Source organism: Amborella trichopoda, chromosome 13, assembly GCF_054954075.1.
Source record: "Amborella trichopoda isolate Santa Cruz 75 chromosome 13, AtrichopodaSantaCruz75HAP2 v2.0, whole genome shotgun sequence".
In the NCBI taxonomy this organism is placed as follows: Eukaryota; Viridiplantae; Streptophyta; class Magnoliopsida; order Amborellales; family Amborellaceae; genus Amborella; species Amborella trichopoda.
The window spans coordinates 10583555-10655643 of NC_142348.1; the positions used below are offsets into that span (position 1 = coordinate 10583555).

The following is a 72089-nucleotide window of genomic DNA, read 5'->3' on the forward strand; positions in this document are numbered from 1 at the left end:
TGGAGCGGATAGAGAACAAACAATGTAATTTTTATCCATTCCAATTTTCTAACAATGTGATTGCTTCCTCTACCCAATACTCACAATCCATGGACCTATGAGTCTTGATCTCAGGCCTTGGGGTCTAACAAATCCCCTAATGTGGTAGTTTATCATCAGGACTAAAACTTACAATTTGGACCTGCAGAGTTGACCATTCTTTTTCTAATAAAGTCGATAAAATTTCCACATCAACAATTGTGCCACCTTGTATCAACAAGAAGTGCCTGATTTTTTGGTTGAAGCTTTACACTGTGAAGTCTGGCCTAGTTTGAGATAAATTGTCTAGCTCAAAATAGATCAACAGAGAGATTGGCTTAGATCGATAAATTTCAAAGGAAATAATTCACAAAATTAATTTTCAAATTTGATTTAGATAATCCCAATTTAGATAAAAATGAAGTTTCGTGGCCGATGTTTCGACATTTTTGTAGTTCGTAAATAAATAAAGGGTGTGATTTGCATAAGGTTGCAACCTTAATAAGTAGGGGCCATCTTGCTCTTTCCCCTTATGTTACTTTGCATTTGGACTTTCCATATTTGGTAATAAATATATCAGATGATGGGACTCCTTCACAGTGGAAGAGCATGGGCAAGAAAACATGTCATGTATCACATCTAGCTTTAATTGCTTGTTCCTTTGCAACAAAAGTTATTAGGAAATACATCATGAGTTTTAAATGATCAATTTTCCACTTCGTGGAATAGGTCCCTGTCAAAATTCATGGACTGATCAAAGAACTTTGAGAAAAAGTTGTGGATATTATGGATTTAGCTTGAAAATCAGAACTAAAAAACGAGTATATATGTATATGCTTTTAGGTGAATTTTTATGAGGAGGAATAGAAAAAACATAGAAGTTAAACAAATACTATAATGTCAGTGAGACTTTCATGCTTAATCAATCAAAGTTATTCCACAAACTAAAATTGACTATGGTTAATAATAGATACCAAATTCTGTGGCAAGGCATTGGAGGATCAAGTATCAGATGAGATCCTGGCCGTAGCACCCCCACACCTAGACACCACGTTCCATTCTTACCGATACCACCACACTAAAACTTTTAAAAAACCAACTCTTAAACTATTTGAAAGAACGGGTAGGAGCCTGTGTTTGTACCACTAGGTTATGAAATCTTGAGGATAAACAAATACTAGAATGGCATTGTGATCGTCATTTTTAATCAATAAAGCTATTCCACAAACTAAAATTAAGGCTAAAATAGTAAATAATAAATACCAAATTCTATAACAATGCATTGGCGGATCAAGAATTTAGATGTGGTCATGGCGATAGCACCCTCACACCCTGATCACTACGTTCCATTCCTACTGACACCACCATGCGAACACCTTCATAAAACTAACTCCCAAACTATTTGAAAAAACGGGTAGGTGTCTGCTCTTGAGGATATCCATTTGCCAAAAGATTTTATACTCTCACATGAGTATATTGTGCAATTTCTCCATGCAATACACGCTATAGGAGTAATTTTAGACTAATCTCATTAAATTTCCAAATTGTCTCTGTACTAGAAAAAATAATGTCCAAGACTGACCTTCCAATTCTTGAAGGGCAAGATCTAAGTGAAACGAAACTCAAAATTCAATTTTTTTACCTATCAAAGCAATCATCTAGTGATTCTTTATGGGTTCCCAAAATTTCATACAAAATAATCCTCCCAAATAGGTCATTTGAGTGAGGAAATATATGCACATAATGCTCCTGTGGGAGTATAGTATACTCTCTCTCTACCTGCATAGGGTTCCTTCTCTAGGAATAGAGTATGTTAGTCATAATTATTACCCTTGTGTGTGATACATAAATTTGCTCTCTCTCTCTCTCTCATGATAATTAGAATCATCCTGCCTCTCTCTCTCTCTCTCTCTTTATATATATATATGATGAATTGAGTGTCTCATAGGATACTAGGAACAACACATTCCAGGACTGTCCCTATCTCAGGAATCAAACAATCAATTTCCACACATTTTGGTCGCTAGGGTTTTAGTCTTTTTGTAGTCCTCTTTTGGAAAAGGTGAGACAGGATGAGACGTCGTTTTCCTCTTAATCTACAACTATGAATAGAGTGAGGCGTTTTCATCGCATTATTGGCCTTAGAGACATGTTCATTGCCTCTCTCAACTATATCCACATATCCCCCCTATTTTTTATCCTAATTCGAATAGGGGTCCCAATAGACACGGGCCCAGCCCGGTCAGCTGCCCCTAAAAAGGTAGGGCATGGGCCACAAGCTGTGGACTGAGGACCGGGTTAGGACCAGTGCTGGCCTAGCCCAACCCTTTTTTATCATTTTTTTTTTTTTTCTCTTTTCTTTTTCTTCTAGCCCAGCTCGGCCCTAATAGGGTTAGTGCTGACCCGGCCCGGCCCGGCCCAATGCATTAGCACCCCTTATTTTCAAGTATCACAAATTTGGGTGAAATTTTAGATTGTCAAATATTACATAGCTATATGAATAGTTGTCAAGATATCTTTATGGAAAGGTAAGCTATGGTCTTGCGGTAAACAACACTGCACTCTTTGGAAAATGACCCATGGAGGAGAATTTTCTCTATCTTTGGATCCACTATAGAATAACCAAGCGAGTATTTTCAAAAGGGACAGGAAATTTTTGTGACTTACATCTAACTATCTAAAAATTGGACAATTTGAATTTAATCCTAGTGTGGAATTTTTTTTCGTAATATTTTTCTTTTTAGATTTTTGGTGAAAGTTTAAATGTTTTCGTTTAAAAGAAATTTTCTCGAATTTTGTGACGTATCCAAACTATCAAATTTCATATTAGATGGTCGTAAGTAATCGTGATCTCTTTGTATCAAAGGTATGATCGCATTTTATACAATCTCATCTAAAAATATGGTGTGAGTTTATCTGCTTTTCTTTTTCTCTTATTTTTTGTTTTTTATGTTTAGGCTGACAGCTAGGTTACGTTCCCCAAATTTAAGGTCCCAAAGGAAGAGACCTTACGAGGATCTTGCCCAAGGGATGGAAATATAAGAGTTGCTCCCGCGGGAGCATTTAATCTTGCACTTTTCACTTACCTAATGGGCCCTTTGGGAGGAAACCTTGCCTTTCCCGCCTGGTATTTAAAAGGAGAAAAAGAGAGCAAACCGACAAAAAGCTTACAGTGCTGTGGACCACAATGACGGTCTATGTCGAACTTAGTGAGAGCGATAGAGCAACCATTCCATGGTCCTTAAGCTGACAACCCTCTAAAAACAAAGAGCAGAGATGGGTTGGGCCGGCCTTTTCATGGACTTGGTCCGACTCTTGGGTCACATTTTGTAGCCCAAGCTTTAGTTTTTCAGCCTGAGCGCTAGGCCTGGTCAGCCTGGGCGCTTGGCCCATGCTAGTCCTACTATGCATAAGACAAAAGTCATATAATTTGGGATAAAACATGAATTTTTATTCAAATAATTGGATTACTATGGGGCTCTCCACCAAATTCTCTTATTTTATCTTGCTGACAACTAGACTCTGTCTCATTCCCATCCACCTGCATACAGAGGTTAGATAATGAGACAAATATTATTTGTATGAAAGTCTCCTTATCCAGTAAAACTCCTATTTGAACATCTAACCTTATCCAACATCAAATGCTTAACCTAATAGAACTAAGTGGTATGGCAAATCTAACTAACCTATTTCCAATAAGTTCTTGACAACCATGAGTTTACAAAAAAATAGCTCCATCAACCTTTCCCAAAGTCCAAACCAGTGTTCGAAAAGTTGAACCCGCCTCGGAAAACGGCCAATGGCTAGTTCTGAGTAACCGGTAAACCGGCCGGTTTAACTGACTTAATCGGGTGAGTCTTGGCTGGTCCAAAAAGTGTTTAGAAAAATAAAAAAATCAAAAAAAATATAAAAAATTAAATTGAAAGTATGATTAAACAAAGTACATACCAATGCAGTTGAAAATTAGTGAAAAAAATGGATTTTAAAAAATCAATGTGTCCAAGGATATTGTTGAATTTTTTTAAAAAAGATGAAAAATATAAAAATAAGTATTGAAGGCCAAAACACTTCACAATCTTTGCCAAAATGATAAATAAATAAATAAAATAAAAAACACATTACAAACAAATCCCTTATTTTTTGAGATTTTATATAATTTTTTTAATTTTTGTTTAAAATACCTAGCCAAACAACCAAAATCAGATCGACCAATACCCGGTTCTGGTTTGACCGGCCGTTCCAAAGTTGGACCAGCCGAGTTTGCGAGCACTGGTACAAACTTCATATTAGAATCTTTAGCACCTCCTTTATTATCAAGTCGTTCTAGCATCTTCTACTCTCAAAATTAAAGTTTGCTTCAATTTTGTTGTCTTCCCTTGATTTAATGGTTTTGATGATCGCTTAGTATGTATATCAAGTCAATCTTCTCACTCAACACCTTCTCACATCTTAATGTGCTTTGCATGTGCATGAAAAGACCACGCTTGAGGCCAACATGATTGAATTCATGTGGTTGCTCCGAATTAAGACACTGCAGTTCATGACTTCTCAAAACTCCTTGATGAATTAGGTCAAACCACACCCTTTTGAATGTGGCTATCATGGCTGTGGCTATGGCTGCTCTGTTTTGTGGATGACAATATTATTGTTGGTTGCTTCTACTTATCCATGACATACTTTTGGATCCCAAAATGGAAATTGTACCAAACTTCAGGAGACCGGTATTCAAGTAACCTACCAATATGGCACCACAATAACCTGCTAGCTTAATAGGACTTTGCTCATAGAACATACCATCATTGATTTTTGTTTTTTGGGGTAATTCAGTGAGGATGACAAGCCCTTATCCGTTTTTTGAAATTGTTAGTGGTTTTTAAGTGTGTTAAGTGAGAATGAAACCCTAAACTTTAGCTGGGGCACAAATGTTGCATTGCATTGTTTGCAACATCCTTGACTCTTGCATAAACTGATTCATGATCCCAATTGCATATGCTAAATTTGGTCAAGTGTCGATTAGGTAATTAAGCTATGTCTGATTCATGACCCAATTGTATATGCTAAATTTGGTCAAGTGTCGATTAGGTAATTAAGCTATGTACATCTCTATGCTCTGGCTTCTTCTATAATGTAACCCCATTCATTGATAGCTTGTGGTTCATATCAAATGGTGTCCCAATTCATTTTTGAGCCCATCAATCTGAACTTTGAAGGTCCAAAACACACTACTTTACATGATCAATGTGCCTCATCTCTAATAACTACTATCCTCAGAAAACACAAAAATTATCCCACAATATTATATGTGCACACTCTCATGCACATACACTCTTTAGCAACAACACTTATGTCTAACAACAAATCACATTACACATATACCCCACTCATTACAACTCTGGCGCACACACTCCACTTGGAGCCATGCTATGGACCACACATCGGCCACTCCTAGCATTCTATTCAATAACACCATGATAAATTTGCATTGATTCTTTAATATACATACCAAGATCCATTTGTTGAAGAATTCTTTTTGCCTTGAATAATATTTGAGCCAACAAAAAAAAATGTTGAAGAAAGGAGATTTAATGTTGAATTCATCTTAGCACACTTCAAACTCGATGACGAGTTTTCTCCAACTAAGGGAGAGTGAAGGACGGAAAAATTATACTTATTTTTAATTTCTATATAAATTTTTTTTTTTAAAAAAAAATAAATAAAAAAAAAAAAAAAAAAATATATATATATTGATTTTGGTTTTAGGATTTATTTTTAAGATTTTAAATTTTTTGAGATGTTAGGGTTTATTATTTTTTTCTATTATTTACTATTCATATTACTATTCATGGGTATTGTTCATGGATACTATTCATGCATTACTGTTCACAGGGGTAAGATTGAGCAATTACATCAAAATAAAAGAACCCTTAGCAACCCTAAAACCCATCAGATTTGGACCAAATCACCGATGTTGAGGTCAGCAAGAGGTCAGGCACATCCCAACCATGGGCTAAATATGATCCAATGACAGGTCTGTGTCACTGGGCCTAGAGACATGCCTCGTGTCGCTGATTGATCAGGTTTTCGACACGCCTTGTGTCGCTAACTGATATGGTTTTCAAAAAATCCAGAATATTCAGAAAAAAAAAATGATTTATATTGATCAAAGATTTTGGAACTACTAGATTATATTTTGACCGGTTTTGACTAAGAAATCCTAATCCTAAACTAATTAGAAGTTCTAAACATAATCAAACTGTAGGCTATATAGACCTTTCTCTAGTCTCTCATAATTCACACCTATAAGCCTTTATGCCTTAGATAACTAAAATCCTAGAGAACGTTTTTAGAAATTAGAGAAAACCTTTAGGCTAGAGGAATACTCAAAGAAATACTAGAGCCTAGAAAACCCTATATTCCACAAACCCTAGAGAAAACCATTAGGTCAGAGGAAAACCCAAATAAACCTTAGAGCCTAGAAAACCTTAGAGAGAGAAATTTCAATTCTCTACAAATTTCAAAACCCTAATTCATAAGCTTTGGGATGAAGATGCCCCAAATTAATCAAAACCCTAGGAAGAACATGCCCTCGATACTTCTCAATTCAAACAATGCTCTAGTTGAGGATGAAGTCATTTCAACCGCTAGTCTCATTGGCAGACCAACTTTGGGTGCGAGGCAAGAGGGACCAAATTCTATATAAGTTTTTCTTTTCTTTAATTTTCAGTTTATGCTTATACACTGTAATTCCATAGATCCTACTTTTCTCAATTAATATTTTTAATTGTTCAGTTGAAGCACAAATCAAAGAGAGTTTCTTCTCGAGATCTTCTTGGATTTGGCTTTAAACAGTAATTAAAAACTAAAAAATATGAATATATCATGTCCCCGACATTTTACTTGAAAAGCAAAACATTAACGAAATCCGAAAGGACAAATTTTCTTTGGTCACACTTATTTTCTCTACCGAACACTTATTTTCTACGAGTCCAAGTAGAAATGAGCCCTATTAAAAATTTGTTTTTGAGACGGATTTTTAGACCCAATTTTGAAGGACACATAATCTCTAACATGGATATCATGAATATGAAAAATAAATAAATTGTAAAAATTAAAAATAAAAGTTTTATGAAAAATACATTTGGACGGTTAGTTTCAACTGTTTTTAGATAGACCACCCATTTGCATCTATCTTTAAGATGGATGCTTTATACCTCAGGGGGCACAAGTGTTGAAATACGTCCCCTCAATGCATGGAACTGAACTAAAAATTTAGAGAGGACCAAAAAATGAAAAATTTATTTTTTGCCCTAAGCGTACAACGAAATCTTGTTTATTAGAAATCTACTCTGTTTAGTTCTTATAAGTATTAAAGTTCAACAATAAATGAAGGATTCCTTGAACGCATGAAATCTCGTTTGTTAGAAGTCCATTTTGTTTTGTTTTTTATGTTAGCATGCAAGGAGAGAGACCTAATAAAAGTTTTAAAAAACGGGTCGGTGACCTGGATTGTCCATTCATAAAACCATGCCAAATCGGCAGATTAGCAGTTTGGATCGGCCAAATCCGGCCTTAAAAAGTTTTCAAAAAATATTAAAATTTCTTTAAAATCTAGTTTCTTGCATTGTATATTTTCATTATTTCATTGGAAATATGTAAATACTGATAATATGTTTAGGGTTTGTTAACCACTGCATCCATTTCATATTCAAAATCAAGTTTAAAATGTAACTTATTGCAATAAAATAGATCGCTTTGATATTTTTTATTTTTATATTTTTATAATCTCCATTACTACTTGCACGTAAATATAGGGAGCTTGCCTACTCATTTGTTTCAATTTGTATTTTAGCGTATTTAAGTCGTACAAATCTAGGGATTAATGTTTTTTTGTTTTTTGCCATCTTTCTTTCGTGGAACTCCTCCAATTGCTACATTACTCAATTAATTTTTTAAAAAAATTTCTTACTTCATTTTAACTTGATATTTTCTTATTCAAGAGTGGCAGGTTACAATTTTTGTTTGCTTCATTTTTTCTAAATCTTTTCTTTTCTTTTCTTTTCTTTTCTTATCACCACTCTTAAGTGGATATACTTTAAAATGGCATTCTTTTTAAAAGAACCAAAAAACAGGTAATGAAAACACCAAGACTCCCAAAATTGCATAATAGCCTCTTGTACCTTTGTATTCTAATTTTGAATCGTTATATTATGCTTTTGAAAAGTCAAATTGGTGAGTCTCCCTGGTGACAAATTTATTGGACCCTAAACCTTATTAATATTGTCCCAGTGCAAGAGTTTTAATAAGCCCAACGTGAGAGAGAAAGAATGTAGGCTTTTAGAGAGAGCTAGCTTGGATCTTTAGAGAGAGAGGGGCGTTGTAACCCATCTTTGAGAGGGGAATTGGAGCTAGAGACGTAGGCTTTTAGAGAGAGATAAAGAGAGAACTAGCTCGGATCTTTAGAGAGAGAGGGGCGTTGTAACCCATCTTTCAGAGGGGAATTGGAGCTAGAGAAACAGATATGTTCTTTTCTTTGTCGATACCACCTTTATTTTCTTTGGTTGGGGAAGCTCCTATTTATTTTCATCATTTCTTATGGTAAGTGTATTAGTGTTGAGCTGGTAATCATAGTTAACAATATATTCATGTATTTGATAGTGAGCAGATACGTAAAGTTCTATTATTCAAGGTTCTTTTTAAGCCTTTCTCACACCATTAAGCCTTTCTCACACCTTATTTCTTGAGTTGGTTTGGTGGTATTATTTGTCCCACATCGGAACGATAGGAATGGATTGTCGCGTTTCACTTAAGAGTAAGATGGGTAGGCCCGTGCCACCAAATGAGTAATTATTAAATAAAAGAAAGGAAAGTCAAAATAATCAAAGCCTCACCTCGTAGAAATTCGAGTGTAACTATCATCTCAACTTGAACACCTCATAGCAATTCAAGTGTTGAAAAACTATCATCTCAACTTGAAAATTATGGTTGTGCAAAAAATTAGGGTTTCCAATTCTAAAAATCGTGTATTATTACAACAAATCATCTAAACCATCCATTGTTGTTTATAGATCCACAGGATCTATACCATTTTTTAGTTCCAAATTTTATTGTTGGTGTTAGAAAATGATTTTAGAGCTATCATGAAGATTAATTTTAGAGCTATCACGAAGATTTCTAATGCCAATAGTGCTTTCCAGGTTAAGGCTTTATTTTGTTTTCACAAAGCCTGGGCTCAATAGAAGCCTCATCAATTAAAAAATTAATGATAAAAACAACAATGCAAAAAATTAAAAATATAAATGTTGGATAGGTTGGCCAATCCTGCCGAAGAATCGGTCGGCTCAAAAAGGAACCAATTCGGATCCCAATGTATGACAAGAGCCCGACCAACCCCAACAATTCTCGATCCAGATTGACTAGTTCCAATACGAATGGGCATTTTTCAAACATTGAATCAAACACGGATGGGCACCATTGATTGGTAGTGACTGAAAAACCCTAGAGGTTGTTAAAATTATCTTTTAAAAAATTTCTTTTCTTTTTCTAATTTTCAACTTTCCCCTAAGTTTTCCTTTCTTTTTTTTTTTTCCTACGGCTTTTTCTGGTTGCCAGTTAAAAGCAAAATTTCCCGATATAACAGTCGACTGCCATGGCAGCATAACCAGAACCAAAACGTGAGGGAGAAACTACCAAGTTCTCTACCGTGTTTTTAATTGTTTTTTTTCTTCTTTTTTTTTTTAATAGAGAAGCTATTTTATTTTATTTATAGAAAAGTTATTCTTAAGGAGGTGCAAGAGCCTGCTAACTCACCAACATTTATCTTGATGTTGTAAAGAAAACCATGGGGCTAAAATAAATTTACACCGTGCAAAAACTTTTCTTAATAAAAATCAAATTTTAAATATTAATTTTTTTTTTCATATTCATGATCATCATAACTTAGATCATGAATCTCTAAAATTTTAGATTAAAAATCCATTTTTAATATTGGTTTGAGTGGGGGCCCGCATATACAAAGTATGAATCCGCTGACTCATAAAAGCCCCATCCTTTCTGAGAATAACTTAGAACCTGATAAGAATAAAACTCTAGAATGGCACCCGCCACCTTGACCACCACTCTCTCTCTCCTCAAAACTTAGAAACTTTCAACAAAATTCAATATGCATTTGGAAATCTAAATTACACCATATTTCTTTCTTTTCTCCGGTAAAAATCAATCATATTCAACTAGCTATACATATTACCCTTAAACTGAACAAATCATCATACAAGACTAGTTCAAAAGGAAAAAAAAGAAAACACTCCTGATATGAATCAATTCGGTAACATAAATAAGATGTGGGGATTTACCGAAGATCAATTACCTCAAATTTAAGGGTAGGGTTCATATACACGTGAGTGCAGTGGTCATAAATCGGGCTCCCATCGGATGGCTCGTCATGGGGATGAAAGCCACGTTGCTGGCATTCCCTTATCACTGTTATCCCACCTGGATCCGTTAGACGGAAAATACCATGCTTCCTGAAAAATAAAATAAATAAAGTAAGAATTGACAAAATGAAAGGAATTTTTTTTAATTTTAAGAATTATCAAATTTTATAGAGAAAAATGAAGGAAAGTAGTTTTCTTTTGATTTTTCAAATTAAATTTAAGCAACGTTCTCCTAAAAGGTTGTTTACAGGTATGCAATGTAGCTTACAGACAGTAGGTTGTTTAAAGGTATGCAATGTAGCCTACAGACAGTAAACTACTCAATGAACAGATTATATTGAGGGGAGAAATTTCACATCAGCCATCCATTGTCGACAATAGACAGTTGATGCGATGGATAGGTTACTTTTTGTAAGCTAAATGCATCATAATATATTCTCCATATTTTATTATGGCCTTGGACATTTGCATAGATTTATATATTTCAAGCAAACTTGTACTCTAGGTTAAAACACATAATTATTTACCTCTTCAAACTGCAACAAAAAGTTAAGGACGAGCCTTACAATATATTAAAGACATATCCTCTCAAAAGAACTTAGAAGTTTGACTGAGTCTAACTGAGTCTAACTGAAAGAACCATCTCAATATCGTTTCAAAATAAGTCACTAGATGCTCTTTCGCAGCCTTTTGTACAAAAACACTACAGGATCATATTCTTTGGAAAAGTATACAATGAGACCATTTTCTTTTGATACAAGGTGGTCATATCGTCACAATTGATCTTGACCATTGGATGTGGAATTGTATGGCTGCATTTGTTCTATTGACCAAGCTCAACGTTCAAAAGAAATTTTTTCAAACTTTATGACACCCAAGCTATCAGATTTCACATCGGATGGTTATAAGTAATCGTGACCTCCTTGTTCCGAAGCTAAATGGCCTTATTGTGTACAATCCTTATTCTTTTTCTTCCTTAGTTTTCCTTTTATATGAAGCAGAATGACATGATAGAGGAGTAAGAAGTAAGACCAACCTTGAAGTATCCGTGGGCGCCATGACAATCGCAATCGCCTCCGGCAACATGATCTGATGACAACAGTGCATCAGTAGCAGTATCTATCTCAGGCTTAAGAGCTTTGAGTCAAATTGTATTTTTCTTTTCTCAGATTCAGAAGAATGCCAAAGAGATGAAGTTTTGATGCATCTAGAATTAAGCCACCAGTTTCAAGAAGCAAACATTGAAAAGACGAGGCCTTCCAATATCATTCACCTCAAGTGCATGCCCCTGTCCTGACTTGCAGGCAGCTCCGGATAGTAGTTTTAAACCCAACAACGAACAAACACCACGCAACACACACACAAACACACACAATGGAATTTTCTTTTTAATATAAAAAAAAAGGTGGAAGTTTTGTAAATGAAAGGCCATAAAATGCGCAGCCATAGTAATGAGTGCTTTGATGTGTAGCCTGTGATGTACATCAAAACAGTTGGAGCTTTGCAACAGCAAAAAGCACAAGTCAATAGAACAGTCAAACACTGCTACCTAGCAGAGCAAGTGATTGCTTTGATGTTCCACATGGTCTACACAGACATCAAAGCGTGCAGCTTCAGAGGACTGCTGCACTGGTTTCCTCTTCACTTTAAAAGCTCAAAAAACTTTCCAATGGAGTTTGTTTTTGCCACTTGAAATGGTATGTAGTCTTTCTTCTCTCTCTCTCTCTCTCTCTCTCTCTCTCTCTTTTTGGGGGAACGTCGAAGAAATGTGGAAGAGAGCTTTTGCTTGTTGACCTCAAACGAGTGCTTCGCTTTCTTCTCTCTCTCTCTCTCGTTTTGGGGGAACATCGAAGAAATGTGGAAGAGCGCTATTGCTTGTTGACCTCAAACGAGTGCTTCGCTTTCTTCTCTCTCTCTCTCTCTCTCTCTCTCTTTTTTGGGGGAACATCGCAGAAATGTGGAAGAGCGCTTTTGCTTGTTGACCTCAAACGAGTGCTTCGCAACAGCGAAAATTGTACTTTTATGTTGAGCAGCACTCATTTGAGAGTGTTGTGCTTGTTGGTTGCTACCTTAACATGTAACACATGATAAACACTTGACAGCATAACAATCACTCATCACCTGGTATGAATAATGGGTGTGAAGATCGATAGATGACATGAAACAGGACTGAGAAGGATGTGTCTGAAACACAAGTAAACACATACAGAACACAGATGTCATTAGTTTCATCCAAATATTACAGAAATCAGGAAGACAAATATATGAACAGAGAAAAGGACATGATGGAAAAACACTGAAGAGTCCATGGAACCATGGCAAACGCATTGGCAAATTTCCATCTGATTTTTCATTGGACATGACTAGAATAGTCCAGATCGATCAAATTAACAATAACAAAATATGAAAAAAGATAACACACCAAATAACCACCAAATCATGAAGTCAATACCATGTGGCCAAACAACCATAAGCCAGTCTATATTACTAAACACGAACAAATAATTATTAGAGTTTATAAGTAGTTCAATGTTGTTTTAATTGATTATCTGAATTTTTGAGGAGTGTGGAGGCCATGATGCAGACCAATCAATGTTCTCCTCGTGAAAGAAGTCCACAGGATGCACATGTTTGTTCTCTTACCAAAACAAAAGCTTGTTGAGTTCTAATTGGAAGATAGCAAAAGGATAAGACTCAAACATGACCAACCAATACAAAATCAAACAAATGATCATTTTGAAACCTCATGAAAGAAAAAGAATACGGAGATAAATCAATATGGAAGGATGCCATAAATGATTTGTGATATTTCAATCCAATGTGCAGAGATATGAATATAAATAAGGGTTCAAAACTTATGGTTATCACATTAGTTCCCAATCAGGAGATAAGAGAGAAATCCAAGTCAAGGATCATAATTTATCAAAAAAAAAAGCACAGAGATAAGAGGAGGCTGGTTTATTCTCAGGGCCACGTAGCACTGATGGTGGATAAGAACTTCAGACCTAGATTTTAGTATGCCATAGAACACCCCAACTCCAGTTGTGGTGCAGGGGCTTACAGTGATGAGTAAGCTTTACCTAACAAGCCATGCATAAGGGCATACAAGGAATCACAGTAAATGTTAACCATGTCCAAATAACCAGTTAGCTAACATCCTTCTTCTTTTTTCCTTTGTTGGTAGTCAAATACAATCAAGTTTGGAATGTTACTGATGCTAAATGGAATATATAGTTCTATTGTCCATTTGCTAGATAAGCTTGTTGTCTAAACCAGTTTCCATCATAAATTTATGTGTTTCGTGATGTTAGATTGCTTACATGATTTCATAGACGACAACATACCTGAGAATATACAAGCCATGCATAGTTTGATGCAATCACAAAAAAAATGGGTTTTTTTGGCAGGAAATTGTATAGGCCACATGCAAGAAGAATTTTGATAGAATCATCCCATGGTTCATACCTTTCGAATGCAATCAATTATGCATATATAATAGGATACTTTCTGAATCACAAAATTTAAAAAAATTCAAACTTTTTATTTTAGTGTTTCAACAATTTCAACTTATTATTTTAAACTTGATCAGCTGGACACAATATGGACATTGAACTCCTAAATGCAGTGATTTACAACGTGCATGCAAAGTTCCACGAGAGGTTCCTCATGGCAGCTTGCATAGTTGGAGAAGCATTGAGTATAATATATGGTTCTATAATAAGCATAAAGGAAATTTATCAAAATACCACTAAGAGATGAACTATTTAACATTTTACCCATTTGCAACTATTCCAGGTCATGATCATGTGAATTTTGACAGGTATTTTAAAATTAAATCAAACAATATGCTTAGAATGTTAAATAGTTCATCTCTAATGGGTCCTTAGATAAATTTTCAAAAGCATAATAAATGCTTTCTCTACATTAACTTACGAATGATTATTCTATTCTGCTGTTATCTGTATCTACTGTGAAAATAACAGGTGCATAGAGTACAAAGGAACAGGCTTGAAGCACAGTAACACAAATTTCTTCACATACTTTTCTTTAAATATAAAAAAAATAAAAACACAAAACACACTACTTCACAGATGATTACATTCTGAAGCTACAAGAGAAATTTTGAGTGTTAAGTTTGGACGGACAATACAGGTGTAATCTTCTGCACACAATTACAAAACCAAAGGATAACAGCTTCTTTTTAAGGTGATACTACTCGGGCTTTGTGGAATTTTCGCACAAGCAATTTCATAAATGGAAACAAACAAACATGTCACCCCACAGTAGCATGCTAAAAAAAAAGGTAGAATTCATATTTAGTGGTCCGTCCAAACTGGGCCTAGGAAAGAAACAAATTAAATCATGTCTGTTGGCAAACTAACACATTAAATAATGAATTCAAATAGTGGCATCAGATGAAGATTGTCAGGAATGACAAAATGACGAAAGAATCATGATTTCTCAATTAATGCCAACCATGAGCACATGATATTGTAACTGAGACAAAGGAGCTAAAGAAAGAAAAACAATAATTGCAAGCTAAATTTCTCAATCGGTAGACTAAGACTGCCAGGTGCACCACAAAATTTATCATTTTCATTTGTGGACATTTTGTACAAATACCAATGACAAGATAGAATTTTATATAGCATTTGCTTCTTCTTTTTCTTTGGGATGAAAGGGCAGGATAGGTAAATAACACCATAACCATCTCCTGAAGAAGTTCAGGTATTGGATTTTTCCATTTTAGGGATTTTCATCCTTTTGGAAGCTCTAATGTTCCAAATTCGGACAAAAAAAAGTGTATTGTGCCTCAATTAATTGGAATCTTGGTAGGCATATGTATGTGTACACACACACACACACACACCAAAAGGTGGCATTTATAATGAATAATAATATAGGTGGAGCACCAGCTGTCAAATCTTAATCGGATGGTTGAAAATACATGTCGCTGGTTGAATTTTAATCTTTTATCTGCAAATCTGATCAAGATAAAATTTTGGGCGTGTGTTCTAAAAAATATGGTGCACAAGAAAAAATTATAAAAGAAATATTTTTCAAAATGTGAAACGACCAAAATACCTATGAAAACTGGCACGGGTAATTTGGTCATTTTAATTCTTGAAAATATTTTTTTAGCTTTTATATGGTGCACCACGATGTTGATTATATACACCCAAAATTTTATGTCGATTTGATTTGTAGAAAAAAGATTAAACTTTAAATAGTGACATGCATTTTCAACAACTTCATCAAGACCCGACGACTGAGATACCTTCAATAGATTTGTAATGGACTATATATATATATATATATATATATATATATATATATATATATATATATATATATATATATATATATATATATATATATTTGTGTGTGCATGCGCGCGTGCGTTCGTGCGTGTTCATTCGTGTGTGTGTGTGTATCATCATCGTCATCATTTTAGCCTTTTTCCAATTAATTGGGAATGGCTACATGAATCTTGGTTCTCCATTTTGCTCTATTAAAGACCATATCCTTAGTGAGGCCATAAGTCCCCATGTCTTTTCAAACTACTTCCAACTACGTCCTTTTGGGCCTACCCATTGCCATTTTCAGTCCTTACACTTGGAACTAACTCGCACCTCCTAACAAGTGTTGTATTTGGTCGACGCCACACATAGCCAACCCACTTAAGTCTTACTCCCTCTCATTTTATCGCCTATTGGTGCCACGCTTTAATTTTTTCGAATAGATTCATTTAAAATTTTATCCCTTCTTGTCTTGCCACTCATCCATCTTAACATCTTTATCTCTGCTACACATTCTATGGGTATATAATTTTTTGTCCGCCCAACGTTCCACCCTATAGAGCAAAGTTGGTCTCACCGTTGTTCTATAGAACTTACCCTTCCGCCTCAGTGGTATGCGACAATCACATAAAATTTCAGTTGCACGTCTCCACTTCGCCCACCTAGCTCTAATTCTGTGTGCGACATCTTCCTCGATCTCTCCATTTTCCTGAATTATTGACTCAAGATATCGGAAGTGCGCTCTTTTTGTACTTCCTAGCCGTCAATCTTGACTAGTTCCTCATCTCTACTCCTATTATTACTAAACTTGCACTCCATATACTTTGTCATAGTCTAACTAATTTTAAAAGCTTTAGATTCTAGAGCATCCCTCCAAAGTTATAACTTTGTGTTGATGTTGTTTCGAGTCTCATCAATCAAAACTATGTCATCTGCGAACAACATGCACCACGGTACCTCATCCTGTAGGTGCCTAGTTAAGTCATCATAACTAAAACAAAGAGATACATGCTCAATGCTGACTCTTGCTGTAAATCTATTGTTATTGAAAACTCACTCGTCTCTCCACTAGTTGTCCGTATACTAGTTAGCGCTCCATCATATATATCTCTCACCAAGTCAATGTAGTGTTTAGAGACGCCTTTCTTTTCCAATGACAGCCAAATCAAATCTTGAGGTACTCTATCATAAGATTTCTCTAGATCAACATAGACCATGTGGAGGTCTTTTCCTTTTGCCCTAAACTTCTCAATAAGTTGCCTAAGTAGGAAAATAATCTCAGTTGTTGACCTTCCCGACATAAAACCAAATTGGTTTTCAGATACACTCTTTCCATGCGTTAGTCATTACTCAATGACTCTCTCTCAGAGCTTTATTTTATGGCTCATAAGCTTGATCCCCCGAAAATTTGCACAATTCTGTATGTCGGCTTTGTTTTGTAAATAAGTTCCACAATACTTTTCCTCCATTCGTCTAGCATTGTTTTTTGTTCTCAACACCTTGTTGAATAGCCTTGTCAGTCAGTCAATGCCAATTTCCCCAAGCACTTCCAAACTTCTTTCAGGATACCATCTGGTCCTAAAGCTCTTTCTATCTTCATCTTTTTCAAAGATTCTTTCACTTCCAACATCCTAATCCTACGAATATATCTACAACCTTCGTCGTCACTTGTACCAACAGTTCTTTCTACCATTATGTTCCCATTTAATACTTTTTTAAAATACTCTCCACCTTTTGTTGACCTCGTCATCCTACACCACGATTCTTTGATCCTCACTCTTAATACATTTAATATGGTTTAGATCCCTACATTTTTTCTCTCTTATTTTTGCTAATTTGAAGATAACTTTTTCACCTTCTCTTGTTTTCAGTTTATTATATAAATTATCATATGCCTTAAGTTTAACTTTACTTAATATTTGTTTTTAGCATTTTTTTTAACATTTTTATATTCTTCTAAGTTTTGATAGTCTTTATTACTGCCAAGTTTTATAACAAGATCATTTTTCGCTAATAGACTTTCGAACCTCATCATTCCACCACCAAGTTTCCTTATCGAAGTTTCATATATATATATATATATATATATATATATATGGAAAAAACTAAAAATAGTTGAACAGCTATAATAAATAGTAATATAAGTGGAATCCCAACCGTCAGATCTTCATCATGTAGTTCATAATGCATATCACTATATTAATTTTAATATTTTTTTTAAAAATCAGATCAAAATGAAATTTTAAACGTGTGTACTAAAAAATAGGGCGCACAATTAAAAAATATAAAAAAAAAATTCCGAAAATATAAAATGACAGAAATACCCCTGAAAAATGATGGGGGTAATTTGGTCATTTTAAATTATTGAAAATAATTGTTTTATATTTTTATATAGTGTGCAATAGTATTAAGTATATACACCCAAAATTTCATCTTAATCAAATTTGTAGAAAAAATTTAAAATTCATAGAGTGATATGCATTTTGAACCACTTGATGAAGATCTGATGGCTGGGATTCCACCTATATTACTATTCATTATAGCTGCCCAGCTATTGTAATCTCTCTCTCTCTCTCTTTCTCTCTCTCGCTCTCTATATATATATATATATATATATATATATATATATATATATATATATATATATATATATATATATGGAAGATACTACAAAACGCCTATAAGCAAAAATGAACAGTGATTTTACCTACTCTCATCACCGTCCAAAGTTCATCTCATGGTCACGATTGTCCTGTAGTGTTTCAGATTTATTTTTTTTCTACAAATCGGAATGATCTAAAATTTGGAGCGTGTGTTCATAAAACATAGGCAAAAATAGAAAAAAATATTTTACATAAAATAAATTGACCAAAATACCCCTGAAAAGTTTCAGGGGTATTTTAGTCAAAAAAAATTCACGAATTATTTTTTTTATATTTTTACTAGGTGCACCTCACTAAGATGTATATATGTTCCAAATTTCAAATCATTCCGACTTGTGAAAAAAAAAATGAAAAATGAAACACTGCCGGACAATCGTGACCGTGCAATGAACGTTGGACGGTGATGAGGGTAGGAAAAATCACTGTTCATTTTCGCCTATAGGCATTGGGAAGACTTTTCCTATATATATATATATATATATAATTCCATTACAAATCTATCAAAGGTAGCTGATATATTAAAAGAGATTCTCAAGAATTTTTTAAAGGGAAAAGTTTTAATAAGGTTGCAACCTTAAAATGTAGAATCACATATGCACCTCAAAAATCTATAGGAAATGTTGTTTTAATGTTTGAAAAACCCTCTAATCGATCATCTTGACATCGAGATGTATGAATATAAAAAAAAAAAAAAATTTGACTCCTGGAAATAGTGCATCTTGCAAGACATTATCTAGACCGTCCATTTTCAAGATTTTCATATATTTTTAGATCTACTTGATTTTTACCATATTTGGATTTTAAAATTTTCTAATTAGGTATGAAAATAGATTTTAAGATAATACTAAGAATGTTTTACAACAAAATTACATGTTATGATAAAATTTTGAGGTGCACCTTAATTGGATTGTTTAAGGTTGCAACCTTATAGAAACCGCACCCTTTTTTAAATCTCCTTACAATATATGTCTATAGAAAGCTAATGAGTTAACAAATACGCGTGCCTTGTTGGCCAGGCAGTTGAGGCACCATTCCATACAGAATAGCTCGAGGAGGATGACTAATGCATGCATTTTGGTCCAATGCACCGCATAAAAAGGTGCCTAGAAGCCATCAAAGTGAAAGCCTTGGCCCGCCTTGAGAAATAAGAAGAAGAAAGTCAAAGGTTGAGGGCTACTTAGTCCACAGTCCGTAAGGATATGTGTTGGGACAGCTGTTCAGGTTGGAGCCATCCGATCAAGATGAACACTACGGAGTGAGGGGTCCAAAGCTGGTTTTGGAGTTAAACTGAAATTTGGTAAATTTGTAGGGGGTAGGAAAGGGGAATTATTTAAATTTTGAAATGGTTGAGACAGCAGTTAGAGGGTTATATATATCTTGTCATGGGTTTGAGGTGGAAGCAATCCTCTAATGAGGGCATTTATCACATGACTGTCATATTTTTGTGGGGTTTTGTCCGTCAATCTTTAATTGCTGGTAGTACTCCCCCTTCCACCTGTTCTTCTTCCCCAAAACCCTGCCACTCCTCTTTCCCCCACAAACGCCCATATTGTTCTCCTCTTAGCTTTCCTCTAGGCAGGCTAGGAAATTAGGTGCCCGCCTAGGTGGTCAAATCCTAATTCTTGTTCACTGACGATGGCTTCACTTTGCAGAGCCCATAAACGAAAAAACAGCTGCCTTGCCACCTAGGAGGCTTTTTTTCAAAAACAACTAATCGTGGACTAGGCGGCCCGCTGAAGGCGGGTCCTTCAAGGTGTCCGCCTAGGCGCCCATCTGGATGGCATAAAAGGCACCAGCTTAGGCACCACCTCACCCAATGGCAGAAAAAAAAACTCGGGTAATGGATAAAATCATCATTTTACCCCCTAAAAAAGGGGGGAAAAGGGTTTTGGGGCTATTCTTGCTCCCAAAAACATTGTTAGTGAAGTATAGAGTGAGAAAAAACTTGAAAAAAACAAGACTTTGAAGATTTGTAGGGAGATCAAAATTTTTTTCGACCTCCTCGAATGGTCATGAAATTAAAGGATATTCATCCCCAATCTTTTTGAGGCTTTTAGTAGTTGTGAAAGAGGAGATTTGGGAACCAAAACATTTGGGTTTGGCCCGATATCGATTACACTTCAAGAAGGTTGGTATATTTCAATAGTTTTTATTAAGTTATGTATTTGTTGTTTTCACAATGTCTTATGATATTATTCTTTGCTATTTGTATTTTTTTTGTGATACTTTATTATATATATTTGATATGTTATTGACTATTTGCATTATTATTTTCCCATATTGATATGTAGTTTGAGTCTTTGGGAAAGCAATACAATAAAAAAGTCCATTGGCCCCAAATCAAACAAATATTGTTTTTTTACCTTTTTTTTAGTTTTTTTTAATGTTGCTTTTGAGTTTTAAGTATTTAATTTACAGTCTAAAGTCGTAAAGGTTTAATTTTGATCTGCATTTCTGACTTCGGCGTTCTGAACAATATATTATATACAAATTTTACTTATTAAATTAAAAAGTCATTTCTATATACAATAAAATGGGGGGTGGTGAAGGGGGGCCAAAATCCACAAGGATCTGCACTTCCCCAAAAGGCAGGCCACCTTTATCTTGGGCGGCCGCCTAGGTGCCTAGGCGGCTGCCAAGAGACCAAACCGCCTAGGCGGCTGCCTCCGAATTTTTGAACATTGAGCAGGGGAGACAAAGAAGACAAATTCCATGGCCTGGAAATGGGTATATTGGATGGACTCTTTAAAGATTGTCCTTAATCATGTAACCATGAATTTAGATTTGTGGAATGCCATTATAGCAGCAAGTGAAAGAAGCTCTCAACAACATGTAAACAGTGACTTAAAAACTTTCAGGGGTTCAGTCACCTAAAGATTTACAGCAGGTTCTGAATTGGGTGAATTGCCAACATGGGGCCATCTGAAACGCATGATTAGGTTGGTCAGAGAGGTTAGCTATGTCACGTTTCTACAATGTCAACAACGGGTTATCCTCAGTAGGTCATACAGATAATAGTGTGGGTCAATAGACATGCATTGGGGTATCTCCATCACTTTTCAAGTCTGATAGTCAGTTAGACTTCGCTGCAAAAGCAGCTTTGCACAGCATGTAAACACAGACTTAAAAACTTCCAGGCGCTCAGTCGCCTAAAGATTTACAGCAGGTTGTGCATTGGGTTGGGATGGGGAAGCCAATATGTCATGCAATTGACAAAGAAAGTAGCCAGTCAAACTCAGCAGTACGAAGAAATAGCCACCAATCAGGCCAGGGGGCAGGGCGGGGGAGGGGGGGGGGGGGTGTGTATGAAGAGTTGCCACAGTTGAGAACACCAAGAATACAAGCCCATCTAACTACAAAGGCATCACCAAGGAAAGGGCTATAGTAAGCAGAGAAATGAATTGGCTCTCATATACTCACATGTATCCATCCAAGAGGGAAAAGAGACCGTGTATCTTGAACTTCATATATTTCTTCTTCATTCATAGTTTGACACTGTTCAAATGAAATCATGCCTATCAGAATATACTTTATTCATGAGACCTGCTAGAAGGATCTCAAAGATTACTAAAACAATCATATATCTCACCGAATCAGAAGTGGACTCTTGCTTTGGGATGATCAGAGCTGTAATAAAGAATTTTCTGTTTTTCTGTCCATAAAATAAGCACTTCAGTACATGTAGCTAAAATAATTTTATCATTTAAAATGAAAAACTGTAAGCAGCTTAGTAAACATATGCAATGCAGAGGCCAAATATGAGAGCATCAATGTTGAACTTATATGGTCCTTTTGGAATACTTGAAAAGGAATATATGACTACAAGAAAATATAAGCCAGCAGGAAATAGAAAAAAATCGAAGACCTGAATTGTGATAATACAACGCAAGATCAGCTGGTGTTACTTTCATCACAACATTTTTGAAGCATGAAACAAGGCAGGCCAAAATATAGAAGCCAAGATATGCCACAATGAGGGGGTTATGAGGATCCTACTTTGTAGGTCCACTTCGGAGATGGATGAGACAGTTGCCAGTGTCACACCGCTATGGACAAGACTTAGGGCATTCTTGTGGTTCTTGATAAACTTTGGGGAGAGTACATGTGATGATACTGAGGATGGGTGTTTTGTTATGGAAGGTGAGGAAACTCCATAAAGATATTTTTGGACGTTTATGAGAAATTTAATAATGTTGGCACTGGTCCCTGGTATAGGGAGGCAAATAAGCCATCAAACAGGTCGCACATGCCAAAGGAGACTAGCATAACTCAGAATTAGGGTGGGCTTATCCTTATAACAGCTTGCCTGATTGCCCTTCTTGCAAGAAACAAACATTTAATAGCAAAACATTCACAAAAACGCTGAAAAACTTCGATAGTAAAACACTCACAAGTGAACCAGCAAGAACACCACATGTTTCTAAGTTTTTCTGTGTATTTGACTTGGCCAGCCTCATGAACTCTTCCATCATAGTCACTGACTGCAAACACTATATAAGTCAGTACACAAAAAATCAAATTTAAGAATACAAAAGAGGATCTTAAGGACCAGTGGTAAAGTCCAAATCACAAAATGGATTAAAAGAAACGAGACAAAGAACACCTCTAACAGAAAAGAAAAGTTATAAATAAAAAAGGTTACAAAAGAGGCACTAGAAGAAAGTCAAATCGGCGAGAATCTCACAACATGCAGCTGCAAAGGAGATTCAGATTGAACAAGCTCTTCCTGTGAAGGCTTTGCAAGTCCAATTCTTGAGTCAATGACTTGAGGTGGCGCAGGAGGTATCAAATCTTGCACATCAGCAAGAACAGGTGGAGGAGAAGGTTGCCTTATAATATCGAATTTAACAGGAACTTCAAGTGTGTTAGCCATGGATATTGGACAAGGCTCCTCACTATGAAGAAATCCCCTGCCATCATCGAGTGAAAGAACTGATTCAATGGTTGAGCTATGAAGGGTTGATCCAGTACCGTCCCTAATCATAACTCCATCTTGTCCAGTTTGACTCGGGCTACCATCCACAAATAGTGAGAAACAGAAGAAACTTCATCAAATGACTAAAATAATCTGTAAAGCAAATAAAGACACATGACATCAGATGAGAATATCCTATATAAAGATCAAGGAGCATATCCATGAAGGTAAAAGGGAAACTCATACAACCTTGGAATTTCAATTGGAGTCAAATCAAGATTGCGAGGATACTGGACCTGGTTTCAAATGGGGAATGATAATCAGTCAATAGATAAGTGTACAACAGAAAAAAAAAATACCAATATATCAAGGGAGAGTCTGAGGTCAGCCCACTAGCTAACAACTACCGCATACGCCAAATGGCCCAAATTGAATATGGGTCAATCCAACGGTCACGATTGCATTTCGTATTTGAATTTTAGTTTTTTTTTCTACTAATCCAAATCACTTGAACTATGGAGCTTCTATTCTTAAAAAATAAAAAAATCTAATAAAAATAGCAAAACCCTAATTCATAAAAATTAAATTAACCAAACTACCCCTTAAACTTTCAGCGTTATTTTGGTCAATTTATTTTTTGTGAATTATTATTTTAATATTTTATTAGGTGTTCCTTGATGAGAAAAGTGGACGCCCCAAATTTCATATGATTTGAATTTATAAAAAAATATTACAATTCAAATGCGAAATGCAGTTGTGACCATCAAATCCGCCCAGATTTAATCTGGGCCGTTGGGCTTACACTTTTCCATCAGCCCATGGGCTGACAGGATCTTTTCCCATATATCAATATTTCTGCAGTCTATACCCCTCTGTCACTAAAAGGTGCCTGCCACTGTCCATGAAGCCCATTTGGACCCAAAATGGAGTGTCTTGAAAGTGTTTCCTCCTTAGGTAGAGGTACATTCAAAGACCTGCAAAATCCATCAAGATGCAATATGTCAGTCATTAAAGACCAATTAAGGATTAAACAGAAATAGAATATTATCATTCACAGTAATATTGATTCAAAACCACTAGATATGAAAATACTAATTAGACAAACACTTGAAGCATAACATTCACAATTAGATAAATTACTGGATCAGACCAAGAATAATTTTACACGAGAGTGTCTTCCACCATAAGCTTTCCAGAAGGCAGGGATAAGCAGAGAGAATGAAATATAACACATCAAAAGATCCTATGCTCCCATGGGAGCATACTGTCCATTTACTCCCCACAGTAAAACCCAATCTAGGTGTTTTCTAGGACGTTAAATTTTGGGGAATAACCTCTCAACCAAACAACTAACCTAAAAAAAGAAAAAAACTCAAAACGCTTTCTCTGCATTCCTCAAAAAACACAACGTCCCGAGATTGAACAGAGACCTTCCAATTTTGAATGTGAGATTTAAGTGTTGAAGAATTCAAAACCCTTTTTTTCAGAAAACAATCATCTGATAATTCTTAAATGGATCCCAAAATTTCAGATTTGAAAAAATCATCTCTAGTAGGTCTTTCGCCCAAGGGAATAAGAGTACAGTATACTCCCAAGGGAGCATAAAATGGCAAAGACCACTCCAAAAGTGATAATGAAAAAAAAACGAAACCAATAATAGCAACTGGTGTCCAAAACAAACCATCCAGACAATGTGAGCTAGCTCCATTATGAAAAAATACACTAACTAAAGAAACCTCCAAAGGCCCATGAAGTAGACAGACTCGAGGGTTCCCATAGTCAACTGAACAGACTAAAGGCCTCCAAGGACATAACATTCAAATCAGGTGAATGATGATAGATCCTCCTCACCTCTTTACCCTAGCATCCAGTGCGACACTTAGGGGAGGAGAGCGCAAATCAAATGATTACAAGCCTTCTCGATATCCACCTTAACTACCATGCTTGTTCCATTTTGCCCAGAGTGTATTACTTCATTGGCCATTAGGATACCACCCATCATTTGGCTCCCTCTCAAAAAATCTCCTTGTAAGGGATAATATTAAGGAGAACATCTTTCACACAGGAAGTTGACTGTAGTCTAGATTTTATGCTAGGTGCCCACAACACTAATTGGTTTATAATCCACGATATCAATGGTTCCAATGTTCTTAGGAATAAGCAAGATGCGAGTAGAGTGAAGCCCCCATTGCACTATCCTCTAGAGTTGAATCCACAGAAAATGTCCATGATACCTTTTTTTCACTCCATCAGCTAAGTGTTTGAGCAAGTAGCCACCCCTTGTGTTAAGATGTGAGAAGTGAATCTACAAGAGGTGAGGTGTACAGAGCTCTAAATAGATCACTATGAACGAGTCTCCTCACTTCAGCAATTGAAAAATTATGCACTCCAGGCTTTCTGTGTGGGGGACAAGTAGCACCTCTTTTAGATAAGTTTTTTTTTCATCAATATTTTTTGTGAGTGATATGCCCAGGCCAAATTTGAAATTTACATGCCATTACTATTTGAATCAATTGGTTGTGGTTCTCTTTTACCCACTGCTTTCTTTTTTGCCAAGTGACTCTAGATTATGGTAGGAAGAGAGACCTTTAACTTGTCAATATGGAAATTGTTTGATAATTTCCTTCTGAACCAGTTTGCAATGAGGTTTTGGGTACCCGACTAGGTCATTTATATCTTTGAATTTCCAGAATGCTGTTTCACAAATGTGATGTATGAAATTGCAAGTGAGGAACAAGCAGTCATGGCTCTTACTTTCAGTTTAACACAAGTCCCAGAACTGCTGAAATAATGTCACAGAAAAACCATCATGGCCTGCACTTTACCCATCCCAAGGTAAGAAGTGAACTATTGTAAAGAGAAAGGAGGAAGAAGTTTGAAAGTTTTTCTAGTCTTGTGAAGAGACCTTTCTTTTGGGGTGGAGAACTTTATAGCCTTAGAAAGAGGACAAAATCTCTCAACTAGTTTTCCCGGACCCCCCCCGCCCCCCCTTTGTCACCTATTTCTTTTCCGCCTCCTTTTCCTGTTGACCTCACTGAACCTTCGTCCACTCCGCTTTCTTTGGGGTTCTCTTTACCGGTGGATCCCTTTGGGCCTACCTCTTCCATTTTCTGCCCAACACTTTGGACCGTCTCCCCCCACTCGGTCTGCCTTCCCCTCTCTCCCCTGCGTTTTCGCCTCTTGATCACTTCCTTGGTGTTGGTTCATTAGCGAGTTGGGGTGCCTTTGCTTCTTCCGATGATGTTTGATGGCATCCGTTTCTGATGTCGATGGACTCTTCATTTGTCGACGATATGGACGTCGCCCAAGGTGGCATTCGAAATGTCTTTAAGGTTATGGGCTTCCCCTACAATGGTCCTGAACCTTCTTCAAAGCTGATGCGCAGTTCAAGTTAAGGGTAAGTCGAAAGTGCAAGCGAGAGGTTGCGAACCTCGCTTGCAGTATTAACTATGATCGGTCTCTTCTCTACCCCTCTCTTTTTCCCCCTACCCTACTGAGCTTTCCCCCGGTGGTCTCTGTTAGAGGCGTTCCCCTAGGAACATCCCTCTCTCTATCTCTCCCAAATGTTAATTCTTTCCTACACTATGTGTGGGGGCTAGGTTTACCCCACAAAAAACAAGTTGTTAGAGACTTTTGCCTCAAATACAACCCCTCTATCATAGCGTTAACTGAGACCAAGTTACCTTTGCCTTCCCTTCTCCAGGTTAGGCAAGTCTGGGGTCGTTGCCCCTGTTAGTGGGAAGCTCTTCTTGCAGAAGGGGCTTCGGAGGGCATCTAAGTGATTTAGGACCCTACAACCCATTCTATCACCTCTACCCATATTCCATTCTTTTTTGTAACTGTCCTATTTTCTAGAATCCCAAACGACCTTTTGTGGAAGTTTCTGCTGTCTATGGACCAAATGTAGACTCTCTCAGGCCTACACTATGTGACGAACTTAACTTGGTTGCCTCTCTCGCCCACCCCATTTGGTGTATAGGTGGGATTTCAATGTGATCCGTTGGTCTTTTGAAAGAAACAATTCCTCTAGGATTACTCCAACCACGAGACATTTCTCGGATTTTTCGACCACAACAACCTCCTTGACCTCCCCATTCAGGGAACCCAATTCACTTGGTCAAACCACTCCTCTTCCCATACTCTCTCAAAACTTGACCACTTCCTCGTAAGCCTGTATTGAGATTCCACTTTTGCTAGATCTCATGTAGCAGCTTTGCCTAAACCCACCTCTGATCACTGCCCTCTACTGTTGAACACAAACCCTACCGCTAGAGGTATCAAACCTTTTAGATTTGAACGGTCTTGGCTAGAAGAAAGACCCCTGATATCCTTTATCCCTTCCTGGTGGCAATCTTTCTCCAACCTGGTCGAAGGATGGGCGGATTTCAGAATTCAATGTAAACTTCAACTTTTGAAGGGGAATTTAAAAGCTTGGAGTCAACTGTTACCAGATCTTTCGAGATCGAAAAAGATCAGCTCTTCAGGAACTTCAACTTTTAGATGTCTTGGAGGAAACTAGACCTCTCGTGGACCCTGAACGTCGATGTAGAGCTCAACTCAAGTTAGATTATGTTGCGATACTCAAGAAAGAGGAGATTTTTTGGCACCAAAGGTCTAGGACCAAATGGTTAAAAGCTAGTGATCTTAACACTGGTTTTTTCCATAAAATTGCAAATTGCAAGCACATGGACAATACTCTCTCTCCCACCTTCTAGTAGGTGAGGGACTCCTCGATCAACCTCAGGAGATTGAAGAAGCTATTTTGTCTTTCTTCAAAGATTTATTCTCTGGCCCCCAGGGCCCAAGACCCGCTAATGGGTGACCTCTTTCCTCTCGCTTCCCCCCAATAACGCTCTATGGTTCGAGAGACCTTTCTATGAAGTTAAAATCCTGGAAGCTATTTCGCATCTTGCCTCGAACAAGACTCCTGACCCTGACAGGTACCCTATAGCAACTTTCTGGGATACCTTCCATACCGATGTGCTTGCTCTCTTCGATGAGTTTCACTCTAGAGGAGTCATTCACAAAGCGATAAACACTTAGGTTTGGTCAAACACCTCTCCGGGTGAGATACCCAGACTGCTACTCGCTTGCTCATTCTCAAGAGGCAACGGTGGCTGACGAGATGATTGAGGCTGGGTCTTCACGCTCCTTGAACCCAGTTTTTAGACGGGTGCTTATTGAGTCCTAAAATTCTCATTTATTGAAACTTACTGCTGCCCTCCAAGGTTGTTTTATTGCCTCTCATGGCACCGTATTGTTTGGACCCAAAGTGTATCAAGTGCTTTCACTGTTTCCTCCTTTTACCTTAAGCTTATTCAACCACCCACTTTTCCTCTATCCCCTACTTCCCTTGTAGCACAAGCCTGGTCCTCTTTCACCCCTCCTAAAATTCAGGTTTTCTCGTGATTAGCCCTCTCCCAGAGGGTGCTCATGGTCGACCAGCTACAAAGAAGAGGTATCCCTTTACCTAATCGTTGTGCCCTACGTTTGGCAAATGAGGAAACTAATGCCCAACTCTCCTTACATTGCCCGTTCGCCTTTAGGATTTGGGGGGAACTTCTCAGTCTTTTTAAAGTTCAGTGGGTTCTTCCTGCTACCGTACCCCCTTATCTTAAACTCCATCCAACCTTTCCCTTGGCCTAAAGTGGGAATTTTGTTGTGGAAATCCTTGATGGCTGCAACTATTTGGTCAATCTGTATTGATCACAACAATAGGATATTCTGAGGCGAGTGCTCCTCGTGGTACAAGACATTCACCAACCTCAAATCCTTGGCTGTGTTCTGGGCAACAAACCATTAAAGTTTCAAAGAGGTTCCTCTATCTACCTTTTATCAGGACTGGACTGCGACCTACTTCATAATCAAATGCGCCAACCTCAAGTGTCTAATTGGAGAACCGCCTGATTCGACGCAATTCAAGCTTAACTTCAACGGTATTCATTAGGAAATCCCGGGCTTGTGGGAGTAAGCATTATTCTCAAGGACCACTCGAGAGCAATTATCGCCCTTGACTCCAAGCACATAGGCCACAGCTCTCCTAGAGGGACTCAAGCTTGGCCATCCCCTCAAGATCATTTCGCTCATTACTAAGGGGGGTTCTAAGAATGTGATTGTCTGGCCTTCAAATTCATCCCCCCTCCTTGGTCTTTGGCGCACATTTTAGACGAGATTAATCACCTTTGCAAGGATATGCACATCTTATGGAGGTATACTTGGAGGGAGCCAAACCAAGAAGCGGACACTCTGGCTATGGAGGCGGCCGCCCAGCACGGCTCTTAGTATCTTTCTTTTGGATTGATTGGCTTCTTGTTGTCGTTTGTTATGATTCCACATCTTTGTAACTCTTTAAAACATGCCTTTTTTATTCTCTTCGTTTTTTCCCCCTTTTTCTAAAAGGGGTTTTCTTTTATATGGAGCTTCCACCTTGCAAATAGCCTATATTTCTTGGACAGTTGTACTTTCTTCTCCCATATATTAAAGTTTAACTTTCTCAAAAATCTCTCAACTATTGTAATGGACTAGGAAACGTGCTTGGGTCAAGACGTTAGAGACTAGGTTTTCATAGCCCATCGTCTCAAGTTCCATTCCTATGTAACCTTGTCAAAAAAAAAAAAAATATTGCAATGGACTCCGTTGCAAGCAAGAGAGAGGGCACACTCTCCATAACCTCTACTATGTCCCAAATGGTGCCTAAATACGTTGAATGGTTTTCAAATGTCCTCTCAAAAATTTTCAACTAGTTCATCCAAGTGCTCAAAGAACTGATCAATCCTGCTTATAGGAAGTGGTTTTGGTGGAATCACAACACCAAATCTCAATCTTTAATACCATATAATATAAAGATGAGACAAAGGAATAGAAAATAGAAAACAAATGTGTTTCTTCATGAGCCCCAAGAAATATAACAACCAACAACCCCCCCCCCCCCCCCTCCCCAAAAGAAAAATCTATGGGCTAGAATCTCTACAACAACAAAAGAAAAAGATACTCCAAAAAACTCCACAATAATAAACAACCAAATTAATCCTAATTTCAGCCTCCCAAATAAAACTCTTAACTGCATCACGTTCCTTTGAGCCATAATCCAAAGTTTTATGTTCAAATGATTCCCTTTTGGTAATAGGCTATCTAGATATACTTATTTAAGTTAATGTGTTTCATTCGTTCTTGATCTAATAACCCCAGATCATTCTTTCAATCTCACATATCTCCAGTAATAGTAGACCACGCTTTCCTCTCCTCCAAACGCCCAAAGGTAATTTTATTTCGTTTTCTTTTTGCCTTTCCCTATTCACCTTGAATCCAGGGCATCCATTAGGTGAAGTCAAACCGTAGTTGTTGAGGTGGGAGCAGGATTAGGAGTGGGATCTAGATCAAGAGCAAGTGGTCGTGAAAGGCCAGAAGATCCGTATAGTTGGGAGCGTAGTCCATACAACACATATGTTAGGGATAGAGATCCCCAAATGTTAGAGATCTCAATAACAACTTTTGGGGATTTCAACCCTGACCTTTTGGGATCTCGATCCCAACCTTATAGGGACCTTGCTCCCAACCTTAAATTGTACATATAGTCACTTTAAAGAAGGGATCTCTTTATTATAGCGAACAAGCGATGCAATTATATCAAAAGTATAGTCGCATTGCTAGCTGGCTATATATAAAGAAAGTCATCAGTTTGGTCATGACATCGGTCTTTAAGGTGGGGATCGAGATCCCTAATAGTGGAGATCAACATTTTGAAATTTAAAAATCGAGATGCCTTGAAGATTCCTTTCCTGGTGTGTTGAAGTGAGACTCTGGAGCAAGATTGCCAACTCGGTTAGGAGATCCCAAAAACTATGAGTCAAACTCCAATACAATTCTCTGTCACTGGCTTCGGATGTCTAATCCAATCCCTTCTAGATTTAGATGTCGCTCAATGAAAAAGGTACAATATAGTTAAGGCTGTAAAGGGGTTGAGTCGACCCCGACCTAATGGGGGTGTGACCCGGACTCGGCCTGGTAGCGGAGTCCATGTCAAGAGGCCCCAAACCCAACAGCCAAGTGCACGTCAAGATAAAATAAAATCATTAAATGTGTATAAAAAAACTTTACATTTTTTATATTAATTGACATATCACATGCATACTGGAGTCAATTGGGTGGGATCAACAAGACCCAAACCCGATCTAATCTAAGGCCAGGTCAAGTGGACCTGGACACAACTAGTCATATCAAATAGCCAGGTCCGGGCAAGAACCCCGGTCTAGTCAAAGCAGCCCATTGACCACCACTCCACCCCCAAATGTATTCCCATCTTTGTTCTCTCATAAAAAAATCATGTCTAATATCTTCTACCTTCTAATCATGCTAATAGGAATGTCAAATAAGGATACAAAGTAAACTAGATTGTCTACTACATTGGCTTTAATGAGGGTAAGCAGGTGACTAATGGACAGAGATTGACACAGTGGCTTTGATGAGGGTAAGTAGGTGATTGACCCTTCCACAACATTATCTCCTCTTATAGCACTCCGCTAGTGGATTTCACATAATTTTCTTTAGTGGGTGTGGTTTGTATAAGGCCGAGGTTCTAAACAAACAAAGTAAAGCGCACCTTCAAATAGTGTCGAAAGATGTAGTTTCCATACTAGAAATCTGTGATGACCTAAAAAATTATTTTCATCTCTAATTATAAAATTTAAAGCTTAAAAAATAGTGTAGATCAAGTAGATCTATGAACATTTGAAAATCTTGAAAATTGACAATTCAAAAATGCATTACAAGATGCACTATTTCCACAAATTGAAAATCATTTTTTCTCATGTCCATGAATCTTGAGGTCAAGATGATCAATTAGAGGATTTTTGGGTATCGAAACAACCTCTTCTAGTAAAAATTTTGAGGTGCACCTTAATTTGATTGTTTAAAGCCTCGCACTTATATAAACTTTTCCCCTCTTGAGTAAGGGGAGGTCTTAGATAGTTTTTCTCTTCTTTTTTTCCCTCATTTTTTGTCTTTCTTCTCCCTATACTAATTGATCCATCGAACAAGTAAATGAAGACCTTTGAGGAATTGTAAACAATAATTGAATATGAACCCCCTATACCAAACCCCTAGAGATTCAAAAAGATCCCTTTTGGGATGGCACTCGTCATAACGGAGAAGCAAGTAGAAGTTTTAGATGCCCTCATCCATTGCCTACCACGCTCCGAAACCTATGAAGCCTAGCAAATAGTCCAAGAAGTCCCAAACCACACAATCAAAGGCTTTCACCATGCCTAGCTTACAATGTACAAATAAGACAGGGCTTCCCCTCCATTTTTGTTGAAATCTAAACTTTTTTAAGCAATTAACAATCCATCCATGATATGCCAACCCCTTGCAAATGCACCCTAAAACAGATAACACATAGGGATTAACGGTTGTGAAAAGTTAGTATATCCTTGGGAACATTGATTAGAAGCAATGAATAAAATGAATGTAAAGGGGTTCCATTAAAAAGGACAAACGGTTTATCAAGCATGCACCTACTCTACTAGGGCGGAGTCAATGGCAATCTTGGACGATCTCGTTCCTGCCCCTCCAAACATTGATTCCTTCATTGTGGAAGGAAACTCTAGGAATGGTATCTTGTGGACCGCTAAGATCTGATCAACATCCACAAAGACTAGCTCACATTTTTTACAACATTTACATGCTTTGTAGGAACAATCAGGTTGTACTCCACCATGTAATGAGACCAGCCAACCACATTGCTAATAGCTGGCCAAGGAGGGTACTGCTAGAGGGTCCACAACTCTCATCTCTCCTCCATAATGCATTTTTGTCCACCTCTCCCTCTTTCCTCTAAAGTCCATCTCTCTCTCTCTCTCTCTCTCTCTCTCTCTCTCCTTTCCCCTCTACTCGCCCCCTCTCTCTCCCATCGTCTCCTTTTCTCCACTGTTTCTGCAGTAGTTGGTCTATCTCTTCGCGGCTACTAGCTTTACAAGTGATCCCTCGGCCCTTTTTTGTACTTGAGCTCTCGACATGTGGGTATCCGGTTTTTGTACATTGAGGTGATACTTTGTGTTGGAGCTCAGGATGCGGGTTGCTTCGACCTTGGTTTTTTGCCTCTCTCTCGCCCTTGGAGCTCAAGATGCGGGTTGCTTCCACGTAGGTTTTTTGCCTCTCTCTCTCTCTCTCTCCCCCACCTACGCCAATAGAGCACCCTATCTGTGGGCTAACTACTTGGTGGGCCTTTTGTAATTTGTGTATACATGTATAAAGTCAATCAAATTATCTCCAAAAAAAAAAAAAAAAACAGAAAAAAAAAATTCCCAAGAGCCCAAGTTTCTCCCATCACTACAAGAACCATTAAATACACAAGAACAATACATTTGCTGGATTATAACTTAATATCTACACAGGGAGTTCATAATAGCGGAATCATTGCTAGAGAATAACAGCATTTCCCACCATTTAACAGGATAGATGAGAAATATAAACTTACATCTTGCGAAGTGGCTCTATTATTTGTTTAGAATTTGAGAAGCTGTTTCGATTAAACTCATTATTCTTCCATGAAGTATGAAGTGCACCATCTTGTCTGTTACCCCTGTATACCTAGAGAATCATGTGAAACGAATATACATGAGATAAACGCAATAAAACAATTCAATAGTCACTATGAAACAGTAATATTCTGTTCAATAGTTGAGAACGGGCTCTTGGCAAAGGTGGTTAGGATAGTGGGTGCCACAACGCGACATTTAGAGTTACATTCCTACCAGGTAATATATAAAAGAAACAAGTATGTTCACTAGTTATTATTACAGTTGTGGCTCTCACAGAAAGAACACTGGCAAGGGTCAATCAATACTGTGGAACACAAGATATACACAGGAAGGTGCAAATGTAGCTTTCATACCGGCATAATCTCATAGTTTGTACGATTTGGCTTCTTGACAGGAGGCCATTCCAGTGAAGAATCAAGAGAATCATTGTGCCTAACCCCTTTACTTGCATGCTTTTTGTTTAGTACTTCAACTTGTTGTTGAACAACAGGCTTCAATTTCTCCAACTCATTGAGAGTTTTCAATAATTTCTGTGGTGATGGTACAATCAAGAATTCAGCAAAAAGAACATGATATTACAGCATTGGATACTGGACAAACGTGGATAGCTATGTTAGACGAAACCAGCAGTTTATGAAAGTACCTGCATGTAAAAACTTTTCTCCTTCTGCAGCAGCACATGATAATCTTTATGGCAAGGTATAGTTTCAGAAACCAAACTGCAGTAGATAGAGTGACTCAGCAACACTATTCATTGAAAAAGAGGCAAATTTCAGATAAAATAGTCCAAAGGCCTATCAGTTGTATCTGATGTCAAGCCACTTTTGCGCACAATGGCAATCATGGAGCTTCAGGCACCAAAAACCAAACTTTTTTTTAAAAATAGTTAAAAGTTATGCATAACTGTTAGATATTTTACTGACCTGGAAAACCTAAGCAACATTATGTACAGGTCAACAAGATTTTTCTCCTCACGATAGATTTCAGCCTGCACAAGAGTTATAGTTTTAGAAGCCATGAGAAAATCCAATTTAACCAAGAGGCAAACCAATAAACATCAAATCGCAAGTATGGCTACAGTATAGTAGGGCCATTTCAGTCACTTGCATAAAACTTTAGTTAATTTTGTATGGCACCCATAACTCAAAACCACAATATTTTTATATGCCCATTTTACCAATGGAATATGACCAATGTATACACCTCACGACAAGTATTATCCATGATATGCACATGCAAGACACCACCATAATTTCTAAGTAAATAGACAATATTGGTTATTCTTGGTAGTTCTCTGTAACTTGGTGTACCTATTAAACAACAACAAGCATGTTGGGTGCATTTAGGAACATCTGACATGCCAACACACTAGATCATGTGTTGAGATGAAGACACACATACAGCCACTGGAAATCCATGTCAATAGGTGCATCTGGAATTTTTCAATATATGGATTCACTGACACAGCATATCTGCATGGTGGATACGCTATTCCACAGAATGGACAAACAAGACACATGTATCCGTTTTGTAAGGCACGAATGTATAAATTGTAAGATGTGTGTCCATTCTGTAAAACATATGTGTCCACCCAATTGGGCACACGTGCATGTGATTTGCACGTGTATTTAATTTTAACCCACATCTTATTTTTTTTTGTTAATTCTGTTATTAAAAATTACAAACTTATTTTATGTATGCATCAAAGGCATATGTATTGTAAGGATATGACATGCAAGACTTGGCCACAAATTGGCACGTGAGACGGATTCTCTGAATCCAAGTCAAACATGGATTCTCATATTTGTGCCCTTGTGACACAGCCATATAGCAAAAAAAGCCCAACACAAAACATACACATCATAGATTTGTGGTTTTGAACACACTCCATATTGCTATATATTTCCTTTACTAGTTCAGATAAAACTCCATATTATTATGCATCTCTATAAAAGTTCAAATTTTCAAAGGTTCCCAAAAACAATAGCTCAAATAGCATTGGATCAAACAGGCATCTCTTAAATAAGTAGCATCCATATTTTCTGACTCCCATGCAACCAAAGTTCCACCAAGAGGCCTCAGAGTACAATGCCTTCATTTGACCCTCGTTAAATGTAGCACTTGAACTTTTAGCTTAATGTATAGGTTTTAATTTGATTACTTTCACTTGTTGATGGAAGTGCAAGAGTAAATAATGCAGAAAATATTAGAAACTACCAGGAGACACAATATCTTGGTAGTCAGCCTTCCATCTTCAGAGAATTTATCTTTTTTTATCTTTGCACCACATCTATAAGTTATTGGTATTGCAGAAATAATAGCAGGATTTATGTTCCATTCAATGCTGGTATTCTTGCTAGTAATAAATTTTGAGAAGACTTCACGCTTTAGGAAGCAAGCAATGAAACCCAATACAAGCCAATTTTCAATATGTTCTTGAGTATAGTTGCCCATCCAAATTCAATATTATCACCCAAAGTAAGTTCAGCTGCATTACAAGGAAAAAATTTGGAAGAAACGTTTTCTGAACAGAAAGGCTACACTACAAACATCACCACTATTGACTTTTACACTTCCTAATCCTAATTACAGGAAAAATCCCAATAGTTATATCCATCATCTCTCATGGATCAAATCCAGCCTCATTAACGTATAAAAAGGGGATACATAAACAAGTAATTTCCCCCATCATTTCCTTCGTTTCATACAGAAATTCAACAACCACATAAAAAATTCATATTTATTCTCTCCATACGTCCCCTAAATACCAACACAATCAGAACCAAATAAATATCAATCAATCTGAAATTTGGTATACAATAATATAATCCCCATTCTCTTTGCATTTAATTACTGCAATATACAATAAATTAAACCAATATTCTCACAATAAAATAAAATACCAAACCCCCCTTCCAATCAAAAGTCCCTCTCTAGGTAAGCAATGGGATTCGAACTCCTGGACATTATGTTGCAACTTCACTCTAACCCAAAAGCCATAATACTAAATTCATACTTCGAAAACGAAAAGCCAAATTACAAAAAATTAGGTAAAAAACAGAAGTCCTAAATTCTCAATCAATGAACCTCAATTTATCAAGAAGAACCATCCAGCAATCAGAACTCAAAAGAATTCAATAATAATAATCCAGAGATTTCAAACAAAACATATAATTAAATCAAACAAAAATACAATATACAACCTGCTTCAGGAGATTATCCGCAATTCGGTAGTAATAACGCAGAGATATCGTATTATCAACATCGAGCTTCTTAGCACTCGCAGCTATGCTGATCCATCCTGAAGAAGAAGAATTCATCTTCGATTTCAATACTGAATAATCTCTATAGTTCAGTGGAGTCATGCCCTAAAAACGGCCTTAAAGATAAATAATTGTGCCCTAGTTTTGGTGAGAAGGGAATGGAGCATTGGCTCATGGCTCTGCAACATTAAGAGTCGAAGAAGATCTTTGAAGCCTTACGGTGGAAGTCACGAATTCAAGGGAGAGAGAGATGACTGTAATGCCCCTATGTTTTAATCGAATACCAGAAATGACCATTCGTGCAATTTCGAATCTAGCTGCCGTTTGGACAATGTGCCCCTCGGGAGCATTGAATCTTCGAGCGTGAGGCGCATTAGGGGGCGGAAACGGGTGGGGTCCAGCCGGACGTCTTTCAAAATTTGGACCCGGACCCGTATCCGTTGGGTCCTGGGTCTAACTGTTCGGTCTTGAGTTCGGTCAGATCCATTGCCACCATATGACTATGAACTTGTTAGTTTTTCTGTCAATTTATTTTTTACCATAGTACATCCTCTACTTTATGAGTATGAGTTTCTTGTTTTCCAATAATATTGCAAACGTTGTCAATATTGTGACAATATGAACACCTAGCGCACGTGATTGCCATCATATATCTTATTATTACAGGTATGGGGCTGGTATGAGTCGGGTCCGACTGGACCCGGACCCGAATAATATTCTAGTCCAAACTTTGGACCCATATCCGGAGCTGAGGTCAGGTCTACCTCCGAGGTCCATTTCCATCCCTATGGCGCATTATTCAAATGCCACGTACATTGTAGTCTTGCGGGAGTACAAAATCCATTTATTTTTCGATTGTTTTTTGTTATATTTTAAGATTAAAAAAAAAAAACAATAAAGACGAAGAAGGAATAATGGAATTTTCAAAGCCAAAAAGACATAGCGTACCACCATATCAGCGAGGATGGTTGATAACAAACTTGGTATGAGATGAAGAAGGTGAAAGAGAGCACATGGTACTAGCAAACAAGTAGGTAGAAACATGGAAACCTCAGAAGGCCCATCTCAAAAGTCGCACAGAGTTCTCACTAGGCTGATGAAACTATAATATGGATGAGGTACCTTTTCTAGAGCCTCCAAATGTCATCCATAATATGAAAGATAAGGCTCTTCGAGTTGATGAAATAGAAAGGGATCATGTTCATGAAGAGGAGGGGTTAAAATAGGGTATTATGTAAAGCATCAATAAAGGTACAGCACATCGGGAAGGACCGGGTGCAAGCTGGTGGAGGGTAAATTCACTGATCACGAATCTTATGTCGATTAGCTTATGAAATGTTCTGGGCTTGAGAGGCCCTGGTAGAATTTCAGATATTATTGATTTAGTTAATAATCATAATGTTGGGCTTTTGATCCTTTTGAAAAATAAACTCCCTGCCGAATTGGTTTTGAGTTGGGCTAGAAAATTTGGTTTTTATAGTAACGTAACGGCTAATGAAGTATAGGGCAGATCACAAATCATGGTTTTGTGGAATCCATGCATATTTTCAGTTAATGTGTTGAACATTAGTGATCAGATGATAACTATCCTATCCAGGCAACACAGTTATGCAATGGGTGCACCGTGATTGTTTCGAGTGTCTATGCTTTTAATTCAGTTGCTCAAAGGGCACCTCTTTGGAATCATATGAGAGATATATGTGCAGCTACCAAGGGTTCTTCAATAGTTCTTGGTGATTTTAATACGATATTGGATCATTATGAAAAGATGGGTGGTCGAAATTCATTACCACATGATTCATGTGACTTTGCACATAGTTTGGCTGATTGTGCATTAACTGATTTAGGCTCAACAAGGAGGTGGTTCTCTTGGTCTAAAATTCAAATTAGGCGAAGATGTACCAAAGAACGTCTTGATCGGGCCCTGGCAAATATGGAATGGATTTTATCATACTCGGAATTTAAGGTAGAATTACTTCCCAAGGGTAATTCTGATCATTGCTCTTTATTAGTGACTTTATCAAACTAGATTCCAGTCGGACCGAAACTATTCAAATATTTCATGACTTGGCAGCAATTCTCAGGATCTATGGAGGTTATCTTTGATTCATGGCAACTTAGAATAGAAGACACGCCTATGTTCCGTTTTGTGACAAAGTTGAAAAGGCTAAGAAGTGTCCTGAGAGATTGGAATAAATTTTCTTTTGGTCATGTGGGAACCAGATATCTGATATTCGGCAATACTTAGTGATTTTGCATGATGATATAAATCAGTATCCTGTTAATGAGAATCTAATGATAGAAGAAAAAACATGTACGCATGCCTTGCAACAATTACTTTCAAATAAGAAGAGTATGTGGATACAAAAATCTCGACAGACTTGGCTTAAAGATGGTGATTCAAATACTAGGTTCTTCCACTTGTCTACCATTATAAGGAGAAGAAAAGACATGCTCAATCATCTCAAAAATCAAAATGGGGTTTTTTAATCTTGTGAGATAGAAATTCAAAATCACATGATTGGTTATTTTAAGGAACTACTGGCACAAGAAAGTAACATTGATCTTAGTTTGGCTGATCACTTTCTTTTTTCTTCAATTCTTAGTGAAGATCAACAAATGGAATTTATAAAGGAGGTCTCTATAGAGGAAATCAAAGCTTGTATTTGGGGGATAAAGAGTGAAAGGGCGTCAGGGTTCGATGGGTTTACTATGGAATTTTATAAGTTTAGTTAGGAAGTGATTAAGAAATATCTTTTTTTAGAATTGCATGACTTTTTTAAGAAAGGTAAATTCCTTAAGCAGATAAATTCTACATTCATTTGCATTATCCCTAAAGTCAATTCCCTTAGTGTTATGGAGGAGTTCAGGCCAATTGATTTGTGTAATATTCTTTACAAACTTATTAGCAAATTTATTTCGAATAGTTGAGGGAAGTACTACATACTTGAATACTTTGATTGATTCCAAACAAGATGTTTTTTTGAAGGGGAGATTCATCACAGATAACATATTGATGGCTAATGAGCTTATTTCTTTATGTCATAAATACTCAGTCAATCCTAAGATGTGTTTGCAGCTGGATCTAAGTAGTTCCTGTGATCGAGTTACTTGGGAATTTGTTCTTGTGAGGTTGCATGCTTTGGGTTTCCTAGATCTTTTTGTATCTTGGATCGACATTGTATCACTTCTCCACCATTCTCGGTGCTTTATAATGGTTCCCTAAGGGGATATTTCAAAGGAAAAATAGGCTTATGGAAGGAGGATCCTTTATCACCATATCTTTTCCTGTTGATGATGGATTTTATGAGTAGGCAGCTGGATCAAGCAATACTACAAGGTGCTCTTCCTTTGGTTTTTCCTTCTAGCTTTGAAAATAGGGTGTCGCATTTATTTCATGTCGATGATGCAGTTATTTTCTGTGAGGCTTCTCTACGTGCAGCAAAGCAAATGAATTCTATTCTCTCTATTTTTGGACATACCACAGGGCATAAACTGAATGTAACTAAAAGTATGGTTTTCTTTGTGGGGGGCTCCATGAATGCAAAACATTTGATTTTAAAGGAATTGGGCTTTGGCGAGGGTTCTCTTCCAGTGAGATATTTGGGATTGCCTCTTTTTCATGGTAACTTAAAACATCATAACTGCCAGAGTCTCATGGGGAACTATTAACGAGATAGGAACATGGCAGGCTATATCACTCTCTTATGCAAGTCGGTTACAATTGTTGAGATCGCTGCTTCGTTCATCAGCCATCTTCTGGGTTCTATCATCTAAATTGCCAAAGCGCACATGCAGTATGCTAGCCATGCTTTAAGGGAATTTTCTATGGGCTGGTACAACTCATAAAAGGGAGATTCACCTTGTCAAATGGAAGAATGCATGTATACCAATGGAAGAGGGGGGACTTAGAATTCGGGATATTATTGTGTTCAATAATGCAGGCATGATGAAGTTAGCATGGAGGATTCTGGCTAACTTGTCTTCTCTTATTGCGTGTTTCTTTAAGCATAGGTACTTCAGGAATTCTTCTATCTGGGAAGTTCAAAGGAAAACCTACTCCTATACATGGAAGGGCATTCAAACAGGATTGTCTCTCTTGTGCCACAATATTCGATGGATTATTGGGGATGGCAGAACAATTGATTTTTGGTCAAATCTATGGTTATCAGATAAATCTATTTTGGAATCTTATGGTTCCAGTATCCGGAAGGACTTGGGAAATTTTGCTAAGCCTAGGGCCGCAAATTACTTATATGGTTCTTCGCAATCTTGGTATTTTTATACCCCTACATCAGGCCCCGTACTTAGAACTTGGAATCAATGGATTATAATTTGGAAGGAAGTGGAGGTTGTTTCAATCCTTCTGAAACCCCAGCTTGATTTTTTGGTATGGATTCACTCTTCACATGGATCTTTTTTTGTACAAGATGTATGGAATTTCATCTGTCGGAGCACTATGGTTTTCTAAGTGTCATCCAAGCGCTAAATGGTTCTCTTGGCTGAGCATTCACCATCGTCTTCCCACCTCTTCTCTCATGCAGCGGAGGAGAATTACCCTTGTTTATGTGTGCCCTTTTTGTTATTCTCTAATGATGAGAATATTTGCCATCTATTGCTTGAATGTGTTTTTTTACAGGGGATTTGGAGGTTGATAGCATGGAGATGTGCTAAACGCTTTATTACAGATTATTCTATTGCAGCTATTTTGATGAAATGGTTGGCATTCAGGTTTAAGTCTGATGGTATTATCCACATTTGGCATTCTTTCTTCTTCACAACCTTATGGATGATTTGGGAGGAACAGAACCACCGTATGTTTCAAGGGAGGACACTCACTCGTGAGAAGTTGATTCGTAGGATCATTTGTCATGTTCGTGATTTGGCAGATACTAAGGCATGGACTTATCACATATCAGAAAAGGCAATTACTGAGAACTTACGACTTACGTGGCGGCAACAAAAGATCAAGTTGCCCATAACAATAGCTTGGGCTTTCCACATTCATATCATGTTAAGCTAAATGTTGATGGGTCTTCTATCTAGAATCCAAGTCGAGCTGGTTGTGGGGCATCCTGAGATGGGATGATGGTTCTTTCTTTGCTGCTTTCTCGGTTCCTCTTGGAAGTGCTTCCAAAAATTATACAAAATTCTAAGGTTTACAAGGGGGTGTTGATTTAGCCATTCAAATAGACTTCCCCTTTCAAATCGACAGCGATTCTTCCTTACTTATCCAGGTCATACAAGGCAGGTTTAAAACTCCATGGGCTCTCGATATCATAGATGTTAACTACAAGGTTAGACTTGATAATCATTCATAGTACATTTGCATATTTACCGTGAGGCTCATATAGTTGCCGATGTCCTTGCTAAAAAGGCTACAATTTTTGCTGGAGACCACCATTTGGCTCTCCAAGCCTCCAGAGTTTCTTAACCTCCATTTACTTCATGATGTGGTGCAACTACTCTATTATAGGGTTGTACAATGGTGGGATGAATTTTTTTTTATATATCGTTTATTAATGAAAAATGGGTAGAAGGCCTTCTCCCTCACTAATTTACCAAAAGAAAAAGAAAACGAAGTTGGGAGATGAAGTTGTAGATTCCAAGCAAGAGATGGCAAAGATGTTTGAGATTAGTGGGGTTGGATTCAACGAAACCCTGTCTAAAGTGATTGTTGTAATTGAAGAGAACTTGAAAAAGAAAGAGAGAGAATAAATGAAGAAAAATAATCCAACGTAAGTCTTCTAGGGAAACGTGATACAAATAAAAATTGAGGTTGTTCAACTTTTTATTTTATATTTTTTAAAATTTTAGGAATAGGAATTGCCTTAAGATAAATTAGGTGGGGCACGAGTTTTAGTAGGGGCGTGAGTTGTCACCCAAGAAGGCCTATCTTTTGGTTTAGGAAATAACTTATTTTGAAGATTAGTATAAAGTATCTTTTATTATCTTTTAGAAAGAGGAGATAACTTGATATTTAAAGAGGTAGATGGAGATAGAGATTTACGTGGGAGTTAGCGAGAGAGATAAAGGAGAATGAAAAGTGGTATGAGACCATTTAGAGATAGGGTTTTTTATTTTGTGCTCCTTTTTTTTTTCTTATTTATTTCTTATAAATCTATTTAAAAGGGAGATGTCCCTTCATTAACAAAGAAATTAAAATTGAGTGAAGAATTGATCTTGTGAAAATATCTTTTTAGGGTGGACTTCTCCCTTACAGACCAGGGTATATTCTCTCACTTTTATTTTTATTCTAATTATTTATTCCCTCCATTCTTCCTGCATCAGTTGGTATCATAGCAAGTAAGATGCAGTCATTGCAATGCTACCGAAAGCTAAGTCTGCTATGGATGATCGCCTGGGACAAATTTTAGAAAATCTGACCAAAGTCATGAAGGATGTTCGAACCGAATTTCATGAAATGAATTAGTGGTTACAAAGGTTGGAAAACAATCTTCATCGAGAAGAGGGTGCTCGCAACCATGAAAGTCCAACACCATATTTTGTCGTAGAGATGAATTGAGTCCCACGACGGATTCAAGGTGCCAATCCTGAATGTAACGATCAAATTGTGATTCATGAAACGCGATCTGAGGAGCATCCACATGATATTCGTATTCAACTCAATCTTCCCAAGTTTATGAAGAACTTAGAAAAGAAATCGCAATTGAGCTCGAGATCCCAATGTTCTACTTAAAGATGAGAAAAATGTATTTTATGAATCAGTTTATTGAAGAAATTAAAAAAAAAGTACCGAGGCGTATGGTGGGATTACATTATCAATTATTTGATTGGACTTTGCAGGGTGTAAGCTAGAGATCGAGCTTCTCCCAACCTTGGGGAAAATGATGTAAATAAAAATTGGGGTCGTTTAAATTTTTTACTTTATTTTATTTTAAAATTTTTGGAATAGAAATTGTGCTGGGATAAGTTAGGTGGGGCATGAGTTTTACTAGGGGCATGAGTTTTAGTAGGGACGTGAGTTTTAATAGAGGTGTGAGTTATCACCTCAAGAAGGCCTATCTTTTGGTTTAGAAAATAGCTTATCTTTTAAGATAACTAGAAATTATCTTTTAGAAACAAAACATAACATGAGATTTAGATAGATAGATAGAAAGAGAAAGATTTACGTGGGAGTTAGAGAGAGAGATAAGGGAGAATGAAAAATGGTGCGTGACTATTTAGATAAGAGTTTTATTTATTTCTTGTAATTGTATTTGAATGGGAGATGTCCCTTCATTGTAACGAAGATATTGAAATTTAGTAAAGAGTTGATCTTGTGAAAAAACTTTATTGGGGTGGACTCCCTTGTAGAACCAAATAGAGCGTATATTCTCTCACCATTTATCTTTATTTTTATTTTAATTATTTCTTCCCTCCATTCTCCCTGTATCAAGACGTCCTCTAATTCTTATGCTCTGAAGCCTTTTAGAAGAAGAAAGCACCAAGCTTGGGGCATCCCTCAAGAGATCATGAAGATCTTAACCTATAATTGTGGGGTAGATGAGATATTAGAAAGAAAAGGGAAATTTTGCTTTTGATTTATAAATATAAACCATATATCTAAATTTTTTAGGAAACTACACTCCCTTCGCCCAAACATTCAAAGTTTGTGCCCCAACTAGGGAAACAATTCATTGGAGTTTTTTTTGGCAAGGATGTAGGTGGCTTATCTATAGGCCTATAGGTTTTGTGGAACCCAATTGTTTTGAAATATCTTCAGTTTTGAGGATCCAAGGGCAGGTTTTAGATGGTTGTTAATGAACCTTCGTAAATGAAGTTGTTGATGTTGAACTGCCCTACTGCATTTGAGAAGATTTTGATGTAATCAGATGACCAGAATAATCTTCCTTTGCTTGTAGTTCAATTGGTTTGTTCCTTGATGACTTTATACTGCAGCAGGAATTAATTGATGTTACACCAAGTGGTTCTCACTTCACTTGGTCCGATAATTGTAATAAGTTAATGAAGTTAAATTTGATAGGCTTTTGGTATCAAACTCTTAGGAAATTGTGCTCCCTTAACTTTCCTAAAATTATCTTCAAATCATGTGCCAATTCTAATACAAACATGGAATGAGTTCAATGGTCCAAGACCAATTCAAGTTAGAGAGTTTGCTAAGCAAAATAGAGATAAAGTTGAGGGCAATGTTTAAGAAATCGGTCATGCGATTCAGAATCGGACGATTTGAATTGAATATCGATTGGATCTAGATTCGAAATCGAGTGATCTAGATCGAATATCTGTTGGACCGTTTTGGATTCGCTCATAAAATGAGATTTGCTATTTTTTCCTATACTGTGGTGATGTAAGGATTCGACAATTCTGAATAGTGAATCGTTGTGGTGACGAAATATGTGACCCGATTTGGAATTGGACGATTTAGATCGAATATCGATTAGATTCGGATCCAGATCCAAAATCAAGCAATTCGAATCGAATATTGATTGGACTGTTTCGGATCCGGCCATAAAATGAGATGACTAGGTGTGCTGATGTAATGATTCGACGATTCTGAATAATGAATCGTTGTGGCATGTGACCAATTTTTTAAATTCTTGTATTCTTTTTTAAACTCTTGTGTTCTTTTTTTTTTAGAGCCCTTTCGATATTTTCTTCAACAAAAAGGGCAGTAGCGACTCTTGTGTGCTTTTTTTATAGGCCCTTTCGATAGTTTCTTCAAAACATAGTGGGACAATATAGCGAGTCTTGTATGCTTTTCTTAAGGGTCCTTTCGATATTTTCTTCAAGACAAAGGGCAATATAACAACTCTGGTTCGCTTTTTTTAAAGGGCCCTTTCGATATTTTCTTCAAAACGTAGGACAATAAATCAACTCTTGAATGCTTTTTTTAAGGGCCCTTTCGATAGTTTCTTCAACCAAAGGGCAATCTTGTATGGTTTTTTTAAGGACCCTTTCGATATTATCTTCAAAACATAGAACACTATAGCCCACCTCACACCTCTGAAAATAGCCCTCTGCTCCTCACTAACATTTTATAAATGTGAATTGTGAACTAAATTTTCGATGTGGGAATGGTACCATTTCTTGCCCGCCCCACAAAACTTTGCTGTGGATTTAATTTTTTTGCATTTAACCCCTCCCCACCTCTTTCATTGAATGTTATTAACTTGAAACGCCGAATCTTCAAGAAAAAAATAGGGGGCTAGATTCCAATTACATATTTACAAAGGATACCCAATATTAATTCTCCTACCTCTTCATTTATATAAATTAAAAAGGAAAATTTATCAAAATATCACCCTAAATGAATTATTCAATATTTTACTTATTTGCAACTATTCCAACTTGAGACTATGCTATTTTTATAGGTGTTTTGAATTATAAAGTGTTAAATTGTTCATCTTTTATAGTTAATCCAATAAATTTTTCAATTAAAAATGATCATTTTGATTTAAAAATTTATTATTGAAAACAGCGTCTCAGTACTCAATTATTTTTATAAAATAATGAAAATGCATAATACACCACTCCTAATTTATTTTCTAACACTATTTTTAGAGATTTATAGTGACTTTTTGAAAAACTGTTAAGACAAAAAATTTCCAATTCTCCGATCCGATCCACTAATCCGACACGGATGTGGGTGTGACCGATTCTTATCACCGATCCGGTTTTTTAAATACTGGTTGAGAGCAATAAGACCAATGGTTTAAAAAGCGGATTGGTGACCCGGATCGGGCACCTCAAAAACCGATCCGGATCGGCGAATCCGCTATTCGGATTGGGAATTGGCTAAATCGGTTAGATTAAAGCTTCAAAAAAATCCGAAAAAATTATGAACATTCATTATAAATGTTTTTTTTAGGAATCCAATAAGAAATGAGAGTACTACATTATTAACTTTCATTTTTTTCACCAATTTGTGAATATTGAGATGCTCTTTCCCTGTATAAACTTAAGTATTAAATTTGCATCACATAAAAGAAAAATCATAGAATTATCATGGATAAAATATATAATTATACATGGACTATAATAAAGAGTAGACTAAATCAATAAAAGAATGGCCATTAAAATCTCGTTTTGGCAAAAAACCCTAATCCGCTAAAAAAACCCAAATTATTACAGTCAAACTAACTATAATCCAAAATTATTACAACTTAACTAATTATAATATTATATACTGAAATTATAATTATTAGTTTAAATTTTATAATTATTTTATTAGACAAATAATAACAAATTAAAAATATTTTATAACATTATCCAATGGTTTAAAAAGCGGATTGGTGACCCGGATCGGGCACCTCAAAAACCGATTCGGATCGGCAAATCTGCGATCCAGATCGGGAATCGGTTGAATCGGTCAGATTAAAGTTTCAAAAAAATCCTAAAAAATTATTAAAATTCATTATAAATATTGTTTTTTAGGAATTCAATAAGAAATGATGGTACTCCATTAAGAATTTTCATTTTTTTGCATGAATATGCGAATATTGATATGTTCTTTCCTTGCATGAACTACTATTTACCATTTAATTTACATCACACAAAAGGATAAATATAGAATTATCATGGAATAAGTATATCAACATACATGGACTACAATAAAGTATACAATTAGTAACATATGATCTAAAAATAAAATGACAGACGACGTCGTTCTTCTTCTTGGTCACTCTGGTGCTATTGATTGAATTCGTTTGACAATGCATTGATTCGATCTAAAAACGAATCATCGATATTAGCAGGCGTCAGGCTATACCTAAATCCCTGAGTGTTAGTGTTCTGTTGTATTCCCAATCCAAAATCCCCAAAGCTTGTTCATCCTTCATGCTCACCTACACTGTCGTGCTCATCCCTACCCTGTTGTCGTTGTAATATGGCTGGGATAGGGTGACCTCAGAATCATCATCTCTCTCATTTACCCTTAGACCCCCTTCCCACTCTCCCTCATTAGGTGCAATATCACCGACATCTCCAACGAATTGGGGATACGTTGGCTGGCTGCTTCCTCTTTCATGCTGCTCATCACCTTCTTCAAGATCTTCCTCACCGATAGCCTCAAAGAATGCTTTCTTGTGCAACACTGGCTCCTCCTCTTCTACTACCCGTTGGTCTGCTGTGTCTGTGACAAATATTGTATCTAAGTCTATCGGCCCATAGTTTTCAAGCTTCCTTCTTATTTGTTGCTCTCGGAGGTTTAAGTTGTAATGAACGTAGACTAGTTTATAAAGCTTCTTCGAAGCGAGTTGATTCCTCATACTAGTGTGCAACCATTGGAACGTACTCCAGTTGCGCTCACAGCCAGTAGCAGAACATGTCTGGGAGAGCACCTTGATTACTATCATCTTAGGTGAGGTGCATCAGTACCATATATCTCCCACCATTCAGCGGGATTAAAATACAAAAAGCATTGTAAGGGCAAGAACAATTCATAAGATTAAAATATATGAATGAACAAAATATTGGCTAGGGGATAACCTGGATCCATCTTAGTTCGAGAATTCCTGACAAGTATAGTTTCGAAGGATCCTATAGCATCCCTATACATAGCAAGCTAAAACAAATATATTTCGTTTTAGTATATTATTCCTCATAAATATAATAACTCAATGAAGTTTTTAACCAAATATTTAATAATACCTCTTGTATTGCTGCTACTTGGTTTCAATGGCTTCTCTCCAACCTTGCAATAATGTCTTATATAATCTTGTAGGGATGTTCAGGTGTCAAATAGAAAATTTTTGGGTTGAAGTAGTAACCTAGAAAATATATAGATAGAAAAACGTCATTTACGATTTCATAAAATAATGATTTAAAATGAAACATTCTAATGATATAAATATATATTTAACAGCATAATGAATTGGACGTCCAAATTTGATGTTCCACCTCCTTTCTATAATCTCGATCACTTTGCTAGCAAAACTACACTTCTCCCCAATAGTTGATTTCGCCCTCTCGATACCTTCATAAAAGATGCCTATGGTAGCTTTCTTGTCAGCATCCACCATTCTTAACACTGTAACCAAAGGGGCAGTGGTCTCTACGACACTGGAACATCGAGACCAGAACCTCCTATTTGAGACTATGCCGTCCACTTTTATACCGGTATTGGACTTCGAGAGGCGATCATTTAACTACTCTTCACAGGTAAACAATATCTTTAATGCACTTTCAGATTCCCGAATGGAGTCCACAACTAAGTAATCGGTCGCAAAGCGGGTTATGGCAGGCCTGATTATCTCTTTTTTCTTAAAGTGTTCTCTAAACAGAAATAAAATTTTAGAGTGGATGTATATAAATCTCGACACAAAGCTTGCTTCCTCTAGAGTCTCCGTCACAATTTTGATCTCACTGATCTCCTCTAACATAAGATCGATGTTGTGTGCAGCAAATGGGGTCCATATTAGATACTTCCTCTTAAACCATCAACTTGATGCTCGTAGAAACACATGCACGCGTATTGTCCTCAATAAACTGGACTACATGCTTATCTCTCATCTCCTCCACTATCTGATCATATAGTCGTACGTAGAAGTTTGCATCCTTCTTCGTCCTTGATACATCTTTGCTAAACAAAAAAGCTGTACCTTTTGGGGAATAGACCAAGAAGTTTAAAAACTCCTTTTTGCTAACTTTATTCAACCAACCATCACTCATGAGAATAATGCATGTCCTTGGCCAACTCTGTTTATATTCTTCAATCCACTTTGTAACACCACCTCTTTATCTAATATTGGCCCACTGAGCTCATATACCGTGGGGGGGTTTTACCCCGGGCCCGACTCTCTCGATTGCACTGACCATAGGTAGAAATTATGGGCTATTGGCTGCATCAAAGGGAATCCCTTTATCGTAGAACTATTTACTAACATATCTCCCCAACATGTTTCTTATACCTTTAACCATGCCTTTTAGGGTCATCTGTTGTGACTTAGGCTTTGAGAGAAATTGGTCTATACGACCATGACCTGCAATACTGGCACTCCTAGGTAACCTAGAAACAATTTCTTCAACGTTTGATTCTTTTTGATACATATTGCCACTAACCCCTCCATACATATTTGAGCTGGGCCCACCATACATGCTCGAGCTGGGCCCGCCATGCATGTCTGAGCTAGGCCCACCATGCATGCCCATGTCATAACCACCAGGCATTCTAAACCCGCGTTCCCTTTGGTATGTTTCATGTAAACTCATTCTTGTGGCCATCTCCAAGTCATTATTATATTGTTCTTCTAGATCATTCCCGCTTGATGGAGTATATAAACTAGCTATCTCTTCATCCATCCTCTGCTTTACAATTTTTTTTCCTTTGGTAGCCTTGAAAAATGCCGTCATCTGCTTTCTTACGTTATTAAGGACACTATTGCACGCAGAAACATCTCCCTTAACCTATGCTAAGTGTTGTTTGAACCTATGTACCCCATTACTTATCACTCTTTGGCAGTAATTACAAATAATTTTGTCTTTTTTGTTGGGATTAAGTCTGACCCCATGTTGCCATGCAAGGTCTTCTGCAGATCTTGCCATAATTCAACTTTAACATGTAAAAGGTTAAAAATTAACCTGACAGTTGAACATAAAAAATAATCACCATGTGTAGTGATAATATGTAGGGGTAGTTCATGAAGTTATATTTGTTAGTTAATGCAAAATACTTCTATTGACAAAAACATTTTAATTCCTATTGAGAAAAATAATTTATTTATGCAACATTATATATAAAAATAGCCTATATCAGCCACTACATAAAGAACAATAAATTTACATTGATATAGTATCAATAAAAAATATATTTACCATGGTATAGGAATTCACAGTGCCAATACATATGGACTTGTCACAAATCTTCATTTCGACAAATATGAATTAGTTCCTACTAAGAAAAAAAAATATTTATGCAACATTACAGATAAAAAAAAGTCTGTATAAGTCACACATGCCAAATATTCATACATCTCAATTACAAATATGCAAGATAATATAATAAAAAAAGCAAGCTCCAAACATGCCTACAACACAATTATCAAGAACATATATTTTTTGCATTAAAAATTTAATAATAAAATTGATAATTGCAAGCTAATATAATTATCGTACATGATATTTTACAATGATATTCACTTTAATTCCTCATGATAATACAGTTTAACAACAAGTATTTTTTGCATTAAAAATTTAAAAAATTTTAAAAACTTTTTTAATGCAAAACTGCATTAAAAATATAATACAGTTTAACAGCATGTATTTGTTAATGTATTTTTTTGCATTAACAAATATTAAAAAATAGAATTTTGCATTAAAAATATACTAACATGTACTTTTTTGCATAAATAATCTATCAACATGTAATTTTTTGAACTTGAAATTTAACAATATAAATTAAAAATATTGTTTAATTCCTCATGATAATCAAAAATTTTTTTTCCAAAAATAACAATTTCTCAAAAAAATTGATCATGACAAAAAAAAAAAAAAACTCCAGTTCTTCATAGACCAACCAAACATCAGTCATTCCAACTCAAAAATCCACCTCAAATCGAATAAATTACATCAAATTGAATGCATTTTTTTATAAACAACACTATAAGGAATCAAAGCCCTATAATATTAACGCATTATTATCAAAATATTAATAAAATCGATTGAATTGAGGAAAAAAAAAAAAAAACGCAGTTCTTCATAGACATCAGTCATTCAATCTCAAAAATCAATCTCAAATTTAATAAATCAGATAAAATTGAATACATGAGATGATAAACAACACTAGAACGAATCAAAACCCTATAAATTTAACACATTATTTTCAAAATATTTACTAAAATTGTGAAATTGGCGCGAAAAAAAAAAAAACAGCCCACTTTTTTTTAACAGACATCACTCTTATTTTCTATAAAATCCAACTGAAATTGAATAAATATAATCAAATTGAATATATCTAATGATAAACAACACTACAAAGAATCAAAACCCTATAAATTTAATACATGATTTGTAAAATATTGACTGGATTTGATCGCATGGCAGAAAAAGAAAAAAAAACAGAGTTTTTACCTGTTCTTCGTGCATCCGTGCCTTCAAACTCAAAATTGATATGTATTCCTCTAAGATAATCACAAATTATGAACACAAAATTCTGACCAACACTCATACAATCACTCAGCCTAAAATTTTACAAAATATGAAGCTTTATTTCGATTGAAATCACTGAAAAAAAAAAAAAAAAAAGAACAGTCCACTTTTTTTTAACAGACATCACTCTTATATTCTATAAAATCCAATTGAAATTGAATAAATATAATCAAATTGAATATATCTAATGATAAACAACACTACAAAGAATCAAAACCCTATAAATTTAATACATGATTTGTAAAATATTGACTGGATTTGATCGCATGGCGGAAAAAAAAAAAAAAACAGAGTTTTTACCTGTTCTTCGTGCATCCGTGCCTTCAAACTCAAAATTGGTATGTATTCCTCCGAGATAATCACAAATTATGGACATAAAATTCTGACCAACACTCTTACAATCACTCAGCCTAAAATTTTACAAAAAATGAAGCCTTATTTCGATTGAAATCACTGAAATGGCAGAAACCCTAAAACTCACTCTTCGATCCAAATTTGTTGATAAAAACGGTGGTTTTAATTCTTTTTATTGAGTGAAAATGATTCGAAATTTGAATTAAATCCTGCAAGATTCATTCATAAGGTTGAAAACGTTGAAAATCAATCACAAAATGACAAAAAAATCGAAATCCCGTGAAGAACACTGTGCAGCCCGTGTTCTTCCGGGTGACTCGGTATGACTCGGACAGAATCACAAGTCTACTATTGGGAATCGCCCGGTTCTCTCTGGACACGAGCGATTCCCTTTGTATGTGCAGAACCGGCGCATCCTCGGGCGATTCCCGAGTCGAACCGGACTCGTCCGATTCGACTCGACGTTTTTTAAAACCCTGATATTATCTAATTTAAAATGCATTATTGACAACTGTAAGAAAATTAGTAGATTACATGATTTATAATGTAAAAATTAATAAATAAAATAAAATATTTGGTTATCAATGTAAAAATTAATAAAATGCGTACAAATTTTAGAAATAACACTTCAATTTTTCAAAAATTTAATTTTTTAGGTTTCTATAATAAATTTAGTGAAAGAGATTGTTAGTAGAAAGATGGAGATTTCAAATAGAATAAGCTTTTTATTTTTTATTTTTTTATGCCTCTTATATTATTTATATAAAAATGTTTATACCACTATATACAACAAAAACTACTATACAACATATATACAACAAAAACTACTATACAACATATATACAACAAAAACTACAAACTGTAACGCCCAAGGGGATTCGACCTTGGAACATCAAAGCCAAAAATAAAGGTCATAACCATCACACCATCTCACTGGATGTGATTATTAGTTGCTGATTAATATAATATATTTACATTCCTTTTTCATTTTATGATGTTTGGAAATTATCTCACATTGAAAGATGGGTATTCAACTTTTCTTTATAAATACCTATGTAATATGAAGTAAGATATACGCGTGGAAATATGGGGCAACTTCACACGTGGTATATGGCACGTGATTTTATCACTTCGCGTGTCTGTGTCAGAGTGGCGATGTCAGAACCGCCGGTTGATGATGTCATAGGGCGGTTTTAAGGTTGATGATGTCATAGGACGGTTTACTATTTAAAACCGCCCAGTTCTCTCTAGACACGGACGGTTCCCGTTTTATATGTAGAACCGGCTCGTTCTGTGGCGATTCTCGAGTCGAACCGGGCTCGTCCGGCTGGACTCGGCGTTTTTTTAAACCCTGAATAAGACTATACACGACTATTTAAGATTAGGTGAGATAAAGGTGGAGGTCAAGAATTAAGTGATTTAAATACAGTTTTTTTTTTTTTCAGTGTTATTGTAAGAAAGATATTAAATAGTATCATGGATTACAAATTCCAAGTGTAGTGGAAAGGGATTAGCAAGGAAGAGACTATTATTTGACAGTTTAAAATACCTAAGTTGAACATATACTGCCTTTAAACCACTCAAATGTACCACTATTTATGTTGCCCGTGACCTAAGCAAGGAAATTGGAAGATTTAGTCAACGAAGAAGAGATTTATGAAGCAGTTCTAAGACATGCAGGTGACGAAGCTCCAGGTGACGAAGCTCCAGGTCTAGATAGTTTCTCCTTAATTTTCTTTCATTAGCGAGGTAAGCTTACAAAGGTGATTAATTCAACCTATACTGCTTTCATCCCTAAATAAACTAATTATTGCCACTCTTAATGACATCAAACCAAGAAGTCTTTATGGATTATTTCTAGGACTATTGCAAGAAGTCTAAATAAAGTTCTTCCATATATAATTTATGTGCCTCAATTAGCAAGTTTCAAGGCAAACTAATCACACATAATATGACTAGGTCCTTCAAGAAATCATGAGATTAATGGAGTTTGCTAATAAATAGAGATATGGGATCAAAGGTTGCTTCGAAAATAGTTATTTTTTAGTACTAATTAATGGATCACTTCAAAGCATCTAGGGGAGTTAGACAAGGGGATCCATCATCCCCTTTCTTATTTGTCTGTGTGGCGGAAGCATTGAGTTCCATGCTCGAAAAGGTTGATGGAGAAAGACTAAGCTCAGGATTTAAGGTATCTGGGGATGTGCTTAGCATTTGTCATTTACAATATAATGATCATATACTCTTTTTTTGTAATACTGATGAAGTTCAAATAAGGCAATTAAGGAGATCTCTAAGATGTGCATAAATAATTATGAGCCTAAAAGTAAATCTTGATAAAACCACATTGGTGGCGGTGTGTACCAAGTTTTATATCTAGGTTAGTAGATATAATGGGTTGTAATGTAGATTAGTTTCCAATTAAGTATCTAGGTATGTCAATCTTAGAATCTAGGATGCTAAAATGGATAAAGCCCCACTATTCAAAGATTCTAAATAAATTTAATCTTAGAATCTAGGATGCTAAAGTGGATAAAGCCCCACTATTCAAAGATTCTAAATAAATTTAAACTTCCAGAAGGCAAAGTTTCCTTCCCTATGAGGGACTTCCTTAGGAAAAGTTTCTTTCCTTAGGACAACGATGAGGCTAGCTTTGTTCTATGGAGGGAAATGTTGGGTGGACAAAAAACAATATTACCCATAGAATGAGTGTAGCAGAGATGAGCATGTTGAGATGGATGAGTGACAAGACAATAAGGGATAACATTCAAAATGAATATATTTGAGAGAATTTAGGAGTGACACCAATAGGCGATAAAATGAGAGAGTGTAGATTAAGATGAGCTGGCCATGTGTGACACCAACCAAGTACAACATTTATTAGAAGGTGCGAGTTAGTTCAAGTGGAACGACTGTAAAGAGCAAGGGATGGGCCCAAAAAGACATGGTTAGAAGTAGTCCGAAAAAACATGGGGATTTATAGCCTCACTGAGTATATGGCATTTAATAGAGTAGAATGGAGAACCAGAATTCATGTAGCCGACCCCAATTAATTAGAAAAAAGATAAATGGATGATAATGATGATAATAATTATTTTTCACATATACCAAATTGTGTGTTAAAATTGTTAGAAATTTTGATGAAATTTCTCTTATGGAGCAGAAATGAAAAGAAGAGAAGATACCATCTAGTCAATCGAGATAAAGTCTGTAGTCTGTACCTATAAAAAGGAGGGTGGCGTGGGCATTAGAAAACTAAAGTTTATAAATAAGGCCTTGATGACAAGGTGGTCGCGGAGGACGTTGCAAAAGGAAGAACAACTTTAGAAAGAAGTGATGGTAGCTATATATGATTTACGATGAAACAATTGATTAATAGGTGATGGATAAATGATAGAAGTGTGTCACCTTCATAGAAAGGAATTATTCAGTGCAAACCATAATTAAAATACAAAATATTATGTAATTTCAGAACCATAATTAAGCAAGTCAAAACCGTTTTCAGTCGAGACCATTCAAGACTGAAGCTTTTCAAGATTAGGGGGGGATGGCGATCGACCATCAAGTTATCAAGCCATCAAAGTAGTTATTTGTGCTTAGTGCGGGGGGTGCTCTGTTTCCATTTTGACATGACACGAAGAAAATAATTGAAACCCATAATCCCTACTACTTCTCTGATGAACATGAGCTGGACCAACAACCACTAGCCTTCACTAAATTCTCGAGGAAAGTGTCCTATCATGATTAATGTATTCAAAAGAGATGGAATCAGTGTAGGAAAAATTGAATGGGAACAATTAACCGGACATAGGGCTATAAGCGTTTACTCGGTAGTAATTGGTAAACTGATCAATTCAAAACTGCCCTAACCGGACAAGTCTCAGGAGGTCAAAAAAATATTAAAAATAAAATACAAAACAAATTTAATAAAATATGAAAAGTATATTTAAGGCATGATTAAACAAATCATATCCAAATGAAATTGAAAATTAATGAAAAAAATAGATTTTAAAGAATCCATTTGTGCCTAGAGTTATTTTTGAAATTTTTCAAATAAGATGGAGAAATGTAAAAATAAGTATCGATGGGCAAAACAATTTACCATCTTTGCCAAAATGATACAAAAAAAAAATTAAAAAATACATTACAAACAAAATCCCTTATTTTTTTGAATTTTATATAATTTTTTTTAAATACCCAACCAGTTCACCCAAACTGGCAGAAGCTAGAACCAACCAGTTCCGATCTAACCGGCTCCCGATGGAACACATGCTTTACCTTGAGCACGAATTCTAGGCTTGTCATAGAGAAACATCTAAGACTTGGTAACAACTTACCATACCATCTATCAATTATTTATTAATTAAGAAGAAGGCTGTTTTTATTCTTGCGTCAAGTATCCTTTTGAATTTCAAGTTTGCGGACTTAATAATTAATTTGTACCATGTCAATTCTTTAATCTCTCTTGGTCTGTCTTAAGGCCCATATCCCTCGTTCTTTCATCCATACACACTCCTATCTCTATCCTTAAAACCCTCTCTTTATTTGGCTTTTAAACCTTTCACTATCTTCATGTCTTTAAATCTCTCCCATCTCTCGTCTCTCTATACCTTCTCACTTATCTTTCTCTCGAGCTCTTTTAAATAGCTCTTTTTCGCGCACACACGCACAAAAACAAGTAATATAGGGGAATGATTTCATGCAACAATTGTACAGTAATATAATGCAACTACACTTCTAGAAACCACATTTATACATTTGTATGATCCTAAATTTTACACACACACTCCTTTCATCCCAATAATCAAATACCAAAAAATAAAATTCAATTTGAACCCTAGATATAATCAAAATGAGCGCCCTTCAACAATGAATATCGACCATCTATTTGGTGAATTTCATGATCTAGACATTTACAAATTCAACATCAACTTTTTATTTTTTACCATTGTTAATCTAATGATACTAAAGCAATCTAAAAATTTTGGAAATAAAAAAATCCTTCTAAGCCCTTGATCTAAACATCTCATTAAAATAGACAGCCTATATTAGTTGCGCTCAAAAAATATTTTTTGGGATCCCAAAATTTGAAAATACATCCCAATACATCCTAAGGTCGGGCCCAAATCTTCACTAACTTACTACTTTTTAGAATGACGGTACTATTGATGAGCCCCATTGGTGAGGTCTCTGACTCCATTCTCACCAAAGGGTAGGGACCTAAATCGCCATTGACTTACCACTTTGATAGAATAGCCTCGGTCTTGGCGGTAGTATTGCCGAACCTAAATGAGGTCTCTGATTCTATTCTCACCATGGGGCTCATCAATAGTACCGTCATTCTAAAAAGTAGTAAGTTAGTGAAGATTTGGGCCCGACCTTTTTAAACATATCTCTCTCACTCAACAATACTAACGCCATCTCATTAAATGTTTATCTATTAATCTCTATTTCTCTCTCTCAATTAATGTCTATCTCTATTATTATTATCCATTGGTGAGATAATTATTATGTCAATAACTATTGATGAGATAATTAATATAACATTTAAATTTTTTTTATGATAAATAATAATCAAGTAATGATTCTATGAGACTCTCCCACACCTATATGTATAGAACCCCAAAGAATCATCATTAAATTTGGTACAAATCTCTAAAAAAGTTATCACATAGGTGTAGGACTTAACTTTTCTAGATATCTGTGTCAAATTTAATGGTGATTCTTTGCGTTCCTACACATGGGTGTGGGAGAGTCTCGTAGAATCATTACTCATAATAATCATACAATATCTTATATTTATTATTATTTCTTTTCTTTGATATAAGGATTATTATGGTTTTTTCTTTTTGGTCATCTAGAATTAGTTTCCTACGTGCAAGCCACATAATTCTATTATAATTCACTTTGCAAGTAATGGTGTATGTTTGCCGTAAAATTTTCACCCTTTACATGGTAGTTTATAATCACATCGGATGTCAAAACGCTAAACATATACACAAGGATGTGGTTAGCATGCGGGCCAAGCCCGCACATGTAGAAATGCGGCGCCTCTTAAAAATCTATTTTTTTTATGGACTTTTGGGCTTAATTTTTAAGGACATGTAATCTCTAACATGGATACCATGAATAAATTTTAAAAATTGAAAATACTAATTTTATTAAAAAAAATATTTAGACCGTTAGTTTCCATTGTTTTTAGATGGACCACCTAATTGCTTCCATCTTTAAGATGGATGCTTTATACTTCTAGACCGTATATGTAGAAATGCGGTCTAGCCCACATGAAACAATTCTCCTATATATAATATGATGCCTTTTCGCATCAAATTTTAGTCGAGGACCTACCCTATCGTGCAAACTAAGGTTTAAAAAAACGGATCGGTGACTCGAATCAGCCTCTCCCATTCCCGTGTTGGATCGGTGGATCGGTTCGGAGAGTTAGCCGAGTCGGCAATTTTTATCTAAAAAAATTGTCAAAAAATCATTATAAATATCTAAAATTAGTGCTCTTTTAGTTTCTAAAATAAATTAGGAGTGGTACATTATATACTTCTATTGCTTTGTAAAAATAGGTGAATATTGAGACGTTGCTTTCCTGTTTGGATATCTGTATAATTATTAATTATAATATAGTATTATAATATTACATCAAAATAATTTAAAAATAACTTTAATGTATATAAAAATAATTATATTGACATAAATTTAACATAATTACATCAAATTATTACCATAAATAATTTAAAAATTCAAATAATTATGTTAATTTTTATAAATTTTTATATGTAATTTTCTTTTTATAATTATATGTAATTAAAATTAAATTATATGTTCTTTATTTTTGTATATTATAAAATAAATAAATATAATTAATCTAAAAAAGAATTATAGACCACTTCATTTTATAGATGACCGAGAGAAAAATCTATTTATAGAGAATTTAATTTGTATATCATTGGATATATATATATATATATATATATATATATATATGGGAAAACTTTATTTGTAGCCGAGGCTCTAAACAATCAAATTTGAACTTACCTCAAAACTTTCACTAAAAGTGGTTGTTTTGATGCCCAAATATCTTCAAATTGATCATCTTGACATCAAGTTGCATGGACATGAGAAAAAAATGGGTTTCAAGCTTTGGAAATAGTATATTTTGTAACGTATTTTTGGACCGTCAATTTTCAAGATTTTTTGGTGTTCATAGATCTATCGATCTATACTATTTTTAAAGCTTTAAACTTTATAAATAAATATGAAACTATATTTTAAGGCTATCGCAAAGATTTTTAGTATTAAAACCATATTTTTGACACTATTTGAAGGTAGGCTCTAATTTGATTGTATAGAGCCTAGGCTCTATACATACCACTTTAGAATTTATTTCAAGTTGCTTTATCAATTATCCCACATTGCAAATATGAATTTTTTTATTTATTTTTCTAATTTCATTAAAATATGATTGCAAGTTTATGTTACTAAATTCTATATTTCTATCAACACTAATTATTATACATTAGATTTATTTATTTGTGAGGGTCGTACCCTTATTTTTTTAATCATGTTTATTATAATATTGTAATTAATAATTATAATAATTATAATGATAATAACATCTTATATTTTATTTATTAATTTATTTATATTATAAATTATGTAATGTATTATTTTTGTTACAGTTGTAAATTAGATTTTTAAATTAGATGATATTATGAAAAATTTGAAATTTATTCTTATTTGTATAGTAAAATGATGATGAAATAATAAAATACAAACCAATAATTCTAATTTCAATGTATAATATTGTATTTAATTAGGTTTTAATAAATGTTTGATAAGAATCTTCATACAGAAAAAGGGCATCTCAATATTCCCATATTGATGCAGAAAAATAAAAGTTATTAATGTAGTACCCTCATTTCTTACTGGATTCCGAAAAAACAACAATTATAATGATTTTTACTAATTTTTTGAATTTTTTTAAGGCCAAATCCGACTGATTCGGCTGATACCCGATCCGAACGCCAGTTTACCGATTTGGATGGGTTTTTGAGGTGCCCGATCTAAGGCACCAATATGTATTTTAAACCACTGCCTTTAGTGATCAAAAGCAGACTCCAAAGCCCTTACAAATATGGGACATACACTATATTTTTCCTCATACTAGGTACAAAATATACATAAGTGAGTAAAAGGTCGATTGCCCCTATATACAACCTACACGTTCCTACACCTAATACATCAGAGTAAATGTTATTCCCCATATAGATGCATTTCCCCTTAGGTTTTATTTCTTTGAAGTCATCGGAAATGCCCATTGAGCTTGCAATATGACAATTAGTGCCTGAATCTACCCACCATCTTTTGATATCGTGGTTTGCAAGTAGGCACTCTAACACTGCACAATTGACTTTGCAGCTGTTGCTCCCATTTCCGCTATACTTCTATGGGCAGCAGTTGTTGAAGTGACCTGCTTGACCGCATATGAAGCATTTTGGCAGTCCTTGTTTAGTCGCTTAGTAGTAGGGCATAATTCTGTTATTTTTCAACTTATTATTACTCTTATTACACTTTATGGTTGTTAGGCTTGGGTTGGTTGGATTTTGGAGGTCCTTGAGCAAGCATGAGCCCTCTCCTTTTGTTATTGTTCATGTATTCCTACTCTAAGCCTAATTGCATAGATAAGTCCCTTAAAGTAAGAGATTTTGCATTCAATCTGAGTGTTATGGTCGTCATCTTCGATGAAGGTGGAGGACTATTTAATATTATGGAAACTTGCATGTGCTCGGGAACTTCATTCCCAGTAACAGCAAAGTCCTTAGCCATTTATGTACTCCACTACATCTCACCCTCCTTCATTAATTTTTATATATAAATTAATAAAGGTTATAGATTAATATGATACGTTTTTAAAAGTTTTAATCCTCACCATACTTTTATGTAATTTTGGTTAAATGTTTTTTTTTGTAAATTTTAATATTTTTTGGTAATTTTAGGTACACATTATTAGGTAATTTTTAAAATTTTTACTTAATTTTTTATTTTCTATATAAAACCCATCAGGTCTGAGTCCGAGTCCAGACCGACTTGACCCATCCCCGGCCCTATGGGGAGGTCGTTGACTTCATTCTCACCAAAGGGTAGGGCCCCAATGTCCACTGACATACCACTTTTTTTTGCCCCAATCTATTGAAAAAATAGGTAGGGACTTGTCTTCTCCCACTGAATTATCCAAAAAATAAAAAATAAAAAAAATAAAAATAAAAATAAATAATATATATATATATATATATATATATATATATATATATATATATATATATCGAACATCAAACTAGTATCTAATAGATCTGTTTGGTCATTTAATATTTGATCACTCTTTGATAATCAATTTTAAATTCTACATACAACACGCCTAATTCAACTAGTCATACAAAGTGAAAAAAAAAAAATGGAGTTCTCAGTTCTATATATATATCTATATATATGGGTGCCGTTTTTACGGAGAAAAGGCTCTAAACAATCAAATTAAAGCCCCACCTTCAAATAATGTCGAAAAATGTGGTTTCAATACTGGAAATTCCTTGCTAGCCTTAAAATATATTTTTATCTTTAATTATAAAACTTAAAACTTCAAAAATAGTGTATATCGAGCAGATCTATGCAAAGTTGAATAACTTAAAAATTGACGGTCCAAAAATTTGTTACAAGATGCACTATTTCCAAAACTTAAAATCCAATTTTTTCTTAAGTCCATGCATCTTGATGTTGAGATGATCAATTTGCGGATATTTGGGCATCAAACCAACCTCTTCTAGTGAAATTTTTGAGGTAGGCTCTAATTTGATTGTTTAGAGCTTAGGATATATATATATATATATATATATATATATATATATATATATATATATATATATAGAGAGAGAGAGAGAGAGAGAGAGAGAGAGAGAGAGAGAGTAGGAAGTAAAAATATAAGGCAAAAAAGTAAACAAGGCAAATGAGGGATGAAGGATAAAAAATATAATAAAATAGAGAAAATGATCTTTACCCTCCTCCCCGAAACTTTCATCCCTATTAGCCTATTGGGTTCACCAAAATCCCTTGTACCCTCTCAAATTTAAAAATTTGAGACTATTAGCCCCATAATTGTGTTTTTCTTTGTTATTTTTTTACAAATTTGATCTTTTTATTTTACAAATTTTTCCCTTCCCTTTCTCTTTCGTTGCCTAAAACCAATCTTACCTCAGTAGATCTCACTCTATAAATTTGCACATGAAAAAAAAAAGTTGTCCTTAACATTATGACCTATTTTTCAATTATATCAATATCGTTTGAACTTGAAAAAGGATTAATCAAGATATTTGTTACTATTGTTAATGGTTATTAGTATGTACTTATTCATTATTAAAAAACTTTATCAAAATACCTATAAGAGATGAAATATTTAACAATTAATATATTATTATTGTTATTATTATAATTATTAATTAATTATAATAATTATAAATTATTATCGTCAATAAAATTTATATATCAAGTCACAAAAATAATATGGATGACTAATGTATGGGTTTGGAATTTTGTAAAACAAAAAGATCAAATTTGTAAAAAGAACAAAAAAATATAATTAAAATGCTAATGGTTCCAAAGTTTTAAACTTAAAGAGGTGCAACATATTTTGTTTAACCCAAAGAATTAATAGGAGTGGAAATTTTACAGAAAGTTTAGTAGTCATTATCCCACTAAAATATTACTTTTACCACATTCAACAAGAGGACGATAAATGTAAAGTGCACCAGGGGGCGTGAAACCATATTTTATTTCTTAATGATAAAAGTAAAGTTTGGTAAACAAAAAAGAGAGGTGTTCTATGGGTTTTTCATGAGGGCATCAAAAGGTTAAAAAAAGAAAAGGGTGTTATGTGTTATCCCTTCTGATAGGGACCTGATTTCTATGCGGCCAAGCCCGCATATGTAGAAATGTGGGCTTCTTAATAAATATATTTTTGAGACGGATTTTATGACTTAATTTTTAAAGATAAGTAATATCTAACATGGAGATAATGAATATGAAAAAATAAATAAATTTTACAAACTAAAAGTAATAATTTTAATAAGAAAACATTTAGATTGTTAGTTTCCATTGTTTTTAGATGGAACGCATATTGCATCCATCTTTAAGATGGATGCTTTACACTTTCTGGACCGCATATGTAGAAATGCAGTCCAGCCCGCATGAAACAATTTTCCTTTGATGATGAAAGCAAAAGTAAACAAAAGTAAAAAAAGGTTTAGAGCGCTAACCTCCATGTGATCAATCTAAACAAAGAAGCCCTTTTAAATGGGTAGGTAAACAAAGAAGCCCTTTTAAATGGTAGGGGCAGCAGATTGCATAAGGGAAAGGAATAGAAAAGGGAAAATTACAAACACTTTTTATGCAACTTACCTCGAGTCTAACCTTTTCTTTCATTTTTTCCTCCAAAATACACTTTCCATGTAAATATCCCCCAACCAAATAAAAAATAAAAAAATACTTAAACTACCCTCCCTTAATTTTACCTAAGGGCACCCCCCAAAATACACTATCTACGCAACTTACCGCCATCCAAAACTTTTCTCTCATTTTGTTTTTTTCCAGAAGTATACTTTCTATGCAAATACCCCTAACTAAAAAAGTTCATTTTTTTTACAGAAATGCCCTTCTGTAAAAAAAAATCAATTGGCGTTGACTATTGTACCCAATTAGCACATTGCCGGAGCCCAATATGCAACTGTCGGAGCTCACTATCTAGAACATATACTGCTGGAGCGCCTTCGGATACTGCCAAAGCAATGTGACTCCAAGACAAGTACCGCCGGAGCACCCTATTCAACTACCGGAGCGCCTCATCTCCAGAACAAGCACTGCCGGAGCACGTTTTGCAAATGTCGGAGCGCTATCGTCTCCAAAACATGCACTGCCGGAGCGCATGTGTCTCGAGTGCCGGAGCGATGTCTCTTGAGTGCTGGAGCGGCTTATGCAACTGTTGGAGTGTTGTGGCTCCAAAGCATGTATTACCGAAGTGCCCTTTGAGACTACTGGAGTGCCTTCAGCTACTACCAGAGCGCTGTGTCTTCAGTGTCGAAGTGCCCTATGCAACTGTCGGAGCACTGTGGCTTCAGGCATGTATTGACGGAGTGCTCTTTGAGACTGCCAGAGCACATTCTCGTCAAAAAAAATGGCCATTTTGTATGGGGAGGGCATTTCTGTCAAAAAAAGAACTTTTTTTGTTGGAGGAGTATTTGCATAGATAGTATACTTTTGGGAAAAAAGTGAGATAAAAGGTTTAGATGGGGGTAAGTTGCATAGATAGTTTATTTTGGGGGGTTTTTGGTAATTTTTATCTTACCTACGCCTCTCTCTCCTCCATCCCACCAAAATAGGGGCTCCGACACAGTGTAAGTACGGTCTGGCAGTAGGGCTCTAGCACTATATAAAGTGTGGTCTGGCAGTAGGGCTTCGGCACTATGTAAAGTGCGAGACGATAGTAGGGCTACAGCACTGTGTAAAGTGCAATCCAGCAGTTGCAAAGGGCAGTACTGCAGTAGATGTTACTAGATTCCATGGCTCTGGTACTATGTAAAGGGCGGTCCGGCAATACTCAGTTTCGGTCCGGTAGTTGTCTTAGGGCGGTCCGGCACTTATGCGGTCCGACAATGTGATAGTGCGCTCCGTCAAATCTGGCCAAAACGTTTTTTGTGTACGAGAAAGGAATTTTTGTCTAAAAACAATGAACTTTTCCCTTGGGGGTTATTTGCATAGAAATTTTATTTTGGGGAAAAACGAGAGAGAAGTTAGGTTGGGGGTAAGTTGCATAAAAAGTGTGGTTTTGGGGGTTTTTTGTAATTTTTCCAATAAAAACCCCATTTCTTTTTGTTGGGTGCTTATGTGAAAGAGCCATAAGAAAAAGTGTTTTGAAACAAACAAGCAATAAGAAAAACAAGAACAAAAATCTTGGTCCACCATTGTACTCTATTGAAGGCTATACTTTTAGTGAGGCCATAAGTCAATCTCTATGCCTTTTGGACTACTTTCAACCAGTAAAGGAATAGATGGTAAACAATAGAAAATTATCATAAAAAAATGAAGATAAAACCTGGATCGCTCTGATAGTAGTGAATACAAAATTTGGAGTGAAAATGAACGTCAAGCTGAGATCTTAGAGGGGTATGTCGTGAGGCTAGTGATTGTAGATTCCATATTTCATTTCAAGAACCCGTTTTCAGAGAGAGACAAGAAGTTTTCTGTAAACACATGAGCTCTGTAAAATTTTGTTGTGGTTTTCCTCTCTAACTTCTTATATATATATATATATATATATATGGAAAAGTCTTCCCAATGCCTATAGGCAGAAATGAACAGTGATTTTGCCGACCCTCATCACCGTCTAAAGTTCATCGCACGGTCACGATTGTCGGGTAGTATTTCATTTTTCATTTTGTTTCTACAGATCAGAATGCTTGTAATTTGGATTGTATGTACATCTTACTGAGACGCACTTAATAAAAATATAAACAATAATAATTTTCAAAAAAACATATTAACCAAAATACCCCTGAAACATTTCAGGGATATGTATATATATATATATGTGTGTGTGTGTGTGTGTGTGCCCTCATCACCGTCCATTTTCACCTATGGGTGTTTTAAAGTATCTTCCTATATATATATATATATAGGAAGATTCTAGGGTGAGCCCACTTGCTCACAGGAAAAAATAAGCTCAACGGCCCAGATTGAATATGGGTCGATCCGACGATCACGGATGTCTGATAGTATTTCAATTTTAATTTTTTTTCTGCAAATCCAAATCACTTGAAATTTCGAGCATGTGTACATAAAAAATAGGTGAATCTTGTAGAAAAATATCAAAAAAATATTTTATATGAAATAAATTGACCAAAATACACTCGAAAAGTTTTGGGGGTATTTTGGTAAAAAAAAATTCACGAATTATTTATTTTATATTTTTATTAGGTGCGGCTTGATGAGAAGAACACACGCCTTTTAAGTAATTTGGGTTTGTAGAAAAAAAAAATTAAAATTCAAATACTATTAGATATTCGTGATTGTCAGATCGGCCCAAATTCAATCTGGGCCGTTGAGCTCATTTTTTCCTATGGGCTAGTGGGCTCACCCAACATTCCATTTATCAGCGGGTCTGTAAAAAACAACCTTCCAAATTTCAGAGATGCTTATCTTCATGTCACATAAACAATATAAATTGGAAAGACAATTATTTATTATATACATTACATTTTCAAAAAAATAATAACAATAGAACAAATACCCATGGGATTCCTCCCATGAAAATAGGTGAGGCAATGGCCTCATGGACATACTCGTGCCAACACTTATCACTTGAGGAACTTCTGCATATAACGGTTTGTCCCAAAATTTAGTCTCATGTGACGTTGAGCATTTATGCCATATGTTACATGATTCTTGATAGAGCGGAATGACAAAACATGATTCATGTAGTCGATCTCAAATAATTGGGATAAGATTCAAATGATGATTATAATAAAATGCCTTATTGTTGTATTGTTCACATATTTGGTCGGGGACTTATTGCCAACAATAACATGCAAAATACATAAAAAAACAGAAAATAAGGAAAATTCACGAAAGATCATAACAAGCGTTGTACATATTTGTAGGGGTCATCTACGTGGGTGCTGTAGTGTGCAATTTCAGTTCATGTACCAAAGAGTACTCTACAGTTTAGGCTCATGTGGAAATGGGTCGAAAGTCGGTCAGGAACAAACAACAACCGCCTTGGAGAGACCACGGCGGGCCGAAAGCATACATATATTTCAAAAGAATCAATTTTAGTATTGTGGATTCACGACTATCTTTTTTTAGGGGATATGTACCTTTTACTTGATACACACAGGTAAGCAGTATCTTATAGGTAACACAATTTAGATGCTTGTGATGGGAGCATATATGCAGGGTGAAATTTAGGCTCATGAGCAGGAGATGCCCATGTGGGCATAAGAGTTAACATGTAGGAAATGACTGTTGATAAGGACCAAAGCGATTTCTCAGTTGCTTCTTGTGAGAAGGCAATTCAAGTAGGCCTTTCTATTTGGGTTTGAATTTTTTTTAAGAGCTTGTCGATATGATAATAGGCCTTTCCATTTAGATTTGAATTTTTCTTAAGAGCTCGTCGATACGACAATCGGCCGGCAGACTACTAGGACTAAGCCTCCTTGTTTGAATATACAAACCTTGACCTTCTTACAGGAGACAAGACCCATCTGGGCTTGGTAGGTTTACCCACTCGACCGGGCGCCGAAATCCTCAACTCCAACTTGTAAAGCGTCTTAATCAGTTAGAGGATGATAGGAAGGAAAAAATAGAGCATGACACTTGAAACATGGATTCTAACAAGGTTACCATGATGTGTAAATAATCATATGTGTAAATAATCATATGTGGTGAGAGTGATGGGATCTTAATCAGTTAGATGATGATAGGAAGGAAAAAATAGAGCATGACACTTGAAACATGGATTCTAACAAGGTTACCATGATGTGTAAATAATCATCTGTGGTGAGAGTGATGGGACATGCAGACTAGAACCGGACTCCCCTCAGCACGATTGACAATGTTCTATTTCTCATTCGTATCGACAAGGATCGCTGCCGAGCTCGTTATTTTTTCATTTCTAAAAACATGGAGATATTTCTTCGTTGTCTGCTGATTTCCTGTTATTTCCAAGTCCGTGGCCATCGACTTTTTGATGATTACTGTGTAAATTGTCTGCATTATAAGAATTGTAAATATTTGTCAATATGTGCCAGCAAATTCCAAGACGGCTTTTTAATAGGAAACATGAAAACAATGCGCTGAAAATCATCCCTTTCCTTTGTAAATCTTCACATGGTCATGATGAAAATTCAACAAAATTTTAATTGATAATTAATAAATTTGCCTGTAATTTTTCTTTATTGAGATGGGCAGGCCTATCATGCATTTTTCATCCAATATATGCCCATAGATAGCCATACACAGGTGGTGTACATGATTGGTTTGATTTCTTCTGTGTAGTTCCTTATTCATTTATTCACAAGCAACGGGAACGCGTTTGTTTGAGAATAGATAGTTCTAGCCAATGATTTACATTTTAATTGACCATTCTTTCCCTAATAACTTTGGCAATACGTTTTATATGATTTAAAGAGGATTATAAAAAGGACACGGTTTCTACGAGTTCATGTAGAAATAAGTCCCTGCTTAAAAATATATTTTTTGGACCGAGAATTGGATCCAACATTTAAGGATATATAATCTCTAACATGGAGATCATGAATACGAAAAAATAAAAATGAAGATGTTATGAAGAAAACATTTGGGTTTAAGATGGACCACTCATTTGCATCTATCTTTGAGATGGATGCTTTATACCTCAGGGGACACAAAATGAAGAAATGTATCCCCCGATTCATGAAACGATTTTCTTTATAAAAATCCTATACTTTTATTAATGTTAATATTGTAAACCCCATGCTTCTTATAGGACTATGATTACTTTCCTTCTGCACTGATAAAACAGATTAAAAAAAATATCACTTTCCTTCCACAAGATTGTGTCTATCCAATGCACATAAGAGTGCTAGTCCTTCATTATTTTGTGTAGAGAAGTAGAGTTCTCTACCTTTCCTTCCAATATTGGGGTGTATGTAAGCGATATTTGATTAGGATCAAATATCGTTGATCAGGGTCGGTGGATGGGTAAATCTGATCAGGTTTGCCAAATGGGCATTGTGGTCTATAGCCCCTGGAATTTATTTATTTATTAGTTCTTTTAATTCTACTTATTTGAATCGTTCATTCCAAATGGTCTGGATCAGTTTAATGGACAAACAATCCAAAACTTAATTCAAGATTTTAAAACTCTCAGGTACACCATCAAAAATTTTAACAAAATTTTACGTTGTCTGGCTACCTAATATAAACGATCTCTTTTACCGAGTCTTGAGACGGGTTAAAAAAAAGTTTTAACTTTCTCGCCCCTATTTTAAACCAAGGTGCACCAATGATGGGAATTTAATGTTTATTTATAGAGATTAAGCACCCTAAGGTGAATAATGGTCATAAGAGACAACATGTTATTAAATTGAATAAACAGTAGGTGCTCTTTGGTGGTGTCCCACATGGCATGTACCAGTTCATGTATTATAATCTTCCAACTATAATACATGGCGCCATTGACCGACGGCGATGTTCGACCTTTTCAAATTTGAAAATTGATTTAAGGAAATGTCAAGATAAACTTAAGATATTAACTATTTAGTATGCTATAGATACAAGATATTAACTATTTATATCTCATAAAAATATTTTGATTTAATTTTAGAATTCCCATCAAAACAAACAATGATTTTGATTTTTTGTAGCACATGGAGCCATTGACCGATGACGATGTTCTACCTATTCAAAATTGAAAATTTATTTAAGGAAATGTCAAGATGTACTCAAGATACTAACTACTTAATATGCTATAAATACAAGATATTAACTATTTATATCTCATAACTATATTTTGATTTAATTTTAAAATTCCTATCAAAACAAACAATGATTTTCAATTGGGATGATAGGAAAAGATAAAATGTTAAATAGTGGAAAAGTAGAATGTATTATGGTAAATTTTCCATATATTTATACACTTGAGATATAAAATTATTAAACATGAGAGAAGCTTCTAGAGTTACGACAAATAACAACTGTATAAAAATTAAAAACATTGACTAGAGGTACAATAAAGAAAAACTCTATAAAAATTAAAAGCATTAACTTATGAAAGACTGAGTTACGGGTTGGGAATATGTCAAATGCATTTGGTAATCCACATCATTCATGTAAGAAAAAAGTTTATATGGAGCCGTGGCTCTAAACAATCAAATTGGAGCCCACCTAAAAAAATTTACTAGTAGAGGTTATTTTGATGCCTGAATATCCTTAAATTGATCTTCTCGACATCAAGATGCACGAACATGAGAAAAAATAGATTCCATATTTTGGAAATAATAAATCTTGGAACGCACTTTTGAACGGTTAATTTTCAAGATTTTCAAGTTTTCATATTTTTGAAGCTTTAAATTTTATATTTAAAGATAAAAATATATTGTAAGGCTATCATAAAGATTTTCAATATTAAAACCACATTTCTCAACACTCTTTGAAGGTGCGCTTTACTTTGATTGTTTAGGGCCTCGGCTAATGCTCTCTTTTACAATCAACCAAATACATGTGAGGTCCACACGGCCTTGTCTACTTACTGTATGCCTTCTCTAAGTTAAGATCAACTTCTTTTTTTTTTCTTTTTTTTTGACAAGAGTACTTTTATTTCATTAATATGTCAGAAAACAACATTACAAATATACAAAAAGGAAATTAATCAATTAAAGTCTCTTAAATAACCAACTCTCCCAAACATGCTCCTCGTTTTGCCGAACCATCTGTCACCTCATTGCCTCACTGTAAATATGTTGAAAAGAACTTCCAATAGAGCAATGATATCTATAACTTTCATCCATTTCTCTCGCAACTTCCATGGTGATCTGGAGGCCTGATTACACCAATATATGATATTCATTGAATCTATGATGCATATCAAATTTGGATGTTACAAATTTATAATTTTATTTTTGTTAATTTTATGTTTAGTGGTTGGGTAGATTTTATTTATTTATTTATTAGGGTTAAATTATTAAAAATAGAATTTTTTTGGTTTAGTTGATAAATTCTATTTTCTTAAAAGGTCCGTTTCTTAATCTTAGGATTGTCATTTAGTTAGAAAGGTCTAGAATGAGATTTGTAAATTGAAGGAGGCTCATCTCCTATCATAGGGACGTGAGATAATGGAAAATTTAGAGCAAGCTAGTTATCTTCTTAGTTATAGAAAGGGAAAGCGACACTTTCTTTGTAAAGCGGCGTTGGTAAAAGGTGGGTCATAGTATTTTGTTTGTTATCTTTTTTTAGTAGTTATTTTTAGGGTTGTGAACGTAAACTCTTATAAAAGAGCATGTGAAATTAAATATAATTTTATGAATTATTATGTATCATAGTTAATCATAACCAGTTTTTACTATTATTATAAATTTTAAAATGTTAGAAAATATTTTTTTGTATTTACCATGAAGTAGAAATTCAACTTTGTATCTTTTAGAAATTTTTTAATAAAATTACTTTTTATAATGTGAAGTTTAAAATTGATCATGATTACTTTTTATATTATTACTAAGGACTTTTAAATTATCAATTTTTTTAATGTATTTTCCAAGTTATTTTAAAACTTTAAAGGAAAGGATTTGTGTAAATCATTATTTCCTTGTTTTAAAGGAGTCGATTATATTTTATTATTTTAAAACAAAATTTTTAGGTGCTTTTTCTATAGGATGAGAGGTCATTATTTTAAGGAAACTCACGTTGACTTCT

The 72089-nt window shown here is 35.4% G+C and overlaps 1 protein-coding gene across 2 annotated transcripts; it reads right to left on the bottom strand.

Annotated features, from left to right (window-relative positions):
- Window positions 1-10160: 10160 nt before the first annotated feature.
- Window positions 10161-37323, bottom strand: LOC18432152 (AMSH-like ubiquitin thioesterase 3). Of its 2 annotated transcripts, XM_006842262.4 has the most exons (14): window positions 37068-37323; window positions 34788-34852; window positions 34508-34583; window positions 34218-34394; window positions 33801-33913; window positions 24195-24300; window positions 23576-23622; window positions 23096-23423; window positions 22803-22892; window positions 22001-22063; window positions 21832-21906; window positions 12570-12632; window positions 11485-11537; window positions 10161-10538 (listed from the first exon to the last, which is right to left on the bottom strand). In XM_006842262.4, the coding sequence occupies exons 1-14, from the start codon at window positions 37227-37229 to the stop codon at window positions 10364-10366; spliced, it is 1593 nt and encodes a 530-aa protein (XP_006842325.2). In that variant the 5' UTR covers window positions 37230-37323; the 3' UTR covers window positions 10161-10363. The 2 variants fall into 2 exon arrangements, with proteins under 2 accessions (XP_006842325.2, XP_088711029.1); XM_088854903.1 differs by lacking the exons at window positions 24195-24300; window positions 33801-33913; window positions 34218-34394; ... (1 more) ...; window positions 34788-34852; window positions 37068-37323 and having other exon boundaries at window positions 23096-23479; window positions 23576-23608.
- Between the last annotated feature and the right edge of the window lie 34766 nt (window positions 37324-72089).

Bases quoted from the DNA above. Each gene is read 5' to 3' on its own strand.
- LOC18432152 (XM_006842262.4), bottom strand. From the start codon at position 37,229: ATGACTCCACTGAACTATAGAGATTATTCAGTATTGAAATCGAAGATG. The intron at 34,853-37,067 runs GTTGTATATTGT...ACTCTTGTGCAG, and splicing joins CGGATAATCTCCTGAAGCAG to GCTGAAATCTATCGTGAGGA. The intron at 21,907-22,000 runs GTGAGATATATG...TCATTTGAACAG, and splicing joins AAGAGTCCACTTCTGATTCG to TGTCAAACTATGAATGAAGA.